The 69,501-nt window shown below is 45.0% G+C and overlaps 9 protein-coding genes across 11 annotated transcripts; 3 read left to right on the forward strand and 6 right to left on the reverse strand.

Moving 5' to 3' along the window:
• The first annotated feature begins 9,400 nt into the window (after window positions 1–9,400).
• On the forward strand, window positions 9,401–11,917 carry LOC127312112 (uncharacterized). The gene is made up of 4 exons (XM_051342574.2): window positions 9,401–9,563; window positions 10,277–10,452; window positions 10,555–10,833; window positions 11,090–11,917. The coding sequence occupies exons 2-4, from the start codon at window positions 10,303–10,305 to the stop codon at window positions 11,741–11,743; spliced, it is 1,083 nt and encodes a 360-aa protein (XP_051198534.1). The 5' UTR covers window positions 9,401–9,563; window positions 10,277–10,302; the 3' UTR covers window positions 11,744–11,917.
• Window positions 11,918–12,088: 171 nt separating this feature from the next.
• On the reverse strand, window positions 12,089–14,312 carry LOC127312124 (ATP-dependent Clp protease proteolytic subunit 4, chloroplastic). The gene is made up of 2 exons (XM_051342582.1): window positions 13,817–14,312; window positions 12,089–12,687 (listed from the first exon to the last, which is right to left on the reverse strand). The coding sequence occupies exons 1-2, from the start codon at window positions 14,212–14,214 to the stop codon at window positions 12,204–12,206; spliced, it is 882 nt and encodes a 293-aa protein (XP_051198542.1). The 5' UTR covers window positions 14,215–14,312; the 3' UTR covers window positions 12,089–12,203.
• A 237-nt stretch (window positions 14,313–14,549) lies between these two features.
• Window positions 14,550–17,021, reverse strand: LOC127312135 (uncharacterized). Its single transcript, XM_051342594.2, has 2 exons — window positions 16,724–17,021; window positions 14,550–15,366 (listed from the first exon to the last, which is right to left on the reverse strand). The coding sequence occupies exons 1-2, from the start codon at window positions 16,927–16,929 to the stop codon at window positions 14,772–14,774; spliced, it is 801 nt and encodes a 266-aa protein (XP_051198554.1). The 5' UTR covers window positions 16,930–17,021; the 3' UTR covers window positions 14,550–14,771.
• Window positions 17,022–19,358: 2,337 nt separating this feature from the next.
• Window positions 19,359–22,286, reverse strand: LOC127312142 (urea-proton symporter DUR3). Its single transcript, XM_051342605.1, has 3 exons — window positions 21,841–22,286; window positions 20,951–21,727; window positions 19,359–20,830 (listed from the first exon to the last, which is right to left on the reverse strand). The coding sequence occupies exons 1-3, from the start codon at window positions 22,021–22,023 to the stop codon at window positions 19,622–19,624; spliced, it is 2,169 nt and encodes a 722-aa protein (XP_051198565.1). The 5' UTR covers window positions 22,024–22,286; the 3' UTR covers window positions 19,359–19,621.
• Window positions 22,287–34,014: 11,728 nt separating this feature from the next.
• LOC127312153 (cyclin-dependent kinase E-1) lies at window positions 34,015–39,964 on the forward strand. Its single transcript, XM_051342617.2, has 15 exons — window positions 34,015–34,443; window positions 34,563–34,673; window positions 34,807–34,910; window positions 35,866–35,908; window positions 36,002–36,100; window positions 36,405–36,474; window positions 36,564–36,658; window positions 36,929–36,962; window positions 37,056–37,140; window positions 37,225–37,302; window positions 37,416–37,463; window positions 38,791–38,823; window positions 38,946–39,054; window positions 39,361–39,570; window positions 39,675–39,964. Exons 1-15 carry the CDS (start codon window positions 34,219–34,221, stop codon window positions 39,747–39,749), a joined length of 1,419 nt encoding a protein of 472 aa, XP_051198577.1. The 5' UTR covers window positions 34,015–34,218; the 3' UTR covers window positions 39,750–39,964.
• Window positions 39,965–40,735: 771 nt separating this feature from the next.
• On the forward strand, window positions 40,736–42,797 carry LOC127312162 (uncharacterized). Its single transcript, XM_051342628.2, has 2 exons — window positions 40,736–40,945; window positions 41,044–42,797. Exon 2 carries the CDS (start codon window positions 41,096–41,098, stop codon window positions 42,458–42,460), a length of 1,365 nt encoding a protein of 454 aa, XP_051198588.1. The 5' UTR covers window positions 40,736–40,945; window positions 41,044–41,095; the 3' UTR covers window positions 42,461–42,797.
• A 652-nt stretch (window positions 42,798–43,449) lies between these two features.
• On the reverse strand, window positions 43,450–44,213 carry LOC127312184 (uncharacterized). Its single transcript, XM_051342644.2, has one exon. It carries the CDS (start codon window positions 44,111–44,113, stop codon window positions 43,604–43,606), a length of 510 nt encoding a protein of 169 aa, XP_051198604.1. The 5' UTR covers window positions 44,114–44,213; the 3' UTR covers window positions 43,450–43,603.
• A 143-nt stretch (window positions 44,214–44,356) lies between these two features.
• LOC127312172 (ADP-ribosylation factor) lies at window positions 44,357–47,088 on the reverse strand. Its single transcript, XM_051342637.2, has 6 exons — window positions 46,790–47,088; window positions 46,241–46,331; window positions 45,828–45,943; window positions 45,280–45,339; window positions 45,115–45,180; window positions 44,357–44,823 (listed from the first exon to the last, which is right to left on the reverse strand). The coding sequence occupies exons 1-6, from the start codon at window positions 46,844–46,846 to the stop codon at window positions 44,635–44,637; spliced, it is 579 nt and encodes a 192-aa protein (XP_051198597.1). The 5' UTR covers window positions 46,847–47,088; the 3' UTR covers window positions 44,357–44,634.
• A 5,979-nt stretch (window positions 47,089–53,067) lies between these two features.
• LOC127312191 (protein NRT1/ PTR FAMILY 8.3) lies at window positions 53,068–55,946 on the reverse strand. Of its 3 annotated transcripts, none has more exons than XM_051342669.2 (4): window positions 55,689–55,946; window positions 55,029–55,180; window positions 54,713–54,930; window positions 53,068–54,630 (listed from the first exon to the last, which is right to left on the reverse strand). In XM_051342669.2, exons 2-4 carry the CDS (start codon window positions 55,174–55,176, stop codon window positions 53,266–53,268), a joined length of 1,731 nt encoding a protein of 576 aa, XP_051198629.1. In that variant the 5' UTR covers window positions 55,177–55,180; window positions 55,689–55,946; the 3' UTR covers window positions 53,068–53,265. The 3 variants fall into 3 exon arrangements, with proteins under 3 accessions (XP_051198629.1, XP_051198617.1, XP_051198626.1); XM_051342657.2 differs by having other exon boundaries at window positions 55,029–55,199; XM_051342666.2 differs by having other exon boundaries at window positions 55,029–55,461.
• Between the last annotated feature and the right edge of the window lie 13,555 nt (window positions 55,947–69,501).

The following is a 69,501-nucleotide window of genomic DNA, read 5'->3' on the forward strand; positions in this document are numbered from 1 at the left end:
TATGTTGAGTCGGTTTACCTACTTCTTTCTCTCTTAGAAGCAAACACTTGTGTCAACTGTGTGCACTGATTCTTACATGTTTACTTATTGCACTTGTTATATTACTTTATGTTGACAACTATCCATGAGATATACATGTTACAAGTTGAAAGCAATTGCTGAAACTTAATCATCCTTTGTGTTGCTTCAATGCCTTTTATTTTGAATCTATTGCTTTATGAGTTAACTCTTATGCAAGACTTGTTGATGCTTGTCTTGAAAGTATTATTCATGAAAAGTCTTTGCTATATGATTCAGTTGTTTAGTCATTATCTATTTGTTAACAAACTATAGACCATTGCTTCGAATCACTTCATTCATCTCATATGCTTTACAATAGTATTGATCAAGATTATGATAGTAGCATGTCACTTCAGAAATTATCCTTGTTATCGTTTACCTACTCGAGGGCGAGTAGGAACTAAGCTTGGGGATGGTTGATACATCTCAAACGTATCTATAATTTCTTATGTTCCATGCTAGTTTTATGACAATACTCACATGTTTTATATACACTTTACATCATTTTGATGCATTTTCCGGTACTAACCTATTAACAAGATGCCGAAGCGCCAGTTCCTGTTTTCTGCTGTTTTTGGCTTCAGAAATCCTACACATGAAATAATGTCGTAATTGGACGAAACAAAAGCCCACAGTCTTATTTTCCACGGAGCCTTCCAGAACATCGAAGAGGAGACGAAGAGGGGCCACGAGGCGGCCACACCATAGGGGGGCGCGGCCCCACCCCTGGCCGCGCCGCCATATGGGGTGGGCCCCTCGGGCGTCCCCCGACTCTGCCCCTTCGCCTATATAATCCTTCCGTCGCGAAAACCCTAGTACCGAGAGCCACGATACGAGAAAAGTTCCAGAGACGCCGCCGCTGTCAACCCTACCTCGGGGGGTTCTTAAGATCGCCTCCGGCACCCTGCCTGAGAGGGGAATCATCACCGGAGGGCTCTACATCACCATGCCCGCCTCCGGACTGATGCGTGAGTAGTTCATCCTTGGACTATGGGTCCATAGCAGTAGCTAGATGGTTGTCTTCTCCTCTTGTGCTATCATGTTTAGATCTTGTGAGCTGCCTATCATGATCAAGATCATCTATTTGTAATGCTACATGTTGTGTTTGTTGGGATCCGATGAATATGGAATACTATGTCAAGTTGATTATTGATCTATCATATATATGTTATTTATGTTCTTGCATGCTCTCCGTTGCTAGTAGAAGCTCTGGCCAAGTTGATACTTGTGACTCCAAGAGGGAGTATTTATGCTCGATAGTGGGTTCATGCCTCCATTGAATCTGGGACAGTGACAGAAAGTTCTAAGGTTGTGGATGTGTTGTTGCCACTAGGGATAAAACATCAATGCTTTGTCTAAGGATATTTGTATTGTTTACATTACGCACAGTACTTAATGCAATTGTCTGTTGTTTGCAACTTAATACTGGAAGGGGTGCGGATGCTAACCCGAAGATGGACTTTTTAGGCATAGATGCATGCTGGATAGCGGTCTATGTTCTTTGTCGTAATGCCCTAAGTAAATCTCATAGAAGTCATCATGATATGTATGTGCATTGTTATGCCCTCTCTATTTGTCAATTGCCCAACTGTAATTTGTTCACCCAACATGCTATTTATCTTATTGGAGAGACACCACTAGTGAACTGTGGACCCCGGTCCATTCTTTTACATCTGAAATACAACCTACTGCAATCATTGTTCTCTGTTGTTCTTTGCAAGCAAACATCATTCTCCACACCATACGTTTAATCCTTTGTTTACAACAAGCCAGTGAGATTGACAACCTCATTGTTAAGTTGGGGCAAAGTATTTTGATTGTGTTGTGCAGGTTCCACGTTGGCGCCGGAATCCCTGGTGTTGCGCTGCACTACACTCCTTCACCAACAACCTTCACGTGGCCTTCATCTCCTACTGGTTCGATAAACCTTGGTTTCTTACTGAGGGAAAACTTGTTGTTGTACGCATCACACCTTCCTCTTGGGGTTCCCAACGGACGTGTGCTTCACGCGCCATCATCCGGCAACCCCACAATTAGCAAACGAATACAAGATGCATTCCCCTAGGCCCATAAAGGTGAAGTGTCATGTAGTCGACGTTCACATGACACCACTAGAAGAATAACACCACAACTTAAATATCAAACCATTAAATATTACTCAACATAGTTCACTACTAACATTTAGACTTCACCCATGTCCTCAAGAACTAAACGAACTACTCACAAGACATCATATGGAACATGATCAGAGGTGATATGATGATGGATAACAATCTGAACATAAACCTTGATTCAACGGTTTCACTCAATAGCATCAATAACAAGGAGTAATCAACACCGGGAGAGTTTCCCCTATGAAATACTCAAGATTCAACCCTAGATGTTACAGCGGAGACGAGGTGCAGCGGTGGAGATGACGGTGTCGGTGGTGGAGATGATGATGATGATGATCCCAATGAAGTCCAGCTCGATGACGGTGACGATGGCGACGATTTCCCCCCTCCGGGAGGGAATTTCCCCGGCAGATTTCTGCCTGCCGGAGAGCTCTTTTCTCTCTGGTGTTTTCCGCCTCGAGGAGGCAGCGACGACTATCCTCAATGTCCCCCCGCACCTTAGGGTTTCTGGGAGATGAAGTACGCGAAAGGGCGATGGACGAGGGAGTCGTGGGCCCCCTCCCCACGTGGCGGCGCGCCGGCATTGGTGGCCGCGCCGGCCCATGGGGAGGGCCCATGGCGGCCCTCCTCGGCCTCCCCTTTTGGCTGGCTCCGTCATCTGGAAAAATAGGAGCTTCGGTATATTTTCCGTCAATTGTTGATCTTCAGAAATATTGTATCCTGACGGTGCTTTTTCCAGCAGAATTCTGACTCCGGTGAGTAATTCTCCAATAATCATGAAATATGCAAAATAGGTGAAATAACATAAGTATCATCTCTAAATATGAAATATATCAATGAATAACAGTAAATTATGATAAAAAGTAGTGATGCAAAATGGACGTATCACCCTGTTGTAAGCAAACTCCACATGCGGTAAACAATCTTCCCACTCCTTCAGGTTCTTCTTGATCATGGATCTCAACAGTTGTGATAATGTTCTATTCACCACTTCAGTTTGACCATCAGTTTGGGGATGACAAGTAGTGTTGAAAAGCAGCTTCGTCCCCAGCTTTCTCCAAAGCGTCTTCCAGAAGTAGCTCATAAACTTCACGTCACGATCAGAAATAATAGTCTTCGGGACTCCATGCAGGCGTACAATCTTCCTGAAAAACAGGTTAGCAATATGTGATGCATCGTCGCTCTTGTGGCAGGCAATAAAGTGTGACATCTTAGAGAATCTATCCACTACCTTAAATATAGAATCATGGCCTCTTTTAGTACGCAGCAAACCCAACACAAAATCCATACTAATATCCTCCCAAGGTGTAGTAGGTGCCGGTAAAGGAGTATACAAACCGTGAGGCTTCAGCTTGGACTTGGACTTGTTGCAAGTAATGCACCTCTTCACATACGTGTCCACATCCCTCCTCATCTTTGGCCAATTAAAGTGGTCAGCCAGCATGAGTAGCGTCTTCTCACGCCCAAAGTGACCCATCAAACCTCCAGCATGAGATTCCTGCAATAAGAGCAAACGCACAGACGATTCTGGAACACATAGTTTGTTAGCTCTAAACAAGAACCCATCATGTATGTGATATTTTTCCCATGCTGTACCAATAGCACACAAGCGATATAGTTCAGCAAAATCATGATCATTAGCATACAAATCACATAGAACCTCTAAACCAGGAATTTTAACATCAAGTTGAGTTAATAACATATTCTTCCTAGAAAGAACATCAGCAACAATATTATCTTTTCCCTTCGTATGCTTAATAATGTATGGAAAAGACTCAATGAACTCAACCCACTTAGCAAGACGCTTATGCAAAGTAGATTGAGCTTTCAAATATTTCAAAGTTTCATGATCAGAATGTATGATAAATTCTTTTGGCCACAAGTAATGTTGCCAAACCTCAAGAACTCTAATTAAAGCATACAATTCTTTATCATATATAGGATAGTTCAACTTAGCACCAGAAAGTTTCTCAGAAAAATATGCAATTGGGCGACCCTCTTGCATCAACACATCACCAATTCCAATACCACTAGTATCACATTCAATCTCAAATTATTTATTGAAATCAGGAAGTGCAAGCAACGGTGCAGAAGTTAACAATCGTTTGAATTCATCAAATGCATGATCTTGGGCCGTGCCCCACTCAAAGATAACACCCTTTTTAGTCAAATCATTCAAAGGTCCAGCAATAGTACTAAAGTTGGGCACAAATCTTCTATAAAACCCAGCTAGACCATGGAAACTCCTTACTTGACTCACATTCATGGGAGTAGGCCAATTTTGAATTGCTTCAATTTTACACACATCTACTTCTACTCCATGCTTAGAGACAACATAACCCAGAAATATGACCTTATCTTTGCAAAATGTGCACTTCTCAAGATTACCATAGAGTTTATTATCACGCAACACTTGCAAAACATGTCGAATATGTATAGTATGATCAGATTCATTGCGACTGTAGATTAATATGTCATCAAAGTACACAACCACAAACTTGCCAATAAAATCACGCAAAACATGGTTCATCAGTCTCATGAAACTACTAGGTGCATTAGTTAAACCAAAAGGCATTACTAACCACTCATATAAACCAAATTTTGTTTTAAAGGTTGTTTTCCATTCACCCCCTTCTTTCATCCTAATTTGATGATAACCACTACGCAAATCAATTTTAGAGAAAACATCAGCACCACTCAATTCATCTAGCATATTTTCTAAACGGGGAATAGGATGACGATATCGAATAGTAATGTTGTTTATCGCTCTACAATCTACGCACATACGTCATGTACCATATTTCTTAGGAACTAAAATAACAGGAACATCACAAGGACTAAGGTTTATGCGGATATAACCTTTGTCGAGTAGCGCTTGTACTTGCTTATGTATCTCCTTTGTCTCTTTAGGGTTTGTCCTATATGGCGCCCTATTGGGCAGCGAAGCTCCGGGGATCAAATCTATTTGATGCTCAATACCACGCAATGGTAGTAGTCCTGCAGGTACCTCCTCCGGAAACACGTCACTGAATTCCTGCAAAACATTAGAAACACCAAGAGGAAGAGGGGTCATATCATTAGAAACCAAAACCGTACCCCTGTACATTAGCACAAGAGGAATGGTTGTAGGATCCTCACTAAATTCTCTCATTTCTTCTTTGGTGGCTAATAAAACTAAGGAATTCACTCGCTCACTTTTCGTTATATCACTTACGACATTACAATTCTCTCGCCTATCTATAGGTGCATCCTCCAAGTTGACTTCAACGTTCTGACGAGATTCATTGACAATTTGTTGTGGTGACATAGGCTGTAAATTGATTTTCTTGCCCTTGAACTCCAAGTGATATGTATTGGCACGGCCATTGTGTTGCACAGAACGGTCATAGAGCCAAGGCCGACCCAATAGTAGGTGACACACCGTCATAGGAACCACATCAAAATCAATGGAATCCTTATACGGTCCAATCTCAAACTCAACACGCACCATGTGGTTTACCTTCATCTCACCATTGTCGCTCAACCACTGAATATAGTATGGATGCGGGTGCGGTAGATACTTCAACTTCAGCTTGATACACAACTCCTTGCTTGCTAAATTGCGGCAACTCCCGCCATCGATAATAACCTTGCAGGCCTTGTCAGGACCAACTAAAGCTTTTGTTTGGAACAAATTGCAGCGCTGAGTAGATGCACTAGGAAACACATTAAGAGCACGCTGAGACACAACAATAGTGCGAGCATCAGACGGATATGCATCGACACCATCAGTGTCATAGTCATCATCGTCTGGAGCATATGGATCAACATCATCTCCAGTCTCATACTCATTGTCCTCATTGATAATCATGACTTTGCGGTTAGGACAATCTCTCTTGAAGTGACCCTTGCCACCACATGTATGACAAGCCATATCACGGTTGCGCGCAGTAGACATGCTAGAACCACTCGTACTTGCAGCAGATTCGGGCTTCTTTGTGTTGGACACATTGGAGACCGGCTTGCTAGACGGAGTAGAGTAAGGGGCAGAGCGCGTAGATGGCCCTGACGCCGTAGGTGGGGGCGCCCTAGGCATGAAGCGCCCAACTCTTGTAGCACGACCTTTGATTTGCGTCGCCTCAGCCAACTGTGCTTCAGCTTCTCTTGCATGATGTAGCAACCCATTCATAGTGGTGTAACTGTGATAACGAACAATGCCTTTGATGTCATACTTCAAGCCATGTAGAAAACGCTGCATTGTCATCTCAAGTGACTCACGGACACGGCCACGCTGCATAAGCATCTCCATCTCCATGAAATATTCATCAACAGTCTTCACACCTTGTCTCAATAGGGTCAACTTATCATAGATAGTTCGCAAATAATTAGTGGGTACGAAACGAGATTGCATTCCCGCCTTCATAGCACGCCATGTGATAATAGGCAGCTCACCATCCTCTTCTCGAGCACGAACAAGTCCATCCCACCAACGCAATGCATAGCCATCAAATTCGGAAGAAGCAAGCTTGATATTCCTATCTTTAGTATAGTTATGTAAGCGCCATAACTTCTCAATCTTGAGCTCCCAAGTGAGGTATTCTTCAACATCAACTCCTCCTTCAAACTTGGGTATGGAGAACTTGGGCTTACCCAATCCGTCTTCTTCCTCAAGCCCACGACCATGGCGTCCGAGTTCAACAAATCCAAGAGCGCGGTGACCACGCGGAGCACCACGATTAGCATTAGGTGCTTCATCTTCCGCTTCGTCTTCGTCTTCTTGTTGCTGTTGCTGTGTCAGATTTTCAACAGCCAGTTGCAAAGCTTGAAGGCTGCGCTGGATATCCGTCATTTGATCCTTCATTGTAGTGACGGTCTCACTAGTAGCATCCAGCTTCTGGGAGATCCCTTGGACCGTCTCCCTAAGCTCATCATCCTGAGTGCGGAATTCACGTCGCATCTCATTACGAAGAGCTTCATACTCCCTCCATGTGATGATATCAGCTGAATTCTTGTTTTCCTGGTTAACAAGTTTGGCATCACTAGCAGACATGGTTAGTAGGTTAGTGCACTAAATCAAAAATATATGGTGGTACTCTCACAACTCACTCAAAACTGATAAGAAAAGGAAATCTTACCGTTCCAAAGTAAATTAGTGTTGCTTACCACTTGTAGTAACAACTAGTGCACGGATGTAGCGAAGCGAATATCAAGGGTATAAGAACAATCACACGACAAAGCATGATATATGTGGGCTGTAGGTAGGCTACCTATTTGCACCAATAACAAGCTCTAGCGCTGACCGTAGACAACCAATGATACTCACACAAGGCGATAAATGTGGCAATGCAACTATATGGATGAAAGGTTGCAATGCACTCGAGAGACACTAGCAAAGCTCAATGAAACAGGCACAAGATTGCTCAACTACAGGTGCAGAAAAGTAAACTAGGCCTTCACTTGATCTTACTAGCACTTCACACTTTTTCTTTTTGGATTTTCTTTTGGAACACACGCAGCAATGTAGCTCGTTTTGCTTCTTTTCTATTTTCCTTTTTTTTTTGATTTTATGACTCAACTCCTTGATAACACGACCAACATATAATGCAAAGCACCAAAACCCTAATGAGCAGCCTGTCGAGCGGTAAAACTCGTCTCTTCTGGGGAAGTTCCTAGTCACGTATATCGAAAGGCTGTGGCTATGGTTTGGACAAACACACTGTATGCTATGTGGACTCGGAGCAATAAAAACTGACCCTAGATGAAAGCGGAAACACAGACCCTAACAATACTAGATGCAAGAAAAAGATACGCAAAAACAACTACGAAAAACAACTAAAACTCGAAATTAGTGCAATCTAAGGCTATGACAAACCCGAACCCTAATATTTTTGGTTTTTTCTGGATAGGAAACACTCACAACTCAACTATGGGGTGGATTGTGGATGGCTTACCGAGAAAACGCTAAAATCTGATACCAAGATGATAAAGGGTTGCCCGATCTTCTCAGTAAGCGAGGTGGATGGTGATGAACACGCGATGAACACAGCGGAGATACACGACGATGAAGTGGAAGATAACTTGTATGACGCAACGAGATCTCTCGATTGGTCCCTGTCGCCAATGCAACGGCTCTCAACCCTGCAAGATATTCTCAACTCCACACACTTGCGCACGTAGCCGCCGACCACGAAGCGGTAAGTTGCAACCTTCTAATTCCCAATGGAACAGCAGATCACACAAGACTTTTAGATCTACACCAAATCAAGCAATATGGTGTAGGGATTCAATAGTTTTGCATAGCAAACAACTAAGAACTAGGGTTTATCTTAAACGTGGTCTAAACCTAATTGGGGGCATCCTGGGCATTTATATAAGGGTTCAGGATGACCTTAGGTCGAAAAGATACAAAAATAACCAACCCAGAATAGATCTGGTCGAGACAGACTCGGACTCGGCCGGCCTGGGGGCCGGTCGACCGGGCCTGGGACCGGCCGGTCCGGTTTGGACTGGGCCAGGGACCGGATGGCGACCGGCGACGTCCGAGCTATCGGATACGCCCCGGCATAAGCGTGGGACCCGGTTTGGGCCGGGCTGATCCGACGTGGGAGTCGGTCGGACCGGACACTGGGCGGGCGACCGGCACGGCCGGTTGGCCGGGCGCCGGCTCGAACATCTCCTCCTCTCGCGCATGCCTCCCGCTCCTCCCTTGCGCGTCCATGGGATGTCTTCATGTCCAGCTCCATGTCCAGCTTCACGTCCATCTTCTTGTCCAGCTGCTCCTCTCCTCCTCGTGCGATGCTTGCTCTTTCTTCATACCTGATCATACATAAGTAATACGACTTAGGCAGTATAAAGTTCTCATCGATCAAAGTATCACTTAGGAACAAGTTCACCTGTTGTTTAAGTAGCTTCGCACGGGTTCGTGTCATTGGTCTAATCCTAACTTCATTGAACTTGAGCTCCCATGTAGCTAGGCTCAATTTCAAGTTTTCTAGAAAGAAGTTGTCGAAGTGTGAAACGAAGCTAGATTCTCTGTGGAAGAAAAACGTGGGCTGGCTGGATGCTTGCTGCGTCAACACGGAAAACGAAACGGAATGAGTGAGTGGGGCGGCTGTAATGCAGGCAGTAGTGCAAGCGCCGCGTGCGTGAATTGCGATTTGGCTCGGTCGCAAGTCAAACCTGTCCCTGTGCGAGCTGCGTCCATGTGCCAGTTGCCCTGCCTGCCAACTACCGCGCCGAACAACTACCCAACCAATCCCCCTCTCTCGGAGTTGTCTCCCACCCCTTTCCTCCTCGTCTCTCCTCATCTCACCGGTCTGTGCTCTCCACACGACCCACACCCACCACAGGAGCTGCCCGCCCGACTCTTCGCCCTCCCTCTGCCCGCCCGCGCGCGCTTCGATTTCTCAGGTTCCTACTCTCCCTCTCTCCTCTCTCTCCCTTCCGTTCTCGTCCCCTCTCCTCCTCTACCTCGCTGAATTCGATTTAGGATGGGTGGGTGGACGGATTGATTCGACCTCGTCGAATTCGATTTTGGATGGATCGATTGATTGGATGATTATCTTGCAAATTTGGTTGAACATCAGGGCCGGTGGGTCAACCTGCAATTCCGACCCAATCCTGTCCCGTATCATTTCCCTTGATTCCCGCCCTACTTACACCCGGCGATCCTGAAATTTTGCATCATTCGAATTTTCATTCCAACCGAGGAGAGAAAATCCCCTCAAAAATTCGAAAGAGAATATAACCGATAATAAATACTTAGTAGTAATCTACAGAGCCACACAGGTGTGATTTGCGTGGTTGCTGGCTGGGTGGGTAGGTGGGACTCTTATCTGTGCATGTGCTTTTAGGTAAGAACAGTTGTGCAATGGCTCAATCACCATACTTATGGGTGAACTACCGATGACCATATGAATCTCTAGGAATAAGAAAAAGGTCAAACTGCATTCGGTCAGTCTGTCTTATCAATTCAGCTGGTGCTAAAAAAGGGATTAATTCTATTGGCATCATAAGTGCTGATCATGGACCTGCCATCAAAGGCCAATTGGCAGCTACACCTCTTACTGTCCCTGCATATACCATCTCTCGACTCACATTTTGCTCTCTTGACAAACTCACAGGCCAGGCCGCTGCTGTTGCTGTCCACATGGATTCCTTTTTCAAAAGGGCTTTCGGCGATGCCGCGTGCTCCGAAGACAACAATGTGGTCCAGCAGGGAATCGAAAGATGCCCGTTCCTGAGGAACATCAACGAGCCCACCAGTTTCTCCTTGACATCCGTCAACTTCCCCGTGCCGGTACGTCCTTACCATCGCCCACCCCCTCTTTTTATCCGAATAATCGTATACGTTATGCGTTTGATTGCTGAACTGGTATCTTTTTTTTTTCTGCTCGTGAAGGCGACCGGAGCAAAGGGTCCAATTTTCGAGGATGGGCCCAACTTCGACACCGCGTTCCGGGTTTTCCACGGCAGAGATGGGGTTGTTCCGCTTTCGGAAGGATCCTTTGCGCATATCCAGAAGCCTCTGCCCAAGCCTGATCCTGAGTTTAACCCCTTGGCGGCCAAAGCAGCCACCATCAGTCTCTCCGGATTTGGAGGCTTTTTCAGCTTCGGTGATTTCCAAAACAAGCGCAATAAGCAAAACTCCAACAAAAAGAACCCCAACAACCTCCCCCAGGTAATATTTGTCTCTCTTTGCTCAAGCGTTTATTGCTTTCTTTAAATTACCATGCTTGTGTTACAATGCTTCACTATACTGTTGAAGGAGCCGTTAGATGCGACCAACTTTTTAGTACCAACCAAAAGAAACTAAATTTAGCTTCGCATGGTAGATATGTAGAGCAAACATTGAAATGAGTAGTGAATACAAGGTTATTTTTTTACAACTGGATCATGAATTAATTTAACTGATTTTCCTTTCTCTGGCATTTCAGAATCAGAACAAAGGCCTGTCTAACAATAATCATGAAGCGATGAGCAACGAATGGCTGGAAAATGGGCAATGTCCTCTTGCAAAGTCCTATAGAGCACTTGGCGGAGTTGTGCCTCTCGTCGCGAAGTTGCTGACACCCCCAGCTGGTATGAAACTGACATGCCCACCTGCGATCGTTGCTGCCCGCGCAGCAATATCCCGCACGGCGTTTGCAAAGGGGCTTCGCCCTCAGCCCCTGCCTACGAAAGTAGTGGTGATCGCGCTGCTCGGTATGGCAGCAAATGTTCCTCTTGGCATCTGGAGGGAGCACACCACCAAGTTTTCTGTGCAATGGTTTGCGGCGGTCCATGCCGCGGTGCCTTTCATAGGGATGCTGAGGAAGTCTATTCTGATGCCGAAGAGCGCCATGGCCCTTACCATAGCTGCCTCAATACTGGGTCAGACAATTGGTTCAAGAGCTGAACGTATCAGATTGAAGAGGGCAAAGTTAGCGGCAGAGGGCCATGGCCATGACCATGCTACCCGGATTGAAGTTCCGGTGAGCCTGAAAACTGGGAGCTCAGGTGGTGCTGTACAGTTTTGGGATCCGCTCGCCCTAAGGGTCAAAAGCACTGTATCCCCAGCTATGGTTCCATCTGTTGGTGCCTTGGTTTGATGAGATGATATAATGTTTCACCTCGGCTGTCGAGAGAATTGTATCAGAGTTCCAGAGTTTGTTTCTTGTATTCATTATCATTGTGCCTTGTAAAGAATTATTGGCTACATTGGATTCTTCTCCCCATTGTCATGTCTCTGGGAGCGGCGAATAAATTTCACATGTCTTTGTTTCCCTCTTTGCGTCAAGGTTGGCTGGTTAGACCAGTTCAACATTCAATACACGTTCATTTGCTTGGTCAAATGGCAGAACACAAGCTCTTTCATTCGCTTGGTCAAATGCCAGAACACAACTTTCACTTGCTTGGTCAAATGCAGAACACAACAGCTACACCGTCACACCAAATGCAACGAGAAATAAAGTCTACTGCTAAGGAATAAATACATCATCTTTGTTTTGACAAAAGCTCCAGCAACTGCTTTGCTGTGCAACATACTCCGTACAAGCTAAGACACGCTAGCTAGTATATCTCATCATCTGGGACATCTGGTGTAAGGAACTTCTGAGGGTCCTTGTACATTTCCTCGTAGTCGTATTTAGGCTTCACCCTCTCCGGAACAGGCTCAAGTGGGATGATGCTGTCTCCATCGATCACACCATCGATGATCCCGTAATCCACAGCCTCGAGGGGACCCATGTATCGGTCTCTGTCGATGTCTTTCTCTACCTGCTCCAGTGTGCGCCCTGTAAAGCCTGATATTATCCGGATTACATTCCTCTTGCTGGTCAAAATCTCCTTGGCTTGGACCTCTACATCCAAGGCCTGGCCACTCGCGCCTCCCACGGGCTGATGCATCATAATCCTGGTGTTAGGCATGGCGAATCGTTTGCCCTTTGTGCCGCCACCAAGGAGTATAGAAGCTGTGGATCCAGCTATGCCCATCCCAATAGTGGATACATCTGCCCTCACAAGCTGCATTACATCATAGATGGCCATTGTCGCACTGAAAGAGAAAACTGCAAGTGTCAGCCACAAAATGCAATTATTGTGTACAAATATGTAAAGAGCTAATGGAAGAAAATCATTGCATCCACTTCGACGTAATGACCTGGCGTGCCTACTAATTGCTCTGCACTTCTGGTTCTACAAACTATTCCTTTTGGACAGGACTATCCTTCTCCAACCACTCCTACCAATGTTATACATATAACAAACTAGCAGAGGGCGTTCAAAGTCAAATCATAGTCAACTGAATCATATAGCAGCGAGCCTAGTGATACAACATTACATACTTCTTGATCACCATAGAGAAGCTGGTGCCGGATGCAGACTTGAATTAGTGACTCCATTCAATTATGGCCAAGATTTCAATTATATACTTAAGATGTTACCATCCGTAGAATACACTGGGATTTGTCTACTTTTTTCTTTGCTGCTTCAGGAATGATGAGCGTATTAGTGTATACAGAAACTACCAACTAACAGACAGGAACACGATCAAACTACCAACACTTTTTAAGGATAACAAAGTGTGGTTTAAGTTAACATAAGTACAAAGATAACATTCACAATCTACCATTGCTGATGCAGTTAACAATGAGATTTCCACCTATGCTTGGATCAGAAAATCACAAAACTAAACTAAATTGATATTTACCTTCTGCAGGGTGGTAAATAATAACTCAAATGTTTAGGGCTTGCAAGGGGTGGACCAAGGTTAGTAGGCAAGGAATCATTTGGAAATTATTGTGAATTTAGGCAAAAGAGGATTGCAGCTTGTGGAGGCTGCTGAAGGTATTTGTTGCAGAGTCGCAGCGATTCTTATCCAGTGTGATACTGTCCGATGAACAACTATGAATGCTGTAGAACAGACGGCCTGCTGCTATGAATCAATTTGATGAGTCTACAAGACTACAAGATGCACAGGTCATTTGATTGGTGTAGCCTATATCAAACCAAACAGGCAGGATTGGGTACCACTATGAATGGAATACGTATTTGCACAAAGTAATTTGCCCACAAGATGACCAATTGGAATAATGTAAGACCACCAAAGGCATTCTCTGCTAACAGGGTAAACGCAACACAACCCTAAAGAGTAGATGTATGAACGAGTTTGCACTGGAGGGTACCTGAGCGATCCACCAGGTGAGTTGACGAAGAGCCGGATGTCAGATTCGGAGTCCATGGCGTCGAGGAGGAGGAGCTGGCTGACGATGGCGTCGGCGAGGAAGTCCTCGATCTCGTTGCCGAGGAAGATGATGCGCTCCCGGAGGAGAAGGCCCATGACATCACCGCTCGCTACACCACCCGGCCCCTCCGACTCCGCTCGGATACCTTGGCCTTCCCACAGAGACAGAGGAGACAAGGAAGCCGCCGACGCCGAAACCGCGTGGCTGCGGCGGCTCAGCTTGAGAAGGGGATGGGATTGCGCGGGCACGCGTGCGCTAGAGCAGAGCTGCCGGTGCCTGAGGCGGAGAGCAGCCGTGGCGGAGAGCGAGGCAGTAGCACTCGCACTGGCGGCGGCCATTGCTATCTAGCTAGCTTCGTGGGTCGTGGAGTGGAGCAGCCGGCGGCGGCGGAATGCTCCCCTGTCTCCTCCCTCGCTGAGTGGATAACTAACTGCTACTCTTTTCTTCCTCTTTCGTTTATCATTTGGGCCTACTCTTTCCTGGACTGGGTTGGGCTTTGTCTTCCTTTCATCCCCATCCCGTTTGAGATTACACAACACAGGAGGAAGTCCACTCAGAGAAAAAAAAAAACGGCAACACTCCCAAAAAGAAAAATGACAGCAGACGATAAACTTAAACAGAACCAAATCATATTTTTATCAGTAGTAAATCATCACAAAATGACAGCAGACGATAAACTTAGACAGAACCAAATCATATTTTTATCAGTAGTAAATCATCATCATCATCTACTTGATTAAAAAGTATACTAGAGTACTGCTACTCAGCTATGAGCCTATGATAGTCATACAGATACCATGCTCATGCACAACTAAAACTTCTGCAGTTGCCAATATTCCATTTGCCAAACATACAAGTTGGCACCATCAGATTACATTCTCAAGGCAATTCGATTCTACTCTTCTGCCTCTTCCTCGTCTTCCATGTCGTTCTCAAGGTGCCCAAGTGAAACTTTGGCCTTCTTCACCTCCGGCGTGCTCGACCCAGCACCAATCTCCTCCCCGCTCTTCCTCTTCTCGCCATGCCCTGCCTCAGCACCATCTTTGCTAGCGTCACCTAAGACCTTGGCATCGTCGGACTTCTCGGCTGCAGACTCATCCTTCTTCTCGGATGGTAGCTCCGTTCCCTTCTTCAACGACTGCTCGCACTCTTTCAGGAAAGCACGCACATCATCATTCTCTGCAACATGTAGAGCTGTCTGTCCCCCGTTCGTCTTCGCTGTGATTTCCACGCCCTTCTTTACTAAATACTTCACAAGCTCCAGGTGGGAGCTCTGAGCAGCAAAGTGCAACGCGGTGAGGCCCTTCCTGTTCTTTGCTTTCACAGAGGCACCCGAGGCCAGCAGCTCACGCACCACTTCTACATGACCTTTCTGGGAAGCAAAATGGATCGCAGCGGTGTCATCCATTGCTGCAGCCCCGACATCAGCTTTGTGCTTGCAAAGGCATTTCACAACCTCAATGTGCCCAGACCATGCTGCCAGATGGAGTCTAAATGAACAAAACCAGAAGTATGTCAGACAGATAAAAGGAGAACATTGATAGGACATAAACATATTTATCACAACATATAATCTGCTAATAATGCCGCTTCTGCAGAATTGTTTTGTCTAGCCATGTTTCATCAGAGAGACTAGCAACACTGATGCAACAATAGTAAATTCTTAAACAAATGTGTCAGAACAGATAAAACACCATTTATATCAGCAAGGATAAAACACTCAGTTGGAGAATGTGGAAGCATTCATATGCAAGCAATTATTAACCTTTTAGGGTTTGTGCGATAGTATATATACATGGTATCTTCAAAATGACAACAAGGGCCAAGAGATATAACCGATTGTTGTTTGACTTAACTCAGCAGCAAAGTTCAGTTATAAACTTATGACCCTAATTTAGTAGGATAAGTGAGACCAGAAGCTACAACTGCAGCTGGTGCTGCAGAATTGTTTTTGCCTACGCCTAGCCATGTTTCAGTAGAGCAAATAACAACACTGATGCGAACATGCGGCAATATCAAATTCTGAAACAAGTATATCAGAACAGAGGAAACACTATACACAAATCAGCAAAGGTGGAACATCCAGATGTAGAAGCATGAAGCATACATATGCAAGCAATAGCAAACCTTAGAGGTATGTGTGATAGTATATACACAAGGATGTTCTTCGTAATGAAAAAAAAGGCAATAGATATAGAGAGATTGTAATTTTCCTTAAATCAGCAGCAAAGCTTGGTTGTGAACTTACGGTCCTAAATTAGCAGGATAAGTAAGACCAGACCATAGCTAGTACATCAATGCTGCTATGCTATCTCATGAAAAAGGTCCAGAATTAGCAGGCTATCAGCACACCTACGAGTAGGCTAGTTTGAATTATTACACCTAGCTAGATGATGGAGAAGTGCCACTAAGTGTAGACTAGTTTGAAAAGGCAATAGTTATGGCAAGGCACTATAATGCATCTCTTAGGGATATGTATTACGATAAAACACTGCAATCATACATGGGCAAATAAAAACTAAACTAAATCAAAATATTAGGGTGTCCTTGACATGAAGTGACAGCACATTATCAGTCAGCAAGCATGCACAAGTATTCATAACAGATTAAATGAACAAGCACTGCAGGTCACACTTCAATTATGTCACATCACTAAAGCAGAATTGCACAATACGGTAGAGCTATCAATCAGAGATGAGTCGCAGCGAGCCATCAATTTGAAGCAATATAGTGGCCACTGTATACTACTGTCTACTGGTTAGGGCTGCCCACCAATGGAGCAAGGCAATACAGGACATAATTAGTAGCTAGGGAGAAGAGGAAGAAGAAGGGGAAGGATCTAGTTACGGGGTGCGGGAGAGGCGGTCTCTGGAGTTGAGGGCAAGAGGATTGGACTCGCACAGCGACTCCACCGCCGCCGCATCACCCGACCTCGCAGCCTTGTGCAGCTGCAGATCCTCCTCCTCTCCTCCGCCTCGGCCTTCCCCTCCTCGGCCTCGGCCTTGGCCTCTGCCTCCTCCGCGCCCGCCGCCGCCGGGTCGACGTCTCCCCATCTCTCACACAAGGGATCACGGCAGCGAGAGAGAGAGAGAGAGAGAAGGAAGGACGGCGGTGGCGGTGGGGATTCGCGTGGAGGATGAACTCTAACAGCCCAGCTATGGTACGCTTCGTAATGGGCCGGGCCAGATTTTTTGTTTCACGACCAGCTGACTTGCCTACCCGTCTCGAGGTTCTCCGAAACATGAATTCGAGGGTCTTCAAAACAACTCGTTTTTGCTTTTTTTTTTTCGAAACACACTGCAAACGCTCATAAATAAGAATATACATCCACCTCTATAAACACAATCACGCATATTCTATCACGAACTTCCATGACAAAATGCTAGTTGCCTCTATGGGCACCTTCGAATAGGCTGAGTCAAAATTGATTCGGTGGATCTTGAGATTGATGAAGTTACCACACGCGTCTCGCTCTCGACTAAAACGTTAAACTTCCGCTGAAAAATATTCCACCTATATAAGACATCAAAGTGTTAAACCTAGGGTTTGAATTCTGGTAGTCTGGAGGTTTCACTGCCCTCTGAACCATCCAACCACAGTTATTTTTTTTGGTGGCTCCTTGAATGTACGGTTTATATTTTAGGTGTATTTATTCTACTCCCTCCATCCAACAAACAATGTCTCAACTTCTTATTTTGACAAAGTTGAGTATTCTTTGTTAGAGGAAGGGAGTAGAATTTTAAGAATATACCTTGTTTGGATGAAACAAATAAAATACGTAGGAATTTTGCCGGCATTAAATTTTCTTGGTATCGCTTCGAACATTTAATTTGTATTATATGTTTCTCTAAGAATTCCTATGGAATAGGTCATTTCATATGAAGTTTGGAGGAAACCTGACATGGTGAAGGATCTCATGGACCTTGTGTGTTATTTTAGTATCTGGAAAATGTTTTCAGTGTGATGTCTAAATTGTTATTTTTTCCAATGCTTTTGGTTTCTGTAGGAATCCAAGATACATGACACCTCATTTATTACGTTCAATTCCGATGTTTTAAGTTGGTGCATCCTAATGTTCAACAAAATAAAGGTGCATATGATGTGATTGATAAGATTCTCCAAATCATTTCCTCATAATTTTATTGTAGTCTCCAGCCCCCTGAAACCAATGGTGTTCGAAGTTGATATCACTAGACATCTAGATTACACATGAGCCAATGTTTTTTTTTTGTTTTCATTCATGTTCACCATAATGACTCTTTTGACAAAGGTGTCTCGGGTGGAAACAAAAATATGATATGTTTCAGTTGGGTACATAACTTTCTGCTTCGCCATCTTAGATCTTAATTGTTTAAACACATTAGAAAATTTTCCCATGTGTTCTAATTCTACCTATGAAAGCTTAGAGTAAATATATGTTGTGTTCATCCATATGACTCATAACTTCTATTGGACCTACACGAGGTGTCATCCTAGTGGTATTTCACCCGAGCTAGCGCCTTCGTAGTCATCAAATCTGATTTAATTCACAATCATGGGTTGTTTGATACTTAAAACACAAAAATCATGTACATGTATTTGCAACATCGTTGTAGTATCCCTTGCAATATTGTAAAAAATCTCCAAAGTCACTGCAACATTCAAACATGCTCATGCAAAAGGAAATTCTAGATTTGCAACAAAACCTCAATGGTTCCACTAAAATAATTCAAAATATGCTGCAACACTTGCAATAAGCAAAAAAAAACAATGCATGTGCAACAACAACCAAAGTTGCAACTTAGAACCCACCGCGACAGATATCCAGAACCTTTGTAGCACACTGCCAATATGTACGTGACAAGTAATATATGTGCTTGCAACGTGTGAAAATAAGGCATGCAAGATAAATAAATATCATCACTAACCTTACACCTTTAACTAGGGAGAGGTCGTCCTTCACCAACTCGAGATTTACAAGGATGAATCCATCTCACCAGAGTTGCGCTGGTTTCGGTTTGAATGATCTGAATCCCCCCTAGGGATTGTCAATGTGACATCAAGATCCACCACGAGATATCCATGGGTGTTTGATAGCACTAAGGAGAATGCGTCGAGGATGGAGACTTGTTAGGGAGGTAGTGTTGTTGAGAGGGTGATTTGGGTGGGGTGGATGAACTCTGGACGATGGAGGTGGCACTTGAGAACAAACCATGTGTGGGAGGTGTGGAGGGACCGGGAGAGGACATGCGACACACGAGAGAGAAAATTGGAAAAGCCTGTACATGACTACGAGAGGAAGAACCAAAGTATTCTTTTGTTTTCTCGTGTGAGAGTGATTTGTTTTGGTGGACCCTAGCCTAATTTGGGGAGGCGCCCGATTTGCTTTATTGGAAATTCACCCATCCGTGCAACATTTTCGAGAACGCAACACCCTTTTGCAATATTTTTTGTACACCTTTTTGTGCACACTCCTGGTTCCTGAACTAGTAAATTGAAAACATTTTACGAGCGTACAAGGCAGGGTGACACATACGCTCAAAATCGCACGCATTATACTCAAATACACATTACACGCAAATCAAATACTGGAACCACCGGTGGCCCACATAACAGTGTCGCGTTTCCCTCGCTTAAACACGACAAATGTCCCACTCACGAGATTCAACCTTTGTGAGCGGAAGTGAACGAGAGGTCGCTCCCACCGTTGCGGCCACCAGATTACGAACATCGATCCCTGTACACATACACCGATCGATCGGTAGCTTAATTCTCCTCCAAAAGATGGTCGCTGTCGTGGGCCGGATGTGTGCCGGCGGGGTGCATCTCCACCTCCCCCTTCCGCTGCAGCTGCTGGTAGTGCCTCTCGGCCTCCGGCATGGCCCCCATGATGGCCCGGAGGCGCAGGTTCACGTCGTCCAGCCGCTGGTACACGATGTCGTTGGTCAGCATCCCGGCGCACACCATGCTGATGGTGTCCCAGCTCTCCACCAGCGGCAGCACGATGATCACCGCCGAGCCCACGGCGCCCCACACGATCGCGATCGCCGCCCACAGCGTGAAGTAGCCCAGGTTGAACTTCCCCGCCGGCACCGACAGCGCCGGCCACAGCACCACGATCAGCACCGTGAACCCCACGCCCCACTTGATGATCCACCGCTTCGCGTGCACCAGCTTCTCCTCCTGGAGCTCGTCGTCGTCCTCGTCGCCGCCGGCCGCGCTGTCCACCCTCGTGATCTGCTTGCTGCTCTCCCAGTCGTACTGGTCCGGCTTCACCAGGCTGCACACGATGTGCACCGCCCCGCCCACCAGGATGGACACCAGGTTGCCCGCCAGCATGGGCGCGTTCCGCCCCGTGGTGTCCAGGTTCACGCGCCCGTACTGCACCTTGGTCACCGTGAGCCAGACGATGACGCCCAGGACGCAGCCGCCGCCCGCGCCGAGCATGGCGCCCATGGCGTTCGCCTTGCTCCAGAGCAACAGCAGAGCGATGGGGATGACGGCTGATCCCACGAGGACGCCCATGGCCAGGTACATCCACCCGAGGGACACGCCGGCAACGTTGAGGATAACGGCGAGGACGCCCATGAAGCCGCCGAAGGCGAGGATGGCGGCCCTGGACACCATAAGGATCTGTTTCCCGGTGGCGTTCGGGTTCACGTAGGTGCGGTAGATGTCGTAGGTGAAGAGGGAGGAGACGGCCACGAGCTCCGCGGAGCCGGCGGAGGTGACGGCCATGAAGAGCATGGTGAGGAGGAGCACGGAGCCAGACTTGCCCATGAGCGCCGTGGCGGTGGCCGCAGGGACGAGGCCCTTGGCCGCCTCGTCGGCGGTGACGGGGAGGTCGAGGGCGAGCGCGCCGAGTCCAAGCGACGTGGCAAGGGAGAACGGCACCGCGAACCACACCAGGCCGCCCAGCAGGTAACCTTTGTGCGTCGACGACGGCCGAGCGGCGATCGCGCTCATCCAGTACCCCTGCAATCAATCCAATTCCAAGGCGACGCGATCGATCAGCCAAGAAACCAGCACACCGCCGGACCGGAGCGCATGCATGATCGAGGGAAAGTTACGGAAGAGATCGAGACTAGCACGTACATTGTCGACGAAGACGGTGCCGAAATTGCCGACGATGTTGATGATGCCGAAGACGAGGCCGCCGGAGCTGAGCATGGTCAGGTAGGAGCCCTTAAAGTTTCCTTCGACGGGGCCGCAGGACTGACCAGGGAGCGAGAGGGCGCCGGAGCAGACCCTGGAGGCGCTGCCGACGACCATGAGGTGCTCGTACACCTTCTTGGGGCTGCCGAGGCTGCTGTTGGAGGTGTACACGAGGAAGACGAAGATGAGGAGCACAACGTGCACAACGACGGAGTGGATGTAGCTGGCGAGGAAGGTGGCCTTGAGCCCTCCCGCGAGCGTGTACACGATGACGCCCAGCGGGATGAGGAAGCTGGCGGCGTAGACGTTGACGCCGCTGAGCGCGTGCACGACGGCGGAGCCGCCGAGCAGCAGCATGGCGGTGACGATGACGTTGGTGGCGAGGCAGAAGGTGAGGAAGACGATGTGCGCGCTGGTGCCCCACCGCGCCCTGACGATCTCGCAGACGGTGTGCGCGTTGGGCGCCTTCCGCTTGATCTCGATGGCCATGATCCCGAAGAGGAGCACCTGCACGGTGGCGCCGCTGGCGTACCAGAAGGGCCCGCTCACGCCGTACTGCCATGCCACGTTGGAGCTCTGCAGGATGGTCGCCGCCCATGTCCACTGCGACACGATCACGCTGGCGATCAGCCCCGTCTTGACGCTCCGCCCCGCCGTGTTGAACCACTCCGACGTCTGCAGCTGCGACCCGCCGACGTAACGTTTCTCCAGCCACACCTGCGCGCGTTTTTTTTCCAACATTCCGGCGGTCGATTAATTAAATTCTCTTGCTTCTGATTTGTGAATTGATTGTGATAACGACATAAAGATTGAGATTTTGGATTACGAACCAGGAAGGATGTGAAGAGTGCGAAGAAAGCGCCGAAGCCGATGACGACGGCGTACCCGACGGCCTGCGCCAGCACCGGCTTCCCGCCGAAGAAGCTCTCGTCGCGGGTGCAGACCCCATTTACCACCGAGTAGTACTCAGCGCCGAAACTCAGCTCCGGCGGCGGACAAACCACGCCCGACATCGGATTCCTTCACCGCCGAGCTGGGTGTATCTTATCTGGATTCTACCTCGACAGACCAGAGATTCGATTCAGTTCGATCTGGAGTGTCTACTCTTCTACCACGGCGAATCAGGAATATCCAAGATTCGTGCTGGTCAACGGCTCACTCTATCGATTCGATCAGTGGATGGGAAGGAACTGCGAAGGGATGGAGAGATTCAGACTCTCCCCCAATCAAGGAAGACACTGGCAACTGGCTCTGTTTGATTGAGTGGATGCATCGATCACTCTGTACCGTATGGTATTTATACAAGTCGCCCGAGGACCAAAATAACCCCAACTGGTTATTTCTTAGAAATTTTTGACCAATGGAATCATATTGCTTCCAAAATTGTTATTAGTTGAGAGATTCTTTTGACTTTGCTTGTTTCCAGCTGATGTGGAAATAAAATTATTTGTTACTAGCTGAGAGATTCTTTGACTTTGGCTGTTTCGAGCTGATGGGGAAATAAAATTATAACAGTCCACTGGCATTCGTGCTAGTTGGATCATACTAATGTAGACAGATATTTTTTCAACTTGGAGAGAAAAAAAACATTTACAGCTTCCTGTTTAGTTTGTCAACTTCGCCTGATGCGTTCTATCTCATAGAACTTGTACCGTTTTACAGCTAGCTTGCTTGAGAAAAAGAACCAAGTAGCCCAAGTCATGTCTAATCATTGTACGCTAACATCCTTATCACGATTCACTGTAATACCCAATATAGTGTTGTCCAGTCTAGATCCCTAAAAGTCTTCCTAATTTCCAATTCCTAGTGCAACTCTGAATCTCTTTGTATAGTCCAAAATCCACACTTACGACAGAATCTTAATCGAACCGCTTCAACAACTAAATTAAGGGACAAAAATGATGTGCCACTCCAAAGAAGCAAAATGCATCATTTCCACGTATAAGTTAAGGAGTTCTCACCCTCAGTGACGATATGGAGACGATTGGCTATCAGGTTTATCGAGAACATTTCTCGTGAAACTATCCTTTTCAATATGCCTTAATGGGCAATTCTTGATGGCGTCCATAATATTGACAGGAAGATCCACTGTCCCGTTATTTATTTTTGCTCCGTGTTAAGGGATTGAGTTGTATGTTGAAATCTATCGGGCCAACATATTTGGCGAGAGGAGCACGGGTGGGCACCCATGCTCCATCTCACACTTGTTGACCAAGCTACAAGTGAAGGGGCTGCTAGAATCCATGGTATATTGGAGGGATGCAAACTTGGGTCACGACAACTAGTAAGCATATCAGAATCGGCGATCTTCTTTAGCGCAACATACACACATGAGATGAAGGCAACAATTCATCTAGGATCGGGTATTGAGGAAGAGGCGTTGGTAGAAAAGTAATTAGGTCCTCGAATGACTCTAGGGAGATCAACAAATAGTCAACTTCAATACATTGCCAAAAGAAATTGAGTGAAGGCACTTGCGAGATCTTGGTTAAATTGGCATGTCTGGTGATCCTCGCTTATTGTATGAGTTTTTTCTGGTTATCTAAGAACACATGCAAGAAGATAACTAGATACATTCCTCGGTATTGGTGGAGCGGATGAGAACAAGAGAAAAAATCGCAGGAGAAAATGGAAAGATATTGTTGTCCTATGAAGAGTAATGTAGGGATTCGTTGCATAGAAAACAAAAAATTTCCTACCGCGAACACGCAATCCAAGCCAAGATGCAATCTAGAAGACGGTAGCAATGAGGGGATGATCGAGACTCACCCTTGAAGAATTCCAAAGCCTACAAGATGAGGCTCTTGTTGCTGCGGTAGACGTTCACTTGCCGCTTGCAAAAGCGCGTAGAAGATCTTGATCACGGCGCCACGAACGGGCAGCACCTCCGTACTCGGTCACACGTTCGGTGTTGATGAAGTCGACGTCCACCTCCCCGTTCCAGCGGGCAGCGGAAGTAGTAGCTCCTCTTGAATCCGGCAGCACGACGGCGTGGTGTAGGTGGCGCCAGCCACTTGAGGGGTGCGGCCACCTTGTGGTGTTGGGGTGGCCGGCCCCCTCCCCTTGGCCCTCATTATATAGGTGGAACACCCAAGAGTTGGTCTACAAGTCTTCGAATAAGACCCCAAACCAAAATCTTCCATATCACATGAAACCTACCCAAGCTAGGACTCCCACTAGAGGTGGGATTCCCACCTTCCCGGGAGGGGTGGCCGGCCACCTTGGTGGAGCCCAAGGTGGACTCCCCCTCCTAGGGTTGGCCGGCCATGGGAGGTGGAGTCCCTCTGGGACTCCGCCTTCCTTAGTGATTTCTTCCGGACTTTTCTAGAACCTTCTAGAACCTTCTGTAGAACCTTCCGGATCATTTTAAATCTTATAAAATGACTTCCTATATATGAATCTTATTCTCCGGACCATTCCGGAACTCCTCGTGATGTCCGGGATCTCATCCGGGACTTCGAACAAATCTTCGAACTCCATTCCATATTCAAGTTCTACCATTTCAACATCAAACCTTAAGTGTGTCACCCTACGGTTCGCGAACTATGTGGACATGGTTGAGTACTCTCTCCGACCAATAACCAATAGCGGGATCTGGAGATCCATAATGGCTCCCACATATTCAACGATGACTTTAGTGATCGAATGAACCATTCACATACGATACCAATTCCCTTTGTCACGCGATATTTTACTTGTTCGAGGTTTGATCATCGGTATCACTCTATACCTTGTTCAACCTCGTCTCCTGACAAGTACTCTTTACTCGTACCGTGGTATGTGGTCTCTTATGAACTTATTCATATGCTTGCAAGACATTAGACGATATTCCACCGAGAGGGCCCAGAGTATATCTATCCGTCATCGGGATGGACAAATCCCACTGTTGATCCATATGTCTCAACTCATACTTTCCGGATACTTAATCCCACCTTTATAACCACCCATTTACGCAGTGGCATTTGATGTAATCAAAGTACCTTTCCGGTATAAGTGATTTACATGATCTCATGGTCATAAGGACTAGGTAACTATGTACCGAAAGCTTATAGCAAATAACTTAATGACGTGATCTTATGCTACGCTTAATTGGGTGTGTCCATTACATCATTCATAAAAAGATATAACCTTGTTATTAATAACATCCAATGTTCATGATTATGAAACTAATCATCCATTAATCAACAAGCTAGTTAAGAGACATACTAGGGACTCTTTGTTGTTTACATATCACACATGTATCAATGTTTCGGTTAATACAATTATAGCATGGTATATAAACATTTATCATAAACATAAAGATATATAAAAACCACTTTTATTATTGCCTCTTGGGCATATCTCCTTCAGTCTCCCACTTGCACTAGAGTCAATAATCTAGATTACATTGTAAGGTACCTAACACCCATGGCATTCTGGTGTTGGTCATGCTTTGCCCTAGGGAGAGCTTTAGTCAACGGATCTGCTACATTCAGATCAGTGTGTACTTTGCAAATCTTTACTTCTCCATCTTCGATGTACTCGCGAATCGAGTGGTAACGCAGCTTGATATGCTTCAGCCTCTTGTGTGACCTTGGTTCTTGTGCATTGGCGATGGCACCCATGTTGTCACAGTAGATGACTAGTGGGTCCAATGCACTAGGAACCACACCGAGCTCTACAATGAACCTCTTCATCCATACCGCTTCTGATGAAGCCTCTGAAGCCGCTATGTACTCGATTCGTTGAAGACTTCGCCACCGTGCACCTTTGCTTCGAGCTTGCCCAGCTTCTGCAGACACCATTCAATATAAACACGTACCTGCACCGTGACTTAGAGTCATCGGGATCGGTGTTCCAACTTGCATCGGTGTAACCGCTACAACGAGCTCTTGGTCACCTCCATAACAAAGAAACATATCCTTAGTTCTTTTCAAGTACTTCGGGATATTCTTGACCGCCGTCCGATGTTCCATTCCTGGATCACTTTGATATCTGCTAGTCAAACTAACGACATGTGCTATATCCAGTCTAGTACATAGCATGGCATACATGATAGATCCTCTGCCGAGGCATAGGGGATATTACTCATCCTTTCTCTTTCTTCTGTAGTAGCAGGTCCTTGAGTCTTACTCAAGACTTTGCACAGTAACATAGGTAAGAACCCTTTCTTACTTTCGTCCATTCTAAACTTCTTTAGAATCTTGTCCAGGTATGTACTCTGTGATAGCCCTATTAGGCGTCTTGATCTATCTCTATAAATCTTGATGCCTAATATATACGATGCTTCACCAAGTTCTTTCATTGAAAAACTATTATTCAAATAACCTTTTACACTGCTTAATAGTTCTATATCATTCCCAATCAATAATATGTCATCTACATATAATATCAGGAATGCTACAGAGCTCCCACTCACTTTCTTGTAAATACAGGCCTCTCCATGACACTGTATAAACCCGAAGTCTTTGATCACCTTATCAAAGCGTCGGTTCCAACTTCTTGATGCTTGCTTCAGTCCATAGATTGAACGCTGAAGTTTGCATACTTTGTCAGCATTTTTAGGATCAACAAAACCTTTGGGTTGTATCATATACAACTCTTCCTCAATATCTCCATTAAGGAACGCCGTTTTGACATCCATCTGCCAAATCTCATAATCGAAAAATGCAGCTATTGCTAATAAAATCCTCACAGATTTTAGCTTCGCTACAGGTGAGAAAGTCTCATCGTAGTCAACTCCTTGAATTTGTCGGAAACCCTTTGCGACAAGTCGAGCTTTATAGACAGTAATATTACCATCAGCATCTGTTTTTCTCTTGAAGATCCATTTATTCTCGACAGCCTTACGGCTATCAGGTAAGTCTACCAAAGTCCATACTTTGTTATCATACATGGACCCCATTTCGAATTTCATGGCTTCTTGCCATTTGTTGGAATCTGGGCTCATCATCGCTTCTTCATACGTCGCAGGGTCCTCATCATTGTTATCCACAATCATGACATTTAGACAAGGATCATACCAATCAGGAGTGGCACGTTCCCTTGTCGATCTGTGAGGTTCAGTAGTTTCCTCGTTCGAAGTTTCATGATCATTATCATTAGCTTCCTCTATTGCCGGTGTAGGCGGTACAGGTACAACTTCCGGTACTACGCTACTCTGATCAACGAGTATAGATTCATCATTCTCATCGAGTTCTACTTTTCTTCCAGTCACTTCTTTAGTGAGAAATTCTTTCTCAAGAAAGGTTTCGTTCTTAGCAACAAAGATTTTGCCTTCGGATCTGTGATAGAAAGTGTACCCTATAGTTTCCTTAGGGTATCCTATGAAGACGCATTTATCCGCTTTGGGTTCTAGCTTGTCCGGTTGTAACTTCTTTACATAGGCTTTGCAACACCAAACTTTAAGGAACGACAGCTTAGGTTTCTTATTAAACCATAATTCATACGGTGTCGTTTCTACGGATTTTGATGGTGCTCTATTTAAAGTGAATGCGGCTGTCTCTAATGCATAACTCCAAAATGATAACGGCAAATCAGTAAGAGACATCATAGAACGAACCATATCTAAGAGAGTTCGATTACGACGTTCGGACACACCGTTTCGTTGTGGTGTTCCTGGCGGTGTCAATTGTGAAAGTATTCCGCATTTCTTTAAATGCATGCCAAACTCATAACTCAGATATTCACCTCCGCGATCAGATCGTAGAAATTTAATCTTCTTGTTACGTTGATTTTCTACTTCACTTTGGAATTCCTTAAACTTCTCGAAAGTTTCGGATTTATGTTTCATGAAATAGATATACCCATATCTACTCAGATCATCTGTGAAGGTTAGAACATAACGATAACCACCGCGCGATGCTACACTCATTGGTCCGCACACATCGGTATGTATGATTTCCAATAAGTCAGTAGCTCGCTCCATCATACCAGAAAATGGAGTCTTAGTCATTTTTCCCATTAGACATGCTTCGCATCTACCACATATAAGTAGAATTATCATTCAATTTAATTCACTTAGCATCAATGTTATGTACATGTGTATCACTACTATCGAGATCTAACAGAAATAAGCCATTCTTTTCAGGTGCTCGACCATAAAAGATATTATTCATAAAAATAGAACAACCATTATTCTCAGACTTAAATGAATAACCGTCTTGCATTAAACAAGATCCAGATATAATGTTCATGCTCAACGCGGGTACAAAATAACAATTATTTAGGCTTAAAACTAATCCCGAAGGTAGATGTAGAGGAAGTGTGCCGACAGCGATCACATCGACTTTGGATCCGTTTCCAACGCGCATCGTCACTTCATCTTTCAGTAGTCTTCATTTATTCTTTAGTTCATGTTTCGAGTTACAAATATGAGCAACCGAACCAGTATCAAATACCCAGGTACTAGAACGAGAACCAGTGAGATAAACATCTATAACATGTATATCAGATATACCTTCTTTCTTCTTCTTGACAAGGCCGCTCTTCAGATCAGCCAGATACTTGGAGCAATTACGCTTCCAGTGTCCATTCTCCTTGCAGTAATAGCACTCAAGATCGGGCTTAGGGCCGTTCTTAGGTTTCATAGGAGGCGTGGCAGCTTTCTTGCCACCCTTCTTGAATTTCCTTAGACTTGCCCTGTTTCTTGAAGCGGTGGTCTTGTTGACCATCAACACTTGGTGCTCTTTCTTGATCTCAATCTCAGCAGCTTTTAGCATGCCAAAGAGTTCAGGTAACTCCTTGTTCATGTTCTGCATATTGTAGTTCATCACAAAGTTCTTGTAACTTGGTGGCAGTGATTGAAGGACACGATTAATCCCCAGTCTATTAGGAATCACTATTCCCAAGTCACTGAGTTTCTTCGCACGCCCGGTCATAACGAGCATGTGCTCACTAACGGAGCTGCCTTCTTCCATCATGCAGCTGAAGAAGTGTTTCGATGCTTCATAGCATTCCACGGCCGCATGAGTCTCAAATATAGCTTTCAGCTCATTGACCAACTCATGAGGATCGTGGTGCTCAAAACGTTTTTGAAGATCGGCTTCCAGACTGCACAGGAGGGCACACTGAACTTGAGAGTACCGAGTTTTCCGAGTTGCGTAAGCATTCTTTACTTCCTCGGTTTCAGTTTCTGCAGGAGGGTCACCTAGCGGTGCATCAAGCACAAATTGCAGATTTCCGCCAGCGAGGAAGATCCTCACATGACGGAACCAGTCGATGAAGTTGCTACCGTTGCTTTTAAGCTTTTCTTTCTCTAGGAACTGGTTAAAATTGATTGGGGACGCCATCTCTACAACATATATTTGCAAAAGTTTAGACTAAGTTTATGACAAATTGAGTTCAAATTTTAATTCAACATAATTAAAAATCTAGGTGAACTCCCACTCAAAACAATATCCCTCGCATTGTCTTAGTGATTACACGAACCAAATCCACCACACCTAAGTCCGATCATCACGAGACAAGGTGTGATTTCAATGGCGAACACTCAAAGTGTTCATCATATCAACCATATGATTCATGCTCTACCTTTCGGTATCACGTGTTCCGAGACCATGTCTGTACATGCTAGGCTCGTCAAGGCCACCTTAGTATCCGCATGTGCAAAACTGTCTTGCACCCGTTGTATGCACTTGTTGATTCTATCACACCCGATCATCACGAGATGCTTCGAAACGACAAGTCTTGGCAATGGTGCTACTAAGGATGAACACTTTATTATCTTAAGATTTTAGTGAGGGATCATCTTATAATGCTACCGTCGCGATCTAAGCAAAATAAGATGCATAAAAGGATTAACATCACATGCAGTTCATATGTGATATGATATGGCCCTTTTGTCTTTGCGCCTTTGATCTTCATCTCCAAAGCACGAACATGATCTCCATCATCTTCGGGCATGATCTCCATCATCGTCGGCGTAGCGTCAAGGTCAATGGCGCCGTCTTCATGATTGTCCTCCATGTAGCAACTATTACAACTACTTTGAAATACTACTCAACATGAAATTTAAAGACAACCATAAGGCTCCCGCCGGTTGCCACAATACAATAATGATCATCTCATTCATATTCATCATCACATTATGGCCATATCACATCACCAAACCCTGCAAAAACAAGTTAGACGTCTCCAATTTGGTTTGCATATTTTACGTGGTTTAGGGTTTTCGAGAGAGATCTAATCTACCTACGAACATGAACCACAACGTTGATACTAATGTTGTCAATAGAAGAGTAAATTGAATCTTCACTATAGTAGGAGAGACAGACACCCGCAAAGCCTCTTATGCAATACAAGTTGCATGTCGAACGAGGAACAAGTCTCATGAACGTGGTCATGTAAAGTTAGTCCGAGCCGCTTCATCCCACTACGCCACAAAGATGCAAAGTACTCAAACTAAAAGATAACAAGAGCATCAACGCCCACAAAACCATTGTGTTCTACTCGTGCAACCATCTATGCATAGACACGGCTCTGATACCACTGTAGGGATTCGTTGCATAGAAAACAAAAATTTTCCTACCGCGAACACGCAATCCAAGCCAAGATGCAATCTAGAAGACGGTAGCAACGAGGGGATGATCGAGACTCACCCTCGAAGAATTCCAAAGCCTACAAGATGAGGCTCTTGTTGCTGCGGTAGACGTTCACTTGCCGCTTGCAAAAGCGCGTAGAAGATCTTGATCACGGCGCCACGAACGGGCAGCACCTCCGTACTCGGTCACACGTTCGGTGCTGATGAAGTCGACGTCCACCTCCCCGTTCCAGCGGGCAGCGGAAGTAGTAGCTCCTCTTGAATCCGGCAGCACGACGGCGTGGTGTCGGTGGTGGTGGAGAATCCCGGCGGAGCTTCGCTAAGCGTGCGGGGAAGAAGGAGGAGTGGGGCGGCTAGGGTTTTTGGGGAGAGGGGGCGCCGGCCACTTGAGGGGTGCGGCCACCTTGTGGTGTTGGGGTGGCCGGCCCCCTCCCCTTGGCCCTCATTATATAGGTGGAACACCCAAGAGTTGGTCTACAAGTCTTCGAATAAGACCCCAAACCAAAACCTTCCATATCACATGAAACCTACCCAAGCTAGGACTCCCACTAGAGGTGGGATTCCCACCTTCCCTTGGGAGGGGGTGGCCGGCCACCTTGGTGGAGCCCAAGGTGGACTCCCCCTCCTAGGGTTGGCCGGCCATGGGAGGTGGAGTCCCTCCGGGACTCCGCCTTCCTTAGTGATTTCTTCCGGACTTTTCTAGAACCTTCTAGAACCTTCTGTAGAACCTTCCGGATCATTTTAAATCTTATAAAATGACTTCCTATATATGAATCTTATTCTCCGGACCATTCCGGAACTCCTCGTGATGTCCGGGATCTCATCCGGGACTTCGAACAAATCTTCGAACTCCATTCCATATTCAAGTTCTACCATTTCAACATCAAACCTTAAGTGTGTCACCCTACGGTTCGCGAACTATGTGGACATGGTTGAGTACTCTCTCCGACCAATAACCAATAGCGGGATCTGGAGATCCATAATGGCTCCCACATATTCAACGATGACTTTAGTGATCGAATGAACCATTCACATACGATTCCCTTTGTCACGCGATATTTTACTTGTCCGAGGTTTGATCATCGGTATCACTCTATACCTTGTTCAACCTCGTCTCCTGACAAGTACTCTTTACTCGTAGCGTGGTATGTGGTCTCTTATGAACTTATTCATATGCTTGCAAGACATTAGACGACATTCCACCGAGAGGGCCCAGAGTATATCTATCCGTCATCGGGATGGACAAATCCCACTGTTAATCCATATGCCTCAACTCATACTTTCCGGATACTTAATCCCACCTTTATAACCACCCATTTACGCAGTGACGTTTGATGTAATCAAAGTACCTTTCCGGTATAAGTGATTTACATGATCTCATGGTCATAAGGACTAGGTAACTATGTATCGAAAGCTTATAGCAAATAACTTAATGACGTGATCTTATGCTACGCTTAATTGGGTGTGTCCATTACATCATTCATACAATGATATAACCTTGTTATTAATAACATCCAATATTCATGATTATGAAACTAATCATCCATTAATCAACAAGCTAGTTAAGAGACATACTAGGGACTCTTTGTTGTTTACATATCACACATGTATCAATGTTTCGGTTAATACAATTATAGCATGGTATATAAACATTTATCATAAACATAAAGATATATAAAAACCACTTTTATTATTGCCTCTTGGGCATATCTCCTTCAAGTAAGAGGGATGTGTCTCTGATATACAAATTTTAGTCAATCTATACTTGCTAATGAGTGGTGATTGGTGAGAAACAGGGAATCTCTATACCGAAAATCATTCGAGGAAAATATTATCATGATACCAAATCTATGACTGCAAGAAGTAAGAGAATCTCATCACATATTTCGTGGGCAATATTACATGGCAGAGAATCTCTAGAAGGGTTTGATCAAACATGTTGGTGATGGAGCAACTATTAAGTAATCGTAAGGGCCGTGGATCCCATCAAATCCTAACATGCAACGGCTTGTACACCGCCGGAGGCAACGGCATGTCATATTTAAGAGCATACACTAGATACAAAGTGGACTATGATTTAGAAAATCAAGAATCCTTGTATACCTCCCAAGTTAGGGCTACCAACTACAATTTTAATTGTGCATTCACTGAGGTTTTGTGGGGTTGGTAGCTATGGAAACATATAGATTTTCTGTCCAAAGTGCATATAAGAGACCGATCAAATTACCTAAAATCAGGAGAACAAATTGTGGAAGTCAGTAATGCCTTCGAGTGTAAAATATTTTTGGTGGTGGATGACTAATAATTTTGTCCCAAGTCACAAAATAGACATATTGAGAGGGCTATATTTTGTGAGGAGTCTGGCATTGGCATATATCCTTTTATGCTTTTCTTGAGTGCACTTGCGCAAGTATTTTCAGGGAAGAATTGAAGAAGCCGTCCTCGATCAAGTTTCCATTCTATGCCCATGGTCAAAGAAAATCGGTGGAGAAAGCAGACACATTTATGATTTTATGTGAGAGTTGGATGATTTGAACAACAAGGAACGCTCAAAACCATGTAGCAAGAAGAAAGCCTTTGCTAAAAAAAAATCAGTTTGGACGATGGAAAATACTTTCTCTCTTGCACATGATGGGGACAAGAAGCAACCACAATAAGCTCGAACAAAAGCGAGGTAGAAGCCACCCGATGATGATACCATCAAGTTGAATGCATGTGCACGCCACATTCACTGGATGTGACCTCGAGGGCATGACACACATAGTTGTGTACAATTATTAGAGGCACTCTGGTATCTAAATACGGCAAATATTGTGATTATCGAACCTATGCAATCAAAGATGTAGTGCAATTGAGGAGCGAAATGATCTACATTAAGATAATTATAGAAAAGGATGCCTAGGTCAAGCTTTGTGAAGAAGAGAAATAGAAAGAATCATATATTTGAACCATTTTCATCGAGATCAAGGATTTTAGGATTGACTAGCTTTGCTATTAGTTATCTTAATTGAGATGCTAATGAAATAACTCACTACGTGCCTAAGCGAGCCAAAGATGATGTTGTGGCTGAGCTATGTCATAGGCTTCATCACCTCTACCTACATTTTCTTTTTGAGTAAAATCGCCTATGTCTATATGATCATAGCCCTAGAACACGGCGTTTATAGTGTGCACGCTAGGTTAGCAACCGTCCAATTTCCTTCAGTTTCATGCTTTAAGTTTACCCTTATTTCATAACTTTGAGTCGATTCTTATGTAAAAAAAACTTATTGAAAGCGGGTAGGGTGCATGGTAGAAACACATTATAAAGTCTTATGCTCTCCAATTCGAAGAAAACAAGATACTGTGTTTACGAAGAAGGTACGAAAACACAAGCCAAATCCCAAAGGCGCGGACTCATGAAGCAAAACCAATCGCGGCCGTCCGATCAGCAACCAAAGGTGTGGATACAGGATACGTTGTATATTTTGCAAAAACACCCTCTTCCCCATCCTGCTCGCCCCCGTCCGATTCCCCAATCTCGGTCTCACTCCGATTTCGGCCCAAACCCTAGGTCGCCGGCTCCTTCCGAAGGGAGGCGCCTTAACCGCCCAGCTGATCCGTTTCATGTGGGCAAGTCTTTCCGTGTTCCACTATCGTGAAGGGGACGAAGAAAGAGCGGGATTTGGTCGGCGGCCGGTCGGCGGCGATGGGGGACGGCCGCGCCGGAGCGTCGAACCGCCCCGCGTGGCTGCAGCAGTACGATCTAATCGGAAAGATCGGCGAGGGCACCTACGGCCTCGTCTTCCTCGCGCGCCTCAAGCCAACGCATCCCCAAGCTGCTGGCCGCCGCGGCTCCCCCATCGCCATCAAGAAGTTCAAGCAGTCCAAGGAGGGTGACGGCGTCTCGCCCACCGCCATCAGAGAGATCATGGTAGTTTCATCGCATCGCTGCCGGTTGCTTCATTCATTCCTTCGTTCTTGAAGTTACCAAACTCTTGCAACATAGGAATGTAATATTTCTCACACTGCTTTTGCCATTTGTGGTTTCAGCTCCTGCGCGAGATCAATCACGAGAATGTCGTGAAGCTCGTCAACGTCCACATCAACCACGCCGACATGTCCCTCTATCTCGCCTTCGACTACGCCGAACATGACCTCTATGTATGCAACTCCCCATCCCATGCTTATATGCACATTTCCATTCCTGTCAACCTCTTAGTATGAAATTCAAATCCGATTCAACTCTGGATCTCAACGATATAATTAACTAATTAACCTCTGAACCAACCTGCAGGAGGTTATCAGGCATCACAGAGAGAAGCTTAACCTTGCCATTAACCAATACACTGTCAAATCCTTGCTCTGGCAACTGCTCAATGGCCTCAACTACCTCCATAGGTATGTCTATATTTCAGTTAACAATATTGGTAGCATGATTCTTTACAATGCACTGCGTCTTAACCTAACATGGGGTCTGTTTGGTTCACCACCAACATGAGCCATACCGAAAATCCGGCTCGCCCACAAGGTTGGTGGTTGGGACTAGCGCCAATACTTTGGCTCGCCCAGCCCACCCCTGGAGTGCCTGTGTTATTCTAATCAACTAGGCTCACGGAAGGCATGGAAAATGCTTGCCAAAAAATTGGCAGTGCGGCACTAGCCTTCTCTTCGTGCATGGGCCTGGTTCGATCTTTTAAAAAACAATCAGCGCAGCAGATTAATGAGCTGAATAAACACTGACTGAAGACAAAGCGTCACATACGTTTTTACTAGTGTTTTTTTGGATATATTAATCCCGTGTAAGCGGCATGCAATTAATTTTATTTAGCACAGCCCAATAGTAGCCCAAGATACTCCTATTAGTACTACTAGTCTATTATTAATAATTGTCTCATTTTCTATAAAAGTGGCTGTTGTTTTCTATTTTAGTAAGAAACTTGTTTGGGGATCAGCCATGAGACTTCTTTGCATGTGTTGTGCATCCGTACTATTGCATGCCCATTTCGTTCCTTTTGACATATCGTTGTTAATTCCTACGGTTTTTTATGTGTCTCAATCTTCTTATTAGATCGACATTAAAACTTAATTAGAATCAAACCAAAACACTAAACAGGCCAAGTTGCCTAATGTTTACCAACTCAGTTGGCTATAAACCAAATGAAGGCATAGAATTTTTGGCAGTTACGATGGCTACAATCGAGACAACAATAGCTTACCAAAATTTGGGTCATGTCCCTGCTTTTGTCATGCCAAAATTTTGGTAGCGCTCAAACCAAATGCACCCATATATGCAACATTCATCTGGGCCATCTGATCAAAATCTGATCTACCATTCATGTCTCCCCTCCTGCAGTAACTGGATCATCCATCGAGACCTCAAGCCTTCTAATATACTGGTATGTTGCTATGTACCTTCATGCCGATACACAAATCTATTGAGTATTGTTTTCTTTTGCTGCTAAGCATGCTGCAATGTTGTGCCCCAGTAGGTTATGGGGGAAGGAGAAGAACATGGAATTATAAAGATTGCTGATTTTGGGCTTGCTAGGATATATCAAGCTCCACTAAAACCATTAAGTGACAATGGGGTGAGTTGCTCTATCTCAATGCCTGTTAGCAGACATTCTGATATTGTGTTCCGATTTCAAGTACTGTAAGGAAAACAAGGGATGGTACCTTGGTAAAGGAATGGATTCAAGTCATTCTGCATGTTATTACTAGTAGTCTCATTCCTCTTATGTCCTTGAAGCTTATACTTTGCATATACCCATAAATGGCATTATTTCTCTGCACATCTTGTTACGCATCAGCTCTTATTATTGTATTTACGGGATCATGTGTTGTGTTATTGCTATCTGCTAAGTATATGGCTAACCAAGAAGCAAAATGCAGGTTGTTGTAACTATATGGTATCGTGCACCCGAGCTGTTACTTGGTGCTAAACACTACACGAGCGCTGTTGGTATCCTTTTAATTTCATGGAAGGCAAAGCTGATCCTTTTACTATCTCATTTTCTTCATTGATTCAGTTTTTCCCTTAACCATCTCCAGACATGTGGGCTGTTGGTTGCATATTTGCAGAATTGCTTACATTGAAACCACTATTCCAAGGTGTTGAGGCGAAAGCTACTCCAAACCCGTTTCAAGTATGGGCACTTGCACTCATTGAGTTACTATCGCCGTCTTATTTTCAGAATTCAGATTATATCACTACGCTAAAATTGCTACTTTATACATGTTGATCACGTTTCAAGTAAACACAACTGTTATTCTGGAGTTTCTTCAAAGTAAATCAGGCTGTAGATGGTTTCATGCTGTTGCATTATCTATAGTTATGCATGGCCGCATTACACTTTCTATAACTCTTCTCTGCTTATGCCATTTATTATCTCACTGTATCTACACATATCCTGTAGCTCGATCAACTGGACAAGATTTTTAAGGTCTTAGGTATGATGCCTTACTTTTGCTTGTGTTGTTTGGTTGTCATACTCCTTGTAAGACAATGTACTCACCTTATATAGTAATCCAATTCTTCTGAAGGTCATCCTACGGTTGAGAAGTGGCCTACCCTTGCTAATCTTCCATGCTGGCAAAACGATCAGCAACACATTCAGGGGCATAAGTAGTATGTTGGAAAAAAATTAGCTGCTCTAAGAAGCCTTAAATATCGCTTTTATTATCACTTAATGTTGTCATCTCTCCCTTGCAGTGAGAACACAGGCCTTCATACTATTGTTCACTTGCCGCAGAAGGGTCCTGCATTTGATCTTCTCTCTAGAATGCTTGAGTATGTCTCTTGCTCTCAAGCCTATTGGAGTCAACATAATTGGTTGATGAACATTTTCTTTCTTTTCTTTTGCTATGTGGTTGTTTATCATCCTAGTTTTTATCCTGTTTCAGGTATGACCCACGAAAGCGTATTACAGCTGCGCAAGCTTTGGAGCATGAGTAAGTAATTATTACCTTCGCCTATTCATTCTTCCTTTTGACTTGTTGGATGCTTCTATTTCCAAATCTGTATAACTAGACGATTGCCCGCGAAGGTTTCCACAGAAAGACCCCTTGGTTCTGGCAAATAGTCTTGTAATCATAGTCTAAAAAGCTGGGCTGGCGGTCTGCCCAGGAAAAACCGCAGTATCGAACTCACGACCTGTAACCATGCAAATTAACCCTGCTTGAGGTCCCCAGTACCAGCTGGGCCGAGTTGGTTTTGTGAAATACATACTATGTACAATATGCTGTCATTTTCTTTTGGAAATCAGCTTAAATCTTAATTAAATATGACATTTTTTTGTCACTGTTGAACCAGCTGAACCTGCAGTCGGACCGGCAAACCAGTGAACAGTTGCTTGACTAGTTCATTCACCGGTCTGGCATTTAAAACTATACTTTTAATAACCTACCTGAATTTAGGTTAGCAAACATGAAAAGGGTGTGTATAGCTAGCCAATGCATATTATAACTACCTGCCAGACCATTATGAACTCTTATCGGTTGTAAAAGTATGAGATTTTTGGGCACATTTAATTTTCTTTGCATCAATAAGGACTCTATGCCTGCGGGTTCTCGAAAAAATATGACTCTTATGTAGCCATTTACGTTTGCCTTTGCCTTAGCTGCCTTTGCTCAACTTTATTGGAAGCAGTCTGGTATTATTCTTGGAACCATGTCTATCGTTTTTAATCTTCAAATTTCCTCCATTCACATATCATGCTTTTTTTAGAGGGGGTACTTACCGTTTCTCATTATTAGAAAACATTAGGAGTTTGTTATAGCGAAAAAACAAAACAACCTGTAATAGCCTTGCATCTAACCAAAATCCCTACCCCAAGCACTCCTCAAACAGACAACATTCATTTCATCAGGTAAGACCAAAAAAAAGAGAGGTGAACAATGAAGTAGCAGCATCGACTAACATAATTCCGTTCACATATAATGCAATACAATGTTAAAAATGATTCTATAGAACATATTCAGCAGGAACGTTTGGTCTTCTCCTAACTTTATTTGTCTTGTCTCTATCTAAATTATTATTTTTCCAGTAGAATTGATCTGTAAATTTCATGTCTGGTTCGGCGCAAAGCTGTCATTACTAATCGGGCATACTCTTTAAGCATGGAAACAGTGCTGATTGAAGATAAACTCACGCACTAATGCCTTAGTATATTTTAAACATATAGGGGACGTAACAGATCATCATAGTTCTAATATGTGGATATTGATGATTACAGTTAAATATATAAGATCTTCTGAGTATATCCATCTCTTTGTTTAGGTACTTCCGGATGGACCCACTGCCTGGACGAAAGTAAGTTTTGTGTGAGCAGAGTCTTAATTACTTCTAGTTTTGTAGATAGCATTCCTTTAGCAAGTAAAGACTGTTCTCGTGGTTCTCGTCCATCTGCCTAATATCTATCTCTCTCTGGTCAGTGCACTTATACCATCTCAGCCAGGGGAGAAAATTGTGGCATATCCTATTCGTCCAGTAGACACATCAACCGATTTTGAAGGAACAACAAGCCTTCAACCAACTCAACCGGTAATATAGCTGTGCTCCATTTTTCCAATGTCTGACCTCATTATTGGAAAGCTTTATGTGATGATTGGGCTTCTTCTCGAGGAAAATTAGATTTATCCTTGTAGTAAAATAATCTGTGCATCTATGGTGCAGAGCATATTTAATTAGTCAAAATCAGTTAGATGTAGTGTAGGCATCACAAGACTTGCTTCCTGTTCTATTTTGTCAGGAGATTTGGCTCAGGCCCATTTGGAGTCGACAAAAACATTTGGTCAAGAACCGACATGTTATTATGATCTAAATAACACGATGCCTTTCTACTTTCAGCCATCAGGGAACGCACCTCCGGGAGGCCAGCCTGTACCGAGACAACTCCCAAGGCAAATGCAACAGCAGCCTATGGGGGGTATGCCAAGAATGCCTGCTGGCGCAAACATGGGTGCCTTTGGCGCAGCGCCCCAAGCGGGCATGGTTGGGCTCAATCCTGGTAACATTCCAATGCAGAGAGGCGCAGGTGGCCAGGCCCATCCGCACCAGGTATGCTGTATTTTTTTTTCTTAGGTTCCTTGCGAGGCTTGTTACAACTATTTGAAGAATGGTTGTCAAGATGAATAAACCTTTTGATTTTCTTGTGTTGACAGTTGAGAAGGAAGGCTGACCAACAAGGGATGGGGATGCAGAACCCCGGGTACCCTCAGCAGAAGAGGCGCTTCTGACATCCTCCTTCCTCCCTACTGACTGATACTATCAGTGTACTCATAGCATCGTCGTGTATGTATTACCCACCAGATACACGTCGTCTGGTGTTTGACTGAAACACATTGATCATGTAAGCTTGTTGTTGTAGATTTATATTTGTCTGCAATGTAGGTAAGTTACTGTGTTACTAGCTGTGATGATCATTCTAGAGGAAATTTTGATGATTGCTTTTTGCCGCCAGTGAGCTAAGCTGCTCCCTGCAGAATAATTGGTATCTGAGTGCAATGTAAGCTGGTATAGTCATCCGCTAGTGTTGGAAGAGGAGTGGTTTGGTTGTTCATTGGACACGAAAGGCAACTCAGCTATGGTAAAGGATGAGAGACGAGACATCTCCATTCATCTCACGGGCTTGGCACTAGAGCATAACCAATGATACTGTGCTCGTGTTTTCTTTCGAGGATTCTGATTACACTAGAACACAAGTCATTGGGAAAAATGCCGCTCGCTCTGCCATCTTGGATGCCGCCTCAACAGCCCCTCTTATTCATGCCCACAGGTCCATTCTGACCCTTGGCTAAGCTCTCCTTCCTCCGCCGCCGGTCAAGTTTGTGTGGCAGCCTTCCAGGCATTGGTCACCACACTGTTGCCAATTGCCATTACCTTGCCGACCAGCACCACTCTCCCTCCTTCCTCTTCATGTTCCTCTGGTTGTGCCGCATCCAACTGTGAGACCACGAAAATGTATCGAGTGCTCCCAAGCTTGTAGTTCTCTTGTATTTCCAACTTGAGAAACACTACATTACAAATATGAAAGATGTAGTAAAAAAATACCATATATATACACCATTTGAAATCGTCGGGTAGACAAGGGCGTAAACGAAGGATATCAAAAACGAGATAGATGGGCCCACGGGAGCCCAACAAGGGAGCCCAGGGGCTGTTGTCTCGGGCGTGTGTTGGGTTGGGTGTTTGCTGTCGGAATCGAAGAAAGCGGTGGAATCCGTCAAAGAAAATTCCATCTCAATCTAAATGCGCATACATCTCTTCCCTGTCCTGTGTCTGTGTGGGAGCCGGAGGCGGAGACGGAGCCGGCCCCGGAGGCGGAGGAGCAGCCGGCCCTAAGAGGAGGAGGAGGAGGCTTCTGCCTGTTCTCGCCGCTCTTCGTCCTCGGATCCGATCTATTCATCTGCGACTCGGGCCAAGCCACCTCTAGGTTCGTACCGCTCCCGATCCCCTTTCACCGACTTTTGATTTTTGATTTAAGGAAAGATCCTCGAGTTCATCCAAACCCTAAATTTCCGATTTTTCTAGGGTTCGTCCAATCCAGTGTCCCCGCGGAGGCAGAAAAACCAGTGCAATCCGCATGGCCGGCTGGGCCGATTCCGGCAGCAGCCGGGGACGAGGAGGAGGAGGAGGCGGCGGGTTTGCCAACCGCGGTGGCGCCAACAACATGAACACCAGGTGGAGAGCCAGGACGCCGCCACAGCACCGGCAGCAACAGAACGAGCAACAACAGCACCAGCAGCAACATCAACAACACCAACATCAACAACAACAGCAGCACCAGCAGCATCAACAACATCAGCAGCAGCAGCAGCAACAGCGTCAGTACCGCCCTGTCAACGACAATGACCAATCTTCGCAGCACCGGCACCACCTGGCCGCGGGAGGGCCGTATCTAGGTCATCACCGCAGGCAGCGGAGCTTCTCCACCTCCACCAGCCACCCGCAACCAACTCATCCACCGCAAACCCATCCCACCCCCACAGACCACAAGTCTCCTGCCCCAGCCACCAACGCCAGCGCCAATGCAATTGCCAGCGAACCCGACGACAAGGCTAGGCGCAACGCTGCCAATTTCGAGTGCAACGTCTGCTTTGACATGGCCGACGACCCCGTCGTCACCAAGTGCGGCCACCTCTTCTGCTGGGAGTGCCTCTACCAGTGGCTCCACGTGCACTCGCACCACCGCGAGTGCCCTGTGTGCAAGGGCGAGGTCGCCGACGATGCCATTATTCCCATCTATGGGCGCGGAGGCTCTGCGGCCTCTGTTCATACCGCGCCACCAAGGCCCACTGGGGCCAGAGTTGAGAGCTCCAGGCAGCAGCAGCAACAGGCAGCTCTGGACTGGCATATGGCCCATGACGACGAAGATGGCAACCCCATGGATGATCTCCAACGTCTCTTTGGGGTTAGCTTTCTGAGAGATGCTATGATGAGTCTCATGCCCGGTGATGACGCGGACATGGAAGACTACACTAATCCCTACCACCACCCCGACCTCTTTGATGACCCCTATAATGTAACGGACTTTCAGTCATTTGTAGCTGCTGGTGCTGGCTCTTCACGGGGACATGGTCGTCATGATGTTAGTGCTGATGACATAATTGGAACATTCTTTGACTACACCACCCCTCAGGAGCCAGGTTTTGTGTACCGTGGTGGTCGCCGTCAGCGTGGAAGAGCAAGAGGGGCAGCATCTGCGGATCATTCCGGCTTCGCTGAAATGATGGGGGGTAGCTGGTCGATGGGGGGCAGCAGCAGCAGCGCATCTTACCGTGATACTGGTGCCAGTGGTCCTCATGTTAATAATACTGCAGGTGGTTCCTCTCGGCCTAATGGTGGATGGACCGAGAGGAGAGGAAGAAGCAACCGGAATTCGTATTCAGGTGGTGGTGGAAGAGGGACCCAGAACAATGGCAGGAGACAGGGAGCAAATTACAATTGATCTTGGCCCGACTTGATGATGACCGTGGTGATCAGAATAAACAGAGCTTTGAATTCTTCTTCCTTCCGGCCTAATGGTGGATGGACGAAGAGAAGAGGAAGAAGCAACCAGAATTCTAATTCAGTTGGTGGAAGAGAGGATGCAGAACAGCAGGAGACAAGGAAGAACGGGGCTACATTTGCTCTTGTTCCTGGCCTGGTGATAGTGGCAACCAAATAAGTTCAGCTTTGAATTCATCTTTCTCCCTCTTCGTTTTTTCTTTGCTTTTCCTCTTTATTTTGACTTTGGTGAATGTTTCTCTCGGTTGATGCAATGCAATTAACAATACATGTGGTTATATACTCCTTGCCATTGCTTGATATGTCACATATCTCATCTTTAATGATATGTTATAGAATGTTTGGTTATTACTTAGCAGAACGTGGTCTGTTAGTTGTACCAGTGATGACTTCTATTAGGAAGGAAACATGTTTGATTTCTGCTGATTGTGGCCAGCATATGTTTCTGGGAAAGAAAGAGTAAAATGAGTGCTTGTCTGTGTGCTGATATATAACGAGGAGACCAAACGAAAGACCTTGCTGCATCACCAGCTCACCAATGATTTCAACGAACAACACAGAAATTGATAGCTAGAACAATTGCAACTCAAACTGATAAGGAACGGGGCTACATTTGATCTTGTTCCCGGCCTGGTGATAGTGGCAACCAAATAAGTTCAGCTTTGAATTCATCTTTCTTCCTCTTCATTTTTTTCTTCCCTTTTCCTCTTTATTTTGACTTTGGTGAACGTTTCTCTTGGTTGTACCAGTGATGATTCCAGTAGGTAGGAAGCATGTTTGATTTCTGCAGATTGTGTAGAGTTCAGAAGTATTGGTATCGACCAGCATATGTTTCTTCTGGGAAAGAAAGAGTAAAATGAGTGCTTGGTCTGTGTGCTGATAGATAACGAGGAGACCCAACGAAACAGGAGACAGAAAGACCTTGCTGCATCACCAGTTCACCAATGATTTCAACGAACAACACAGAAATTGAGAGGTAGAACAATTGCAACTGAAATGGAAGCTTCAGTACACTGGAACGACTAAGGAGCTAGTACTGATACAGGATACAGACTGCTACTAATCCATTTCCAGTCGAACGAGTTCAGTTGTCGTCGCCGTAGGCGAGGAAGCGGTAGCGCTCCTCGTAGGGCCCGTCGAAGTGGAGGTCCGCCTCCATCCACTTGGGGTAGCGGACGAGGTCGCCGGCGACGAAGTGCATGTACTCCTCGCCGGTGGTGGCCCCGGCGGGGAGCACGCGGACCTCGCCGGCGACGATGTAGACGAGCTGGTCCACCTGCCAGTCCCAGGGCAGCCGGCACCGGCCGCCCGTGCGCCACACGGACCACGTCTCCATCACCCGCAGCGCCTCCACCCGCTCCTGCGCCGCCGCGCCGCGCACCACGCGCACCTTGTACACGTCCTCCACCGGACGACGGCCCAGCACCCGTCCATCCTCTGCTGGTGCCGCCGATACCGCCGCCGCCGCCATCAACCTGCACCTCCGCCGACTCCGGCTAGCACCAGCGCCGGGCACGGGGATGAACACGGGGGTGGGAGTGTGGGGGAGGAGGGCGAGCTGGCATCCGGCTCTAGCTCCGGCCGTGCCCGCCATCTTTCTCTCGCGCTGACTGCTACGCTCTCTCGTCTCACTTTGCTTGCCTTCACCTTATCCTTTCTTCCTCTAACCCGGCCCTGGACGCGGCGTATCTTTTACTACAGTCTCCAATATATGGTGGTCTCTGGGTGCAACACAAGGTTACAGATTACAGACACAAAACATTTTTAGTAAAAGAAAAGAAAAGAAAAATCACAATCAAGAATTCAAGATCAGCAATTCATTCCGAACAAAGCAAAGTAAAGCAAACACTGAGGTTTCTTCAGACTAAACCACAAATATTTGAGCGTGTCATGCCATCAGTAGAAACATCAGTATTTACATTCCCCACACACTCCTAGAATAGAATATAATAGAGGCGCTTTCAACTAACGCCACATCAGCACGAGTTGTGTTTCGTTCATGCTACAACAATTCTGTCAAACCACTCTAGGCGGCCACGGCAGTAAGATGGCAAACACAAGATGGAAAAATGAGGCGCCAAGAAGCACGGTATGATGCGTTGCTCTGTTTACTCTTCACGAGGATGATGTTGAAGCTAACCGTCCTGAAGCCCGCATCTCGTCCAGAGTCGTCGCTAGCCAGTCCAAGCCTTCGTAGAGGCCGTCGCCTTTCAGGGCGCAGGTGCCTTGGATGTGCCAGATGCGGTTGTTCAGGTCGTACAGACCGAGGCCCTCGCATACTTCCATCGGGGTCATTGCTCCCCTCTGCGTCCGCAAACACCGACATAAAATGTTTAAGCGAAATTAAACCATGCTTTATACGACAGAATAAGCTCTTTCCCTAAGCGAAGCAGAAAATATCAAGAACAGCTACTTCGGCCCTACATAAAGCTCTCCATATATGTAAACAATGCAAATCCCCTATGATCTACGAACTCAGGTATAATAAACGAAATAAGTCTTAGACCAGCGAGCAATAACCTACTAGTATTGTACACAAACCACATGAGCATAAACAAGTACACGGGATACCAAAAGAAACCATGACAAACATACCATGTCTTGCTTGTTAGCAAACACCAGCAGTATACTGTTGAGCATAAATGGGTCATTGATTATAGCCTGGAAGAGAAGATCAGCTTACAGTACGCTCGAGCACATATCAGGGAACAATATTACTGCAGAAACAGGAACATGCTCTTAATACAAAATCACATAAACCTGAAATTCAGCTCTGGCTCTTCCAATTCTGTCCCTGTCCAGGGAATCAACCACATAGATCTGCAAATCAAGAAAAGGAATGGAGAAAGGTTACATTTCAAGAAAGCAGTTTCAAACCACAAATCACTACACCTGTAAATAAATCAAAGGCGTAATCCATGAAGAAAAAGGTCCTTGGCTCGAGAGGAGACGCGTACTAACTTGGAAACACTTATCCTATTTGGCCAACAATTCTGTCATTCTTCTTTTCTGTCATTGGTGGTTTGGCAGCTAAGAGCACTAAAGCATGCAAAAGTGAAATGGGCCCAATATTTATTATCCATCCGTAAGTTAATTGACCATCCTTCCTAGTGACTGGTACTAACTTGTTCATAGATCAGATGGAGTGTCCAGACAAAGCAAGAAAGGAATGGAACTTCTCTGTATCAGAAAAAGGAATGAAACAACTAAATGGTAGGAAAAGCACAGCTGAAGTATTCCTATGCTGAATTGCTAGTTGATATACAACGAAACTACATGCAAGCATAAATGGAATGATAGTAAATGACCAGAGCATCGGTGTTGTTGAAGTAGTGCCTCCACAAGGGCCTCAATTTTTCCTGGCCGCCAACATCCCATACAGTGAACATTACATTCTTGTACTGAACCTTCTCAACATTAAAACCTGCAACACAAAACAGAGTGTCAGATCACTAAGATGAAGACATATTTATTGGTACAGTAGTTCAACGGTTACCATGTAACAACAGATGAAAACATGGACACACGGTGTGTGAACCCAAACAATAGTTAATTACTCCCTCCCTTCCAAATTAATCGACTCAACTTTGTCTAGATACGCGTGTATCTACGCGCGATTTAGTGGGTAGACACATGTGTATCTAGACAAATCTGCGTCAATTAATTTGGAACGGACGGAGTACTTAATATAGTTACATATAGGCAGGCAAGAGTGTTATACCGATAGTTGGGACGGTGGAGAGAACTTCGCCGATGTGCAGTTTGTAGAGTATGGTGGTTTTTCCGGCTGCATCCAGCCCAAGCATCACCACCTAACATAAAGCAACATGCCGATCCATGAGAATTGAGGAGCGCAATGAATTAACTTGGATGGATCATCATGCGTCTGAGCCTCTGATGATACATACAGATGACATACACACATTGTGCGATGACAATCAAGTATGAAGGAGCAACTAACATAACAGACATCATAAGCAAAGATAGAAAGAGCAGCTAGTAGGTGATAAAGTGAGAAAGTGTGGACATCTCATCTATAAAATCATCATCACATGGTTTGGCATATACGATCTGTTAGCTCCTTCACCGGTATTTCAGTATGTAAAATTAAATCAGATAGAATCGTATGAAGTTAGATCAAACAAGGAATAGATCAGGGAACAAATACATCTCATTATACGAATATGCTTGGTAGATTGATCCATCCATACTACAAGTCTACAAGTACCAACTAACCAAGAAAATTAGGAGAAGAGAAAAGAGAGCGCACCCGCATCTCCTTGTTGCCGAAGAAGGCATCGAAGAGCTTGCGAAAGGCCTGACCCATCTCCCTGGATCAGGAGAATCTGGCCGGCCGGTCGGCAACGAGGATGAGAGTGGACTGGAACCTGGAAGGTTCTGCCGATGAGTAGGGTTTGGGCAGGATCGATCGGCCCTGGCCTTGCACCCTGCCTTCGTTCCTTCTTGGTCGGAGTCGAGCCGGAGCCGGAGCCGAAGGGGAGAAGGACGAGGATGAGGAGATGCTGAGCTCACTGGTGTCGGGTGGAACCGGAGGCCGAAGGAGTAATCTGGGCCGTCTACTTTTAAGTGCGGCCCAGTAACCATGTGGGCGATGTGGTTAGGTTAGGTCGGGTTAGGCCGATTTCTAAGGGGTGTGATAGTTTCGGGCCGATTTCGAAGGGTGATAGTTTGGCATACTGCAACAGAACTACTAGCTGTTAAAAAGCCTCGACCTAAAAGGAAGCTGTGAAAAAGCTTTTGGGAAACGATGCACTCCATTTTTAATATGTAGAAAAAACAGGTGAATCTGAGGAATTTTGACATGAGTTTTATTATGGTACTTTATTATTTTTAATTAATTTTAATTTGTTCGATCAGATGCACTAGTTTGATTGATCATTTTATGGATTCTATTGTCCTTATTTGTCTAATAAGATGTACTTTATTTAGATAATTAAGAAAGTCAGGTCGTTTGATCAAGTTTCATGGATGTACTAGTTTTTCTGTAATTAAATTTTATTAGGAACTGTAGAAGATCTGCGAATTTTTGTATTTAAGCTTAAAAGAGGAAACTACGAGGGACGAAGCTAGGGGTGTCAGCCAGGGCCATGGCTCCCCACCCCCCCCCCCCCCCCCATGCCAAATTTTCCCCGAAAGGCCCCCTAAAATTTATGTGAAATAATCCCTAAATTTTGAAATATTATATATCTGGTCCTCTCCAAGCAACATGGTTGTTCAATTGGCCCCCTCCAAGCAACATGGTTGTTCAATTAGCTCCCCCAAACATTATTCCTGGCTCCGTCTCTGGAAACAGCGCCATAGACACTAGTAGGAAAAAGGCTACCGTTGGCGTACCAAATTCGCTTGTCAGCCACGGGTCTCGGCCCGCGACTGGTACCTCGCCAGTAGTATTAGCTACTAGTCGCGTGCCCTACTGGCACACGACTAGTATTGCTTGTACCGATCGCGTGTTTCGTGTGCACGTTACCACTAAGGTTACTGGTAGCGCACAGGTAGGCACGCGACTACTATCCTGCCTGCTGCCAGAACCCCGTTTCTTCTATTTCTTCCTGCCTTTCCCCTTTGTTTACACATGTGTATAGACATATATAATATCAATTACCAGGCAACAACAGATACACAAAAATAGTCAAATGACCAAATCATTGCACTACAAAGTCAAACAAGTGACCAAGTCATTACATTGAGCATAATATGTAGCCAAATGACCAAATCATTACACTACAAAGTCCAGCAAGTGACCAAGTCATTATATACATTGAGCACAATAGCCAAATGACCAAATCACTCATCCGGATCTAGCTCCACGGGTGGGTAATGAATAACGACCCTGTTAGAATCTCTTGGGCCGTAGAACTCACCATCGGATGAGGAGGAGGCGTCCCGCTGTTTGTAGTAGAAGAAGGCATTCCCGTATAAATTATCCAAGTAGAAATAACACTTTGTCGCTAGCTCCATCCAGTAGCGCTCTATCATCTCCTTCCAACTACACCCATGAAAATAGGTTTGGTTCGCCTCATTGGTGATTTCAACAACGAAGGTCCTCTCCGCTATGGGTAGTGTGTTCTGCTGAATGACGACTTAAAACATTCCCAGTTGGTTAATGTTTCTATGTACATGCTCCATGAAGTCACGTGTTGCGCTACATGGTATAGCCTAAACACAATTACGGAAGAAACAACAATTAGATCAAAGATACAAGTCGACGCAACTATATATATGAACAACTAACTAATTGGGCTAAAACATACCGATATGGTTTTATTGCCCTCTCTGAAAAGTATGACAAATTTTTTTGTCCATGCACCTATATTGTCCACAGTCTGCGCATCGATTCATAAAAGCCATTTGCTACATAACAGTTGGGTTACGTTAACAATTATAGCATATACTATAGCATACAAATCTATTGGACCCAAAAATGAACTTCAAATCAGACCTCTTATTTATATTGGACCCAAAAACGATAGAAATGGGGTGAGCGAACCAAGTACGATATGCACAAGATTTGTATTTGTGCATATAACAAGGTTCACTCACACCACCCCGCGATTGCTGCCAGTCGCGTGCCATATAAGGGCACGCTACCACTATCTTCATACCTGTCGCGTGCCATCATCAAGGCGTGCAGTAAACTTTTTATCATTTGTATAGGTGCTCCCCACTTATTTGTCGCGTGTCCTCCATGGTGGTACGCTGCCATTATGTCCTTACTAGTCGCGTGTCCGTTTATCACACGCTATTAAAAATAGTAGCCGCGTGTCCTAGTTGGAGCCAACTTCTATTAGTCGTGCCCCTATAACCTTTTCTCTACTAGCGAGAATGGCTATAACAACACACGCCACACTCATTCAAGATAAATCCAACAACTACAATATTGATTGCATGGATACCATGATTAAAATTAGTCTGATTAAGAGAACCAACCTGAGGTTGGGTGGTTAGGAGGGTGGTTGTACCCCCAGCCCACCAGAGTTCAAATCCCAGGTTTGACATCTGTGTGTCTCATAAAGGCGGAATATTCATTCAGTGGGAGGCGACGTTCCCGTCGACAGCGAGGCGCCAGCAGTGACTTCGTCAATTTCAAGACCCCCGCCGGCTCAGTCTTTCAAAGGTGCTCATAGGGGTAGGGTGTGCGTTCATAGGGGTGAGTGTATGCGCGTGTATGTGAGCGTCTGCGTTGTACTGTGTTTCTCAAAAAAAATTAGTCTGATTAAAGCAAAGATGTTGTGCGAACTGTCAATTACTCCATACAGTACAGAGTATAGAATATTACCTTCCCTCAAAAATAGTATAGAATATTAATTTAATCTGTTACATAAATGTAATACCCCATACGTGGTAGTGACCAAAAGAACTATGAAAGCACATGTTGCATGAGCAGTAAGCTCAAATCGGCACCGAGTTTGAACTAAGTTGCTTGTTTGTGCACACACGGTCAGAAAATTGACCGTCGTCACTATGTCTGATATGTTGTATTATTTTTGAAGTAAGACAAAAAGAAATTTGCTTAAAATAATCTGATAATCTTGCTCGTGCCAAGTGACATATGAGGCATGTATAATTTGGTGATGTCAGTTTTTCCTTACGCTTGTACGTTAGATTTTTTACTTAGTTGGAGATGAGAAAATGAAGAAAGAGAATGTTGCTTTCCCTTAGCTAAGTGATGGTATCTTATAAAATAGGAAAAGACTAGTTTTCCTATTACTAAATTTAATTAATTTATATTTATTGCTAGAGATGACAATAAGAGATAGTGCATTTACCACTTATATCTATTGTCTTCTCTAGATAACGTGGATTGCTAAGACTAGTCACAATGCATAGTATCATATAGAAGTATCATGCGTATGATACTACTACATGTTACTATCTCCACAATGCATGGTATCATATACTAGTATCATAGTCTCCATATATTAATTATTTTGTAGAATCTCAATACAAATATGTGTACAAGATTTACTTGACATTATTTTTTCTAGTAGTATGTGCTATGATACGGTATCTACCTATGATACTAGTACACTCTCTCTCATCCTTAATTGCACTGCCACATCAGCATTTTGCATGCATGGAATGCATGATACTACCTATGATACTCCCATTGTGGGTAGTCTAAGAAAAGTCATATTACCAGTGGATGTGCCTTGAGTGCAAGGTTTAAAGCTATTGGAGACGATAAAACTTAAATTATCAAAGGGGTAAAAGGGGGGGATATATGCAACTACAATTGTAACAAATCATCTGATTTTAGGGAAGTATAGATGGATATGGTTATCCAAAATGCATACGTAAATGAGATAAACACACACATAACTACATGTATGGCTTTACAACTGGAGCAACAAAATATGAGCACGATCAGAATCGACTATGTAATTGTTATAGTAGACGGTTCATCATAAGAAATGACTGAAAACTTTCTTAGGTCTCTCCCTATAAGAAAAGATAGTGAAAGCCTCACAAGAACATGTGGTTCGTAGTGAAACCTGCATTTTGAAAACTCGTTGTCGGTTTGTTTGTTAAGTTGATTATGGTGGTCATCCTAAAGCAGGTGTTTTGCTTGGGTCCATTGGGACTTCTGTCATCTTAAGAACAACAATAACAACATTAACAAAGCCTTTTTAAGCAACTTATGACAGGTTAGATATAAAACCCAGCAGAAATAAAAGAAATCCAAAAACAAGAATTAGATGGAAAACGAGAGTAAATTAAGATTCTAGCACATGGATTGCTGATTTCCATCTAGTCCTATCAAGAGCCAAGACTTTAGATACATTCCAATCCCTCAAGTATCCTTTTACCGTCTTCGCTCAAGTCAACTTTGGTCGTCCTCTATCCCTTTTAGTCTCGTCCATACTCATTGGAATTCTATTGTTAACTGGAGCTTCTCGAAGCCTCGCTGGATATGTCCAAACCACATTAGTCGGTGTAGGACTAGATTCTCGTCGATCGGTTCCACCTCTAACCTATCGCGAATTACCTCGTTTCTAATATGGTACTTTCTTTTATGGCCGCACATCCATCGTAGCATGCACATCTCCACAACACTCATTTGTTGGATGTGTTGTTTTTTAGTTGGCCAACATTCTGCCCCATATAGCATCGCCGTCTGACTGTCGTCCTATAGAACTTACCTTTTAGCTTTTGTGGGATCTTCTTGCCACATAGGTACCAGATGCTTGCCGCCACTTCATCCACCCTGCCTTGATCATGTGATAAAAATCTTCATCGATATCACCATTGCTTTGCAACATTGATCCCAAAATGCATGATGTTGTCCCTCTTAGGCACTATATGTCCTTCTAATCTAACATCTCCGTCTTTGCCACCACCACCACTGAAGCTACATTGCATGTACTCAGTCTTGGTCCTACTAAGTCAAAACCCCTTCGACTCAGCTCTAACTTCCTATTCACGCCGGCCCTGGTTTCATCTACTAGCACCACATCATCAATAAAGAGCATTTGAATATATCCTTGTATATCATTGGTCACCTCATCCATCACCAAGAAAAACATGTATGGGCTTAAGGCTAACCATTGATGTAGACCAATCGTGATTGGGAAGGTATCGGTCTCACTATCACCTGTACGAACACTTGTCACAACACGATCGTGCATATCTATGATGAGGGTAATGCATTTTGTTGGAACTTTGTGTTTCTCTAGCTCCCACCACATGACCGTCCTTGATATCTTGTCATACACCTTCTCCAAGTCGATGAAGACCATATGTAGGTCCTTCTTTTGCTTCCTATATTTCTCCATAAGTTGGCGAGCAGTCGATCTCCCGGGTAGAAAACCGAATTGGTTTTTAATGACATTCATCACTCTCCTCAAGCGATGCTCGATGATTCTCTCCTAAAGTTTCATGGTATGGCTCGAGGAATTAAACTTATGAGCCGGCGAGAATGAGATTTTTTTTTTGTGAAGTAACTGATGATAACATAGCACCCAAGTATAGGCAAGGAATACACGCGTTGGGTGGGCCAGACCAACGACTCGGAGTCTTAACAACAATATGAGGACGCTTCATGAAAAATCATATTTTATGTTTATATTTATAGTTTCTTTAATCTTTTCATTGTTTTGTAGGTGAATGATTTATAGTTGCTACTTATCCAGGTTGAATGGTGAAAATATGACCGGTGGCATTATTCCGATGGTGAATATTTGTAGGTGAACAATTTAAGGTCTCCTTTAATTCGTAGGATGGAAAAGTTGTAGGGATAAGAATCTTACACGATGGGGATGCCATGTCTACTTAAATAAATTTATAGGAAGGGCAATCTCTTTGATTGTAGTGAAATATATTTTCATGAGATCTAACCTCATGCAATTTTCTATGAAATTTACACTACAAGATTCTTATGTAATAAATTTATATGAGATGTGATTCTATGAATTATTCCGAAGGATTTTTTCCATAGGATTTCAATCCCATATAAATCATTTGAGAATCCTATGAATTAGAGGAGCCCTAAAAAGTGGGTGGAAAATGTGAGCTGGTTGACAACGAGTCTGATGAAAATGGAATTATGCTTTCCAATTATTCACCCAGAACTAAAGAAAAATGTGTCAAGGTAACCTGGCTTACATATCTCTCAGCTAATCAATGTCACTCTGTCACCATGTACAAAACAAGCTGTATCCAACAAGAACACTATGTCGAAAGGGACCGCTGATCATCATAATGTACACTCTGCGTTGGAGTAGCAAATTAAGTCGACGACGACGACGACGGCGAGTGGAGGACGACTTGCTTGGTGGTGTACCGGGCGGCGAGGAGGATGTAGAGCAGCAGGTTGCCGGCGCCGATGACCGCCCAGAGCCAGAAGTAGTAGTCGAGGTGGCCCGCGTTGAGGTCCGGCGCCAGCCACCCGGGCCTCAAATGCGACACCGCCGTGACCACCGCCGTGTTGACGTAGAAGCCCAGCGAGAGCGCGAGGAAGGAGAGAGCGGAGCAGATGCTGCGCATCGACGCCGGCGCCTCGCCGTAGAAGAACTCCAGCTGCGCGATCCCGCAGAAGACGTCTGACCCGGCCACCAGCACGAACTGCGGCACCTGCCACGCGATGCCCATCATCCTGCCCGCGGCGAAGCTCTGCAGCCGCCGCCTCTCCACCAGCGCCGCCGTGCCCATCGCCACGACGACGAGGAACCTCCCCACGCCCATCCGCTGCAGCTGTGTCAGGCCGGCGCTCCCGGCAGGCCCCCATCTCCTGGCGAGCGGCATGATGACGGTGTCGTGCAGCAGGACCCACAGCAGCATGAAGGCAACCTCCACTGACACCATGGATGCCACCGGCACCTTGAGCCTCCCGAACACCTTGTTGTCCATGGCCATCCCCTGCTGGATGAATGTGGTGGTCATCTGCCCCAGGGACGCGGCGTAGAGCACGCACGTGAGCCAGATGGGCGCCATGCGCGCCAGGATCTTGACGCCCTCCACCTCGCTCACCGTGCACAGATCCCAGGGGCCTTCCTTGCCGTCGCCGCCCTTGACGGCCGCCTTGTCCAGACACCCCAGCCCTTTGGTGTGCGCCAGCTTCTGCAGGTCGCCGTCCTCCGCCACCTCGTGCAGGACAGCGCCGCCGTGACCCGCAGCTGCCGGCAGCTTGGCCTTCCTCTTCCTGACGGACGCCACCATCACCCTGAGGATGTCCTTGAGCGGGCTGCCGGTGGGCCGCTGCATCCTGTACCAGGGCGTGCCGGCCAGGAAGCCAATCGCCGCGAGGAGCAGGCAGAGGGCGGAGACCCCGAAGCCGAGCGCCCAGGACACGTTCTGCTGCAGCCAGGACACGAGCGTCCCGGCGACGAAGATGCCGAGGTTGATGGCGCCGAAGAACCAGGTGAAGAAGGACTGCTTCCTCCGCGCCTGCTCCGGGCCGCCGTCCACGTCGTACTGCTCCGCCCCGAACGGGAGCAGCGCCGACTTGACCCCGCCCGTGCCGATGGAGGTGAGGTACAGCGCCGCGAAGAAGACGGAGAACTGCTTCCCGGTGGCCTGCGGGCACGAGATCCCCTCGCACGACGCCGGCCGCAGCGGCGAGATCCCCGCGGACAGGGCGAGCAGCACCAGGCCCTGCATCCAAAATAGTTTTCAGCTATAATTGCCTGACGGAGTCGCAGGGGATGGATAGTGAATTAAGAGGGGGGATACTGACGGCGAGGTAGAAGAGGAGCGATGCGACGATGGTGTTGTACTTCCCCCAGCAGCTGTCGGCGAGGAAGGCGCCGATGACGGGGACGATGAAGGTGGTGCCGTTCCAGGTGTCGACGTGGGCGGCGTTGAAGGCGGTGGTGCCGTGGAGCACGGTGCCCAGGTAGACCACCAGATTCAGCGCCACCCCGGAGAAGGCGATGCTCTCCAGCAGCTCGAAGCCTGCACAGTCAGTCAGCCGGTCAGTCAGTGAGTCGCTCCAAGAACGGAGGCCAGATGGAGGAGGGGGATGGGTCAAATGGAATTGGCGAGTTACTTACCTAGAACAATGGCAGGGCCTGTCCAAGTGAAGCGGCGGGGATTCCTCATGGTCGCCGCCGCCGACGAAGACGACGACGACGACGACGACGCGTCGCCGGATTCCAGCTTGGTCATCTCCTTGCCGTTACCAGCGGAGGGCGTCGTCATCTGCCTGCACAGGACGAGGATTCCTGCGGCGGTGTCACGACTACTTAATACCGATCGACAGGTCGGGAGCGGAGCAGAAACGGAAAGGAACCAACGCGCAGGTCGCCAGCGATACGAAATGAATGAATGAAACAGTGCCCGAAACAGTATAGCATCTCATGAATGGATTTGGAAATCTCTTCGAATCGACGAGCTCGATCGACTTCAGTTGAAAGAAAGTCAAAACTAGATGACGGATTCAGCAGCGCATGTGACTGTGAGCATCGTCTCGCGTTGGGATCCCGCCTACACTCAACCCAGACAAGTACAAGGGGAGAGTGGATAAAATAACACCCATGGGGTGACTTCAACGAAAAACGCGGGCAGCGACAACCATGTGCCGCTCGCTCGTGGCGGCGAGGCCATTGGCAACCAGCCAATTCACAAGTGTAGTCGATCGCCAGCAAACTGGATAGAAGAAACGGGAGGAGATTGGGGAAGAAACGCCCAAAAACTGCCGCGCACGAACGTACCTTGGCGCAGGTGCAGGTGTTGGTCCTCAGTCGTCACCCGTGCGTGGGATGGGAGCCGCGGCGCTGGCGCCCAAGGTTGTTGAGGCGAAAGACAGAGTTAAAGGAGACGGCGATGTCGTGTCAGCTATCAGCTTCTTCCCTTCCAACCCAAGACACCAAGTCACCAAACCACCGCGAATTCACCACAAAACTCCCATTTCAGGCAGCCGTCCAGCTACAGCCCAACCAACGGATCTATCTGTCCATCTATCCGCCACCGCTAATCTTCAATGCTGCTCCGCACTGGCGATTGCTTCATTATGTAGAGGTCATGTGCATGGGATTGAGATGGGGGCAGCCTAAAATAGTTGATGGGGTCATCTCTATGGCACTGGTGTCATCTTCTACAAATGAATAGTAATTAGCAATAAGATAGTGAAGAAATTCCTAACTCCATTGGGGTAGCTAGACTCTACTTATTTAATTAAATTTGAAAAAGGTTTAATTTTGACTAAACCTAAAATGCAGGGTAAACTAAAACAGAGAGAGTATAAAAGATCTCTAGCCTGACTTCATTAGTTGCCTCTATATTTTGACCTTAGTTAAGACCCTCTACTAACCTCTCACAAGTCAACATCTCGACGAGAAAAAACCTCACAAGATTAGGTAAGAAGATAGTATCTTAATCTTGACCGCCCATTGGCATGTGGGTACGATAGGTTTTGGCAGCCGGCACTCGATGCAGAGGACCGGGGCTATGTTCCCTTATTTGGAGAAAATAATAGGTTAAGCTCTACAAATACTACAAGTTACCGGAAATCTATTTTGGCCCCTAAGGGTAGATGCACCCATTGCTCAAAAAACATATTTGAAAATATCAACGAAAAAATTGAAGAAAAAATTATAGGCGTACATTTGGACATTCTATGTCCGTGCACAAAGTCTCATGAAAAAATGACAATTTTTGCGACTTGTATAAAAACGACAATTTCCGGTGCTCCAAATAGCTTCTCACGAGATTCTTCTTTTTTGTGTTTTTTTACACTGCCCACAAAAAAATCTTCTTTATGTAAATTTTTGTTTGCCAACATAGCATATATGGATGTACATCCAGGAATTTATTTATAATTTGTTTGACATTTTGAAATACATTTGGAATGCATTTTTCATAGTAGGTGTATTTGGCAAAACACCTTGTTCCCAAGTTATGGGCTATTTTCTTAAGGAAGTTATATATATGGACTATCTTTTAGGAGGAAAGTTTTAGACTAGTCACAATGGATAGTATCATATAGAAGTATCCTGTGTACGATACTGCTATATGTTATTATATCCATAATGTATGGTATCATATGCTAGTAGTATCATAATCTTCTTATATTAATTGATTTGTAGAATCTCAATGTAAATATATGTACAAGATTTGTTTGGCATTAAAAATTTTAGGGCATGTACAATGGTGATATCTTAGCGCTACCACGTTAAATAAATGCTGAGGTGGAGGAAAGAACAAGATAAAAAAGACTTTGTCTTCTCTTAGCTAAGACTAGTCACAATGGGAAGTACCATACACGAGTATCATATACATGATACTAGTTTGTGATACTACCTCCACAATGCATAATATCATAATATGGTATCATACTTATGTTATATTTAATGTTTTGTAGAATCTCAATGTAAATGTGTGTTCATGATGTATTTGTCATGAAGTTTTCTAGGTTTGCGTGTCATGATACGGTATCATATCATGATACTACTCTCATCTCTCACCTCATTAATTGATGTGACACATCAGATTTTTGCTAACATGGCATGTATGATACTACTTATGATATTCCCATTGGGGCTAGTCTAAGAGATGATCTCTTAGCACAATCTCTCTCACCATTAATTTAGGATGTTTCGTTACTAAAGATAAGACTAAAAAACAACCCATTGTAATCATATTTTATTGTTATCTAGATTACGTGGCAGGACTAAAATAAGACAGTCTTATCAATCATTGCACATGCCCTTAGTACTACGTGCTATGATACGGTATCTACCTATGATACTACTATCATCTCTCTTATCTTTAATTGCATTGCCACATTAGCTTTTTGCATGCATATGATGCATGATACTCCGTACCTATGATACTCTTATTATGGGTAGTCTTAGATGCACTTGATCATTTCTTTCTGGCATATTAAAGAGCCTTCAATGGCTGCCATACATAGCGTTGGAAAAATCTTTAAATTTACTGAAAAAATTGGCTGACATTGTGTTTGCGGGATCCCGTTACTAATATTGTTACCTGGACTTAAATTCTTTTCATTGCATTTTACAACAAATTAGGAAAGAAGAAAATTTGTCAATATTTACAAGAACCGCGTATTAATGAAATTACGTAATCAAAGTCTTGACTTAACGGGTCAAACTGCACACCTTATAGTCTGGGATAGAGGAACGCAGATTTCGTGCTCCCGAGCTCCAGTGCTTCTGGTTTGTTTAAAAAATTCAAAACCATATCTGTGAGTCTTAAAAAAATTGAAAAAAAATATTCTTATGTAGTTCATGAATTATCCCACAAACATGTAAAATATCAATTCCAAATACTTTGTATTCTGAGCTGTAAAAAAATAACAAAAATGTAGATCTGTAGAAGTATGTTTCAAATCCCCAAATTTTATCAGATTTGTCATTTTTGTGTAGCCCACAATACAAAGAATTTCAAGTCACGATTTTACATACTTGTGGGATACAACACTAACTATGTGCAGAATTATTTTCAGATTGTTTTAAAACTTGTAAACCATGATTTTAAATTTATTTAAACGACGAGAGCACTGGTGCTCAGGAGCAAATGATACTTTCGGGGGATAGAGGGAGTATGAACCAGTGGGGTCTTCTGTAATTGTTGGTCTGAAGCGAGGGGTGTGTTTTCAGGAAGACTTAAATCAAACACATTTTAACGCAACTACTTCTTCCCTTTGCAAATGTAAGATGTTTAAGCGCTTTTTTTGGTTCACCTACTTTACTCACTTTAATCTATTTTTAGCATGTAGCATCCATTTTAGTTTGTATCTAGTTTATTTTAAAAATAACTATGATATATTAATGGACAGAGGGAGTAGTTGTCAGTAACATGCGAGTAGCTCCCTAGCCAGCTAAAAGCGAGACCATATGCATGAACTCAAGATTCAGCCGACAACTGCTTTTCTAGTAGTCTAAGACTTATATGGTCAACCCTTCATCAGCCAATAGGCAAACAATTTCTACTTAATTAAGCGCGCGATTAGCTACACGAACTAAAACTAGCAGTCAGCTGAGCGAACCTTGCGTCCCTCCACGACCAATTTTGAAAATGAGGATGACCCTGATATCCCATCACTTGATGATGCGCATAACCTTGCAATATTCAGTATTGAGGAAATTTCACCTTTGGTCATGTCGGGGGAAAGTAACGAAATATGCTATCGGAGATGACTTAGGTGTTGTGGAAAGAATGATTCGCCAGAGGCTAATAAAGACAATATATGTACACGATGTAGCTAGTTTCGGCCCCTCAACCTAGATGTAAAGATCTATTTATATTTCTGATGCATCGATTATATATGGATTACAAGGTCTCCATGACTTAGTCTAGGGTTAGCTCCAAGGCGAGTCAATTGTGCATGTCTTGATTGTCCCTCTAGGACGATGTAGGCCGCTTTATAAACACGAAAAGCTTAGTGTTTGCAAATCTACCTGAGTCGGTGCGGGTTACGGTGTCACTCATCTATTTAGTTATCGTCTACTCCAAGTCTTCTATGCCGTCAGACCAAGAATTGTGTTCACAATCCAAAGTCAATCATGCGTCGGAGGTTGGAGATAGGTATATTTGTTCGGCAAGGGGCTTGGGTCAACAAGTTTGAATCAACGACACTATGATAATGATGATGACGAACTTATCCCAGACTCTACTATCGGTGTGATCTAGAGACAGTAAAAGGCATGAACACTAGAAGATAAACTCGACGGGCTTATAGATGCATTAGGCGAGTTAGGATGAGATTTAGGGTTTATAGCTATGGATCTCTATGGCGTCAACTTGGTGTACATGTGTTCAACTTCTTCTATACGAATGGCTTATGTATATATAATCTTCAGCGGTAGGAGTCTCCATGTTGCACGCTAGGTCTTTATAGTCTTGGCCTTGCGCCTTCGTTCGATGTACGTCTAGTTGAGGAGGTCTTCATGAAGTCTTGATGTAGCTCCACAAGTAGGTTGGTTGGAGCGTTGTTGATGCAGGCCTTCACATCGTTGGCGTCATGATCGTCATGGGCTTAGATGTGGTGCAAGCCCATGTATGTAGGGGTATGGGCTTAATCCACATATATCCGACAACCCCGGATAAATACTTTTGATAAGGCGGCCGACCTTGGAATGCCTATGAAGTTGGACTTTATCCTAGATGGACCTGTCTTGTGAGCTTGATGATTTCGTCGTCTCGGATGAAAGGTCTGGTTGGCGGCAGTGATCCTGATAACATATTTTTGTAAGGGCATCTCTAGTGGGCAGACACAAATTGGTCGCTAAAACTGACCTGCTACGTCCGTTTGCGTCGGTTCGAATGGTCGAAATCAACCGCGCGTCCATTTGCGTCTAGGGGTGTCCCCTACGGCCCGACGCATAAAAAAGGATCATAAAATTCCATAATTTACGTAATTATAAAAATGCATAAAATACTTAGAAACTAAAATGTGCCAGTAAGGCATGCTAAAACCTAGCCATGGACTATTGCTCGTCGTCGCTCACCAGTTCGATGACCTCCGGCATCCACCATGGTAGTTGGTAGACCGACGATGGAGGACGAATGGGAGCCTGCGGTGACGGCAACGACGGATCCCAGACCAGGGATGAAGCATGAGAAGGGGCGCGCGTGGGTACGTGTCGGCGTGGCGGCAGGATTCACCGGCCTCCTCTATGCTAGCGAGGATTCACGAAGCTGGACGACGATGTCATCCCACATTGCGAGCTGGTAGAACTCGCTATTGGCCAGTGCCATTGCAATGGTCTCCTCCTCGCTAATGTCTAGCGGATGGGTTTCTGGATTGCGGTGACCCAACATAACACTGCATGGTGTAGTACGCAAGTTGTTGACATAACACAAGTGAAACATCGTTCCACTCATATTACATCCCTCAGAGTGGTACAACAGAAACATATGCGAGTCCAAGGCATGTCTATAGAAGGATACATGAACTGTTTACATAAAATCAACACAGTCTTCTACTTTACAGTGAGGTAAAACTTCAAATAAACCTCCAGAAGAACGACTCGTAGTCTAACTTATTGCTAATTCTAGCTCTAGAGATACTTGGCTTGCTATAGAACTCTAGCTACTTAGGTGCTAGGATTAGGAAAAGATTCCCTTCTATTACTAGTCTAAGTTTCCACTCTAGCTGATACAGAAGTTGACTCCATTGACTTCTTTGATTGGATTCTTTAACTTGTTGCAGTAGACTCCTTTGTCTTCGAGTTCCACGGTAGTTTCTCCTCCGGTGCCTCCATAACTAAGCAGGGGATTCAAAGAGGGATGAGTACGAGCGTACTCAACAAGTTTATTATAGGAAATAGGTGTATCATGCACTAGCTACAGCCACAGATCAGAAAGTCATAGGCGAATGCAAGTTTTCGTAAACATTTCTTCAAAAGGTTTATTTTATTCCGAAAACTATGCCCGTCAATCTTCACAGGTTGACCAGAACTTCACGGAGTTCCTTTCTGTAGGATAACGTAGCATAGAAAACAAAAATTTTCCTACCGCGAACACGAAATCCAAGCCAAGATGCAATCTAGAAGATGGTAGCAACGAGGGGATTATCGAGTCTCACCCTTGAAGAGATTCCAAAGCCTACAAGATGAGGCTCTTGTTGCTGCGGTAGACGTTCACTTGCCGCTTGCAAAAGCGCGTAGAAGATCTTGATCACGGCGCCACGAACGGGCAGCACCTCCGTACTCGGTCACACGTTCGGTTGTTGATGAAGACGACGTCCACCTCCCCGTTCTAGCGGGCAGCGGAAGTAGTAGCTCCTCTTGAATCCGACAGCACGACGGCGTGGTGTCGGTGGCGATGGAGAAACCCGGCGGAGCTTCGCTAAGCGTGCGGGGAAGAAGGAGGAGTGGGGCGGCTAGGGTTTGGGGAGAGGGGGGCGCCGGCCATCTAGGGGTGCGGCCACCTTGTGGTGTTTGGGTTGGCCGGCCCCCTCCCCTTGGCCCCTCATTATATAGGTGGAAGCCCCAAGTGTTGGACTACAAGTCTCCGAATAAGACCCGAACCCAAAACCTTCCATGTGATAGGGAAACCTACCCAAGGTGGGAATCCCACTTGGGGTGGGATTCCCCCCTTCCATGTGGGGGGGGGGGGGGTGGCCGGCCCCCTTTGGGGAGTCCACTTGGGACTCATCCCCCTTAGGGTTGGCCGGCCATGGGAGGTGGAGTCCCTCCGGGACTCCGCCTTCCTTAGTGGTTTCTTCTGGACTTTTCTAGAACCTTCTAGAACCTTCCATATAACTTTCCGGATCATTTTAAATCACATAAAATGACTTCCTATATATGAATCTTATTCTCCGGACCATTCCGGAACTCCTCGTGATGTCCGGGATCTCATCCGGGACTCCGAACAAATATTCGAAGTCCATTCCATATTCAAGTTCTACCATTTCAACATCCAACTTTAAGTGTGTCACCCTACGGTTCGCGAACTATGCGGACATGGTTGAGTACTCACTCTGACCAATAACCAATAGCGGGATCTGGAGATCCATAATGGCTCCCACATATTCAACGATGACTTAGTGATCGAATGAACCATTCACATACGATACCAATTCCCTTTGTCACGCGATATTTTACTTGTCCGAGGTTTGATCATCAGTATCACTTTATACCTTGTTCAACCTCGTCTCCTGACAAGTACTCTTTACTCGTACTGTGATATGTGGTCTCTTATGAACTTATTCATATGCTTGCAAGACATTAGACGACATTCCACCGAGAGGGCCCAGAGTATATCTATCCGTCATCGGGATGGACAAATCCCACTGTTGATCCATATGCCTCAACTCATACTTTCCGGATACTTAATCCCACCTTTATAACCACCCTTTTACGCAGTGGCGTTTGATGTAATCAAAGTACCTTTCCGGTATAAGTGATTTACATGATCTCATGGTCATAAGGACTAGGTAACTATGTATCGAAAGCTTATAGCAAATAACTTAATGACGTGATCTTATGCTACGCTTAATTGGGTGTGTCCATTACATCATTCATATAATGATATAACCTTGTTTATTAATAACATCCAATGTTCATGATTATGAAACTAATCATCTATTAATCAACAAGCTAGTTAAGAGGCATACTAGGGACTCTTTGTTGTTTACATGTCACACATGGATCAATGTTTCGGTTAATACAATTATAGCATGGTATATAAACATTCATCATAAACATAAAGATATATAATAACCATTTTTATTATTGCCTCTTGGGCATATCTCCAACAGTCTCCCACTTGCACTAGAGTCAATAATCTAGATTACATTGTAAGGTACCTAACACCCATGGCATTCTGGTGTTGGTCATGCTTTGCCCTAGGGAGAGCTTTAGTCAACGGATCTGCTACATTCAGATCAGTGTGTACTTTGCAAATCTTTACTTCTCCATCTTCGATGTACTCGCGAATCGAATGATAACGCAGCTTGATATGCTTCAGCCTCTTGTGTGACCTTGGTTCTTGTGCATTGGCGATGGCACCCATGTTGTCACAGTAGATGACTAGTGGGTCCAATGCACTAGGAACCACACCGAGCTCTACAATGAACCTCTTCATCCATACCGCTTCTGATGAAGCCTCTGAAGCCGCTATGTACTCCGATTCTGTTGAGGATTTCGCCACCGTGCACTGCTTCGAGCTTGCCCAGCTTACTGCAGCACCATTCAATATAAACACGTACCCAGACTGTGACTTAGAGTCATCAGGATCAATGTTCCAACTTGCATCGGTGTAACTTGTTACAACGAGCTCTTGGTCACCTCCATAACAAAGAAACATATCCTTAGTTCTTTTCAAGTACTTCAGGATATTCTTGACCGATGTCCAGTGTTCCATTCCTGGATCACTTTGATATCTGCTAGTCAAACTAACAGGATGTGCTATATCCGGTCTTGTACATAGCATGGCATACATGATAGAGCCTACTGCCGAGGCATAGGGGATCTGACTCATCCTTTCTCTTTCTTCTGCCGTAGCCGGACCTTGAGTCTTACTCAAGACCTTGCCTGGTAACATAGGTAAGAATCCTTTCTTACTTTCGTCCATTCTAAACTTCTTTAGAATCTTGTCCAGGTATGTACTCTGTGATAGCCCTATTAGACGTCTTGATCTATCTCTATAAATCTTGATGCCTAATATATACGATGCTTCACCAAGGTCTTTCATTGAAAAACTATTATTCAAATAACCCTTTACCTTTGCTTAATAGTTCTATATCATTCCCAATCAATAATATGTCATCTACATATAATATCGGGAATGCTACAGAGCTCCCACTCACTTTCTTGTAAATACGGGCCTCTCCATGACCTTTTGTATAAACCCGAAGTCTTTGATCACCTTATCAAAGCGTCGGTTCCAACTTCTCGATGCTTGCTTCAGTCCATAAATTGAACGCTGAAGTTTGCATACTTTGTCAGCATTTTTAGGATCGACAAAACCTTTGGGTTGTACCATATACAACTCTTCCTCAATGTCTCCATTAAGGAACGCCGTTTTGACATCCATCTGCCAAATCTCATAATCAAAAAATGCAGCTATTTCTAACAAAATCCTCACAGATTTTAGCTTCGCTACAGGTGAGAAAGTCTCATCGTAGTCAACACCTTGAATTTGTCGGAAACCCTTTGTGACAAGTCGAGCTTTATAAACAGTAATATTACCATCAGCATCTGTTTTTCTCTTGAAGATCCATTTATTCTCGACAGCCTTGCAGCTATCAGGTAAGTCTACCAAAGTCCACACTTTGTTATCATACATGGATCCCATTTCGGATTTCATGGCTTCTTGCCATTTGTTGGAATCTGGGCTCATCATCGCTTCTTCATACGTCGCAGGGTCTTCATCATTGTTGTCCACAATCATGACATTTAGACTAGGATCATACCAATCTGGAGTGGCACGTTCCCTTGTCGATCTGCGAGGTTCAGTAGCTATCTCATTTGAAGTTTCATGATCATTATCATTAGCTTCCTCTATTGCCGATGTAGGCGGCACAGGAACATCTTCCGGTACTACGCTACTCTGATCAACGAGCAGAGATTCTTCAATCTCATCGAGTTCTACTTTTCTTCCAGTCACTTCTTTAGTGAGAAATTCTTTCTCAAGAAAGGTTCCGTTCTTAGCAACAAAGATCTTGCCTTCGGATCTGTGATAGAAAGTGTACCCTATAGTTTCCTTAGGGTATCCTATGAAGATGCATTTCTCCGCTTTGGGTTCTAGCTTGTCCGGTTGTAACTTTTTTACATAGGCTTCGCAACCCCAAACTTTAAGGAACGACATCTTAGGTTTCTTATTAAACCATAATTCATACGGCGTCGTTTCAACGGATTTTGATGGTGCTCTATTTAAAGTGAATGCGGCTGTCTCTAATGCATAACTCCAAAATGATAACGGCAAATCAGTAAGAGACATCATAGAACGAACCATATCTAAAAGAGTTCGATTACGACGTTCGGACACACCGTTTCGTTGTGGTGTTCCCGGCGGTGTCAATTGTGAAAGTATTCCGCATTTCTTTAAATGCATGCCAAACTCATAACTCAGATATTCACCTCCACGATCAGATCGTAGAAATTTAATCTTCTTGTTACGTTGATTTTCTACTTCACTTTGGAATTCCTTAAACTTCTCGAAAGTTTCGGATTTATGTTTCATGAAATAGATATACCCATATCTACTCAGATCATCTGTGAAGGTTAGAACATAACGATATCCACCGCGCGATGCTACACTCATTGGTCCGCACACATCGGTATGTATGATTTCCAATAAGTCAGTAGCTCGCTCCATAATACCAGAGAATGAAGTCTTAGTCATTTTTCCCATTAGACATGCTTCGCATCTATCAAGTGACTCAAAGTCAAGTGATTCAAGTAATCCATCGGTATGGAGTTTCTTCATGCGTTTCACTCCAATATGACCAAGACGACAGTGCCACATATAAGTAGAATTATCATTCAATTTAATTCACTTAGCATCAATGTTATGTATATGTGTATCACTACTATTGAGATCTAACAGAAATAAGCCATTCTTTTCAGGTGCTCGACCATAAAAGATATTATTCATAAAAATAGAACAACCATTATTCTCAGACTTGAATGAATAACCGTCTTGCATTAAACAAGATCCAGATATAATGTTCATGCTCAACGCGGGTACAAAATAACAATTATTGAGGCTTAAAACTAATCCCGAAGGTAGATGTAGAGGAAGTGTGCCGACAGCGATCACATCGACTTTGGATCCATTTCCAACGCGCATGGTCACTTCATCCTTTAGTAGTCTTCGTTTATTCTTTAGTTCCTGTTTCGAGTTACAAATATGAGCAACCGAACCAGTATCAAATACCCAGGTACTAGTGCGAGAACCAGTAAGATAAACATCTATAACATGTATATCAGATATACCTTCTTTCTTCTTCTTGACAAGGCTGCTCTTCAGATCCGCCAAATACTTGGAGCAATTACGCTTCCAGTGTCCCTTCTCCTTGCAGTAATAGCACTCAGCATCAGGCTTAGGGCCAGTCTCAGGTTTCACAGGAGGCGTGGCAGCTTTCTTGCCACCCTTCTTGAATTTTCCCTTAGACTTGCCCTGTTTCTTGAAACTGGTGGTCTTGTTGACCATCAACACTTGGTGCTCTTTATTGATCTCAATCTCAGCAGATTTTAGCATGGAGAAGAGTTCAGGTAACTCTTTGTTCATGTTCTGCATATTGTAGTTCATCACAAAGTTCTTGTAACTAGGTGGCAGTGATTGAAGAACATGATTAATCCCCAGTCGGTTAGGAATCACTATTCCCAAATCACTGAGTTTCTTCGCATACCCGGTCATGGCGAGCATGTGCTCACTAACGTAGATGCCTTCTTCCATCATGCAGCTGAAGAAGTGTTTCGATGCTTCATAGCATTCCACGGCCGCATGAGTCTCAAAGATAGTTTTCAACTCATTGACTAACTCATGTGGATCGTGGTGCTCAAAACGTTTTTGAAGATCGGCTTCCAGACTGCACAGGATGGCACACTGAACTTGAGAGTACCGAGTTTTCCGAGTCGCGTAAACATTCTTTACTTCATCGGTTTCAGTTTCTGCATGAGGGTCACCTAGCACATATTGCAGATTTCCGCCATTGAGGAAGATCCTCACATGACGGAAACAGTCGGTGAAGTTGCTACCGTTGCTCTTAAGCTTTTCTTTCTCTAGGAACTGGTTAAAATTGATTGGGGACGCCATATCTACAACATATTTGCAATAGTTTAGACTAAGTTTATGATAAATTGAGTTCAAATTTTAATTTAACAAAATTAAAAACTAGGTGAACTCCCACTCAAAACAATATCCCTCGAATTGTCTTAGTGATCACACGAACCAAATCCACCACACCAAGTCCGATCATCACGAGACAAGATGTAACTTCAATGGCGAACACTCAAAGTGTTCATCATATCAATCATATGATTCATGCTCTACCTTTTGGTATCACGTGTTCCGAGACCATGTCTGTACATGCTAGGCTCGTCAAGGCCACCTTAGTATCCGCATGTGCAAAACTGGCTTGCACCCGTTGTATGCACTTGTTGATTCTATCACACCCGATCATCACGAGATGCTTCGAAACGACAAGTCTTGGCAACGGTGCTATTAAGGATGAACACTTTATTATCTTGATATTTTAGTGAGAGGGATCATCTTATAATGCTACCGTCGCGATCTAAGCAAAATAAGATGCATAAAGGATTAACATCACATGCAGTTCATATGTGATATGATATGGCCCTTTTGTCTTTGCGCCTTTGATCTTCATCTTCAAAGCACGGACATGATCTCCATCATCAACGGGCATGATCTCCATCATCGTCGGCGAAGCACCAAGGTCAATGGCGCCGTCTTCATGATTGTCCTCCATGTAGCAACTATTACAACTACTTTGAAATACTACTCAACATGAAATTTAAAGACAACCATAAGGCTCCTGCCGGTTGCCACAATACAATAATGATCATCTCATACATAGTCATCATCACATTATGGCCATATCACATCACCAAACCCTGCAAAAACAAGTTAGACGTTCTCTAATTTGGTTTGCATATTTTACGTGGTTTAGGGTTTTCGAGTAAGATCAAATCTACCTACGAACATGAACCACAACGGTGATACTAGTGTTGTCGATAGAAGAGTAAATTGAATCTTCACTATAGTAGGAGAGACAGACACCCGCAAAGCCACTTATGCAATACAAGTTGCATGTCGAGCGTGGAGCAAATCTCATGAACGCGGTCATGTAAAGTTAGCCCGAGCCGCTTCATCCCACTATGCCACAAAGATGCAAAGTACTCAAACTAAAGACAACAAAAGCATCAACGCCCACAAAACCATTGTGTTCTACTCGTGCAACCATCTATGCATAGACACGGCTCTGATACCACTGTAGGATAACGTAGCATAGAAAACAAAAAAATTCCTACCGCGAACACGAAATCCAAGCCAAGATGCAATCTAGAAGATGGTAGCAACGAGGGGATTATCGAGTCTCACCCTTGAAGAGATTCCAAAGCCTACAAGATGAGGCTCTTGTTGCTGCGGTAGACGTTCACTTGCCGCTTGCAAAAGCGCGTAGAAGATCTTGATCACGGCGCCACGAACGGGCAGCACCTCCGTACTCGGTCACACGTTCGGTTGTTGATGAAGACGACGTCCACCTCCCCGTTCCAGCGGGCAGCAGAAGTAGTAGCTCCTCTTGAATCCGACAGCACGACGGCGTGGTGTCGGTGGCGGTGGAGAAACCCGGCGGAGCTTCGCTAAGCTTGCGGGGAAGAAGGAGGAGTGGGGCGGCTAGGGTTTGGGGAGAGGGGGGCGCCGGCCATCTAGGGGTGCGGCTACCTTGTGGTGTTTGGGTTGGCCGGCCCCCTCCCCTTGGCCCCTCATTATATAGGTGGAAGCCCCAAGTGTTGGACTACAAGTCTCCGAGTAAGACCCGAACCCAAAACCTTCCATGTGATAGGGAAACCTACCCAATGTGGGAATCCCACTTGGGGTGGGATTCCCCCCTTCCATGTGGGGGGGGTGGCCGGTCCCCCTTTGGGGAGTCCACTTGGGACTCCTCCCCCTTAGGGTTGGCCGGCCATGGGAGGTGGAGTCCCTCCGGGACTCCGCCTTCCTTAGTGGTTTCTTCCGGACTTTTCTAGAACCTTCCGGATCATTTTAAATCACATAAAATGACTTCCTATATATGAATCTTATTCTCCGGACCATTCCGGAACTCCTCGTGATGTCCGAGATCTCATCTGGGACTCCGAACAAATATTCGAACTCCATTCCATATTCAAGTTCTACCATTTCAACATCCAACTTTAAGTGTGTCACCCTACGGTTCGCGAACTATGCGGACATGGTTGAGTACTCACTCTGACCAATAACCAATAGCGGGATCTGGTGATCCATAATGGCTCCCACATATTCAATGATGACTTAGTGATCGAATGAACCATTCACATACGATACCAATTCCCTTTGTCACGCGAT

The sequence above is a fragment of the Lolium perenne genome, chromosome 1 (assembly GCF_019359855.2).
Source record: "Lolium perenne isolate Kyuss_39 chromosome 1, Kyuss_2.0, whole genome shotgun sequence".
In the NCBI taxonomy this organism is placed as follows: domain Eukaryota; kingdom Viridiplantae; phylum Streptophyta; class Magnoliopsida; order Poales; family Poaceae; genus Lolium; species Lolium perenne.

Bases quoted from the DNA above. Each gene is read 5' to 3' on its own strand.
- LOC127312112 (XM_051342574.2), top strand. From the start codon at position 10,303: ATGGATTCCTTTTTCAAAAGGGCTTTCGGCGATGCCGCGTGCTCCGAA. The intron at 10,453-10,554 runs GTACGTCCTTAC...CTGCTCGTGAAG, and splicing joins CCGTCAACTTCCCCGTGCCG to GCGACCGGAGCAAAGGGTCC. The intron at 10,834-11,089 runs GTAATATTTGTC...CTGGCATTTCAG, and splicing joins ACCCCAACAACCTCCCCCAG to AATCAGAACAAAGGCCTGTC.
- LOC127312124 (XM_051342582.1), bottom strand. From the start codon at position 14,214: ATGGCCGCCGCCAGTGCGAGTGCTACTGCCTCGCTCTCCGCCACGGCT. The intron at 12,688-13,816 runs GTACCCTCCAGT...TTTCTCTTTCAG, and splicing joins TCACCTGGTGGATCGCTCAG to TGCGACAATGGCCATCTATG.
- LOC127312135 (XM_051342594.2), bottom strand. From the start codon at position 16,929: ATGGGGAGACGTCGACCCGGCGGCGGCGGGCGCGGAGGAGGCAGAGGC. The intron at 15,367-16,723 runs GTAACTAGATCC...TTGTTCATTTAG, and splicing joins GACCGCCTCTCCCGCACCCC to ACTCCATCTGGCAGCATGGT.
- LOC127312142 (XM_051342605.1), bottom strand. From the start codon at position 22,023: ATGTCGGGCGTGGTTTGTCCGCCGCCGGAGCTGAGTTTCGGCGCTGAG. The intron at 21,728-21,840 runs GTTCGTAATCCA...AAACGCGCGCAG, and splicing joins CACTCTTCACATCCTTCCTG to GTGTGGCTGGAGAAACGTTA. The intron at 20,831-20,950 runs GTACGTGCTAGT...GATTGATTGCAG, and splicing joins GCACCGTCTTCGTCGACAAT to GGGTACTGGATGAGCGCGAT.
- LOC127312153 (XM_051342617.2), top strand. From the start codon at position 34,219: ATGGGGGACGGCCGCGCCGGAGCGTCGAACCGCCCCGCGTGGCTGCAG. The intron at 36,101-36,404 runs GTGAGTTGCTCT...AGCAAAATGCAG, and splicing joins AACCATTAAGTGACAATGGG to GTTGTTGTAACTATATGGTA. The intron at 38,824-38,945 runs GTAAGTTTTGTG...CTCTCTGGTCAG, and splicing joins GACCCACTGCCTGGACGAAA to TGCACTTATACCATCTCAGC.
- LOC127312162 (XM_051342628.2), top strand. From the start codon at position 41,096: ATGGCCGGCTGGGCCGATTCCGGCAGCAGCCGGGGACGAGGAGGAGGA.
- LOC127312184 (XM_051342644.2), bottom strand. From the start codon at position 44,113: ATGGCGGGCACGGCCGGAGCTAGAGCCGGATGCCAGCTCGCCCTCCTC.
- LOC127312172 (XM_051342637.2), bottom strand. From the start codon at position 46,846: ATGGGTCAGGCCTTTCGCAAGCTCTTCGATGCCTTCTTCGGCAACAAG. The intron at 45,340-45,827 runs GTCATTTACTAT...CTTGATTTGCAG, and splicing joins TCAACAACACCGATGCTCTG to ATCTATGTGGTTGATTCCCT. The intron at 45,181-45,279 runs GTTTATGTGATT...CTTCTCTTCCAG, and splicing joins GAGCCAGAGCTGAATTTCAG to GCTATAATCAATGACCCATT.
- LOC127312191 (XM_051342669.2), bottom strand. From the start codon at position 55,176: ATGACGACGCCCTCCGCTGGTAACGGCAAGGAGATGACCAAGCTGGAA. The intron at 54,931-55,028 runs GTAAGTAACTCG...CTGACTGTGCAG, and splicing joins AGGCCCTGCCATTGTTCTAG to GCTTCGAGCTGCTGGAGAGC. The intron at 54,631-54,712 runs GTCAGTATCCCC...TTTTGGATGCAG, and splicing joins CGCTCCTCTTCTACCTCGCC to GGCCTGGTGCTGCTCGCCCT.